Source organism: Impatiens glandulifera, chromosome 4 (assembly GCF_907164915.1).
Source record: "Impatiens glandulifera chromosome 4, dImpGla2.1, whole genome shotgun sequence".
NCBI lineage: Eukaryota > Viridiplantae > Streptophyta > Magnoliopsida > Ericales > Balsaminaceae > Impatiens > Impatiens glandulifera.
In genome coordinates this window covers 55,935,114-55,989,680 of record NC_061865.1, presented here as the reverse complement: position 1 = coordinate 55,989,680, position 54,567 = coordinate 55,935,114, and the positions used below count along the sequence as shown (strand labels likewise).

The following is a 54,567-nucleotide window of genomic DNA, read 5'->3' as shown; positions in this document are numbered from 1 at the left end:
ACTAGAGCCCGGGTACCATTGCATGTGGCTCGCCCTTGAGTACTATATAATTAGTAAGACATAATAAACAAAATTTGGAAGTTATAGGTATAACGTTACCATTGACGAGGGAAATGAATCGACGTGCATGTGCAAGTAGACTTGATCGGTTACAAAAACATATATAACATTGAAATGACACGTGGAACATTCGACGCGAATTAATGAACAAGATACATAACATGATGTGTTTTTATGTTTGTATTTTGAATTGATATAAATATAGACCTTTTTCTTGCTTAACTTAGGTAAATTAAAGTTGTTATATCTAGTGAATTGATTTGATCTATTTTTGTATTAAAATAAATTTTATTTGAAAAAATGTTAGAAATAAAATAAATTTTATTTGAATAAAAGTTATAAATAAAATAAATATATATTGGAGAGAATTAAAAAAAAGATTTATTTAAATTTCAATAAATTCTCAAAATACGCCAATAACAATTCAAATTAATCATGGTTTCACATTAATTAATGAATCCAATGTTTACGAAGTGAGTTCAAAATTACATTGTTTATATGGTTAGAGGTTGGAGAACTATTTTATAGCAAATTTAATATTTTATGAAAATATTTAATTTTGTGACAAATCTTAATACAAATTTTAACATCTAAAATAAATAAATAAATTTATGAATTGGCTTGGTTCTCAGGTATTATAGGTTGGTAATTTGTTAGTCTTAAATATAAATGTTACAATGAGTATTCAATCATAAAATCACAAGAATTAGTCCAAATGTATATAGCATATGGTGATCTTAGAATTTTAGTAGTTGAAATTGCTATAAAAGCGACATTCAAGATTTGAAGTTGTGGGTGAGTTTGAAAAAAATAATTGGGGTAGCTTAAAATATTTTTAGGAAAATTGAGAATGAAATGGCTAAATTAATATAAATTTTAGCATATTTTTAAGAATTAGAAAAATAAATAATGAATTAAAATAAATAAAGAGTTATATTACATTTTTAGCATGATTTGTTTTTTTGGCCTCTAATGTAGATTCACTCATTTTAATTAAAATATTCATCTTAGAGTTGTATATGATATTGAGATCATATTGTCATTTCATTGTTATTGTTCTTAGTGTTTATTGACTTGTAATGTAGATGTACGTACTACATATTCTATATTTTAAGGTGGTTTAAAATTAAATCAATTTGTTTGCAATAATAAATGGGGATTTAATTATAGGATAAGGTTGTTAATTAATGATGTGGGAAAAGTGAGGAAGAAAAAGGTTGCATACAATGGTTATAGCTAGCTACCTTTCTTAATCACCTTATTAATTCTCATATTTGCAAAAATTTAATGCATTTTGTTTAATGAAATGTATCCTTTATGGGTCCCAATTTATCAATCTATTTTTACAAAAGTGAAATCATGTTCATTGCATGTAAAACATATTTCTTTTTGATAATTAATATTTTGTTTTCACTATTAGAATGATGATGGTGTGTATTTTCACTTATGAACAATATACATGCATTTAATTTTTGAAAAGAGAAATTTTGTGACAAAGGAACAATTCGAAATTGAATTGACAATAAATAGAAATCAACAAAGTCAAATACAAGAGGTATTGATATTGACAATATAAAAAAACAAAAATGAATAATTTTAAGTTACTCAATAACTAAAATAACAATAATCTCAAATACATCTTAATTCTTATTTAAAGATAACTGAATCAATCCTGTATAACTTTTTTTTGGGGGTTTTAAAGTTGTGGAGTATTTTGTTTAAATAGTACAATTTTTATTTGAATTTTAGAAGTTAGTGCACAAGCTCGTGTGATCCACTTCAAAATCATTCACGTCAACTCATAGAGTTAGATACAAATCATTATATATCGGTGACGAACAACTAATAAAAAATTATATTTGCTATAAAAAAACAACAAAGGAAGATACAAGTGAATTTTATTGACTGAAAAAAAAAGGGACAGAATAAATTAATTTTGAGCTATTCAAGTTCACACCTCAATTTATTCCTGCAAAGATAATTGAGTTGAGAGTTTTGTTTCAATTTGTACACTTATAATGATATAAAAACTACTAAGTGGGAAAAAGTCTTAGAGTTAGTTTGATTAAAAAAATTTAAGTTTTGTCGCATATAATAGAAAAATTGAGATTATAAACTTAAATATTAAAGAGGAGAGAAAGAAAATTATGTTTTACACGTAAAATATATTTAATTGTAATTTTTAATTTTTTTTTTAGTTAAAATTATTTTAGCACATTATTACGCAAACAATTTTTGTTGGTAACAAAATAAATACATTTATCGCTACACACTGTTCAATAACGTTGAACAATTTATTTACCAGCGTTAGAATATTCACAAAATTTAGATTTGTAATGGTAACCTCTTATCTCCACAAACTGTAAGTTAATTACATTTTCACTATAGTGACGTATATTTGTAATATAAATTTACATTTTAATTATTAAAAATCAAATACACTAAAACTAAATATATAATTAATAAAATTTATATATTTAAAATCTAAATAAAATATGATCACATTAAACTTGACTGAAATAAAATAATACATTTCATTAGCGAATCTAAAGTGTTATAAAAATAGTTGAATATTTTTAAAAATAATATATATTAATTTTGTGAAAATCACCTTTTATCTTGCACATGTCCTAATTTATTAGTGGAATCCAATTTAAGATTTCTTGAATAAATACATATATTTTTAATAAAGGTCTGTATTTTCTATAATAAATTTTGACAAGATAAATTAAATTGATGTCAACATCATCTAAATATTTGATTTTTATTTCCTCAAAATCATGAATTTTAATATGTTATTTCTTCCTTGTACAATGTATCTTAAGATTTATCTATGGTTTCTAAGTGAGGTCAAATATAGATACATTCCCATTTTCAAAAGGAGCCATTATATACACTCCAATCCTATCCAACCACACTTTTGTATCAAATTGTCTAAGGATGTGTTTGATAACTTTGAAATTGACATTAAAATTGGAATTTGAGGTCCAATTCTAATTCTTATGTTTGATAGACACTTTAATATTAAGAATTTGAATTTGAATTAAAATTCCAAATAGTGTAATTGAATAGTTCTCCATTTCAATCTTTTTAGGTCGGAATTGTAATTCCAAATTAACACGTTTTTTATGTTTTTTTACATGTTTCACACATTAAACACGTTTAACACGTTTTTTATACGTTTAACATATTTTCATATTTTGGCACATTTAACACGTTTTTGACACATTTAACACGTTTTTTACACCATTGACACGTTTAACACGTTTTTAACTCGTTTAACATGATTTTTACGTTTTTAACACGTTTAACACGTTTTTGACACGTTTAACAGGTTTTTGGCACGTTTAACACGTTTTTGGTACGTTTAACACGTTTTTGACACGTTTAACACGTTTTGACACATTTAACACGTTTTTCATGTCCTTGACACGTTTAACACGTTTTTGACACATTTAACACGTTTTTCACGTCTTTGACACGTTTAACACATCCTTGACACGTTTAACATGATTTTCACGTTTTTAACACGTTTAACACGTTTTTGGCACGTTTAACACGTTTTGACACATTTAACTTGTTTTTCACGTCCTTGACACGTTTAAAACGTTTTTGACACATTTAACACGTTTTTCACGTCCTTGACACGTTTAACATATTTTTGACACGTTTAACATGATTTTCACGTTTTTAACACGTTTAATACGTTTTTGATACGTTTAACACGTTTTTTACTTTTTGGCACATTTTGCACGTTTGGTACGTTTAACAAGTTTTTTACATATTTAACACGTTTTTGACACGTTTAACACGTTTTCACATTTTTGACACATTTAACACATTTGTTTACGTTTCTTACATGTTTACCATATTTTTGACACGTTTAACATGTTTAACATATTTTTCACGTTTTGGCATGTTTAACATGTTTGGAACGTTTAACACGTTTTTGACACGTTTTCATGTTTTTTACATTTTGGCACATTTTGGCACATTTTTGCACGTTTAACAAGTTTTTCACATTTTTTACACGTTTTTGACACGTTTATCACGTTTCCACGTTTTTGACATATTTAACACGTTTTTTTTTGTTTTTGACACATTTAACACATTTGTTTACGTTTTTTACACATTTAACACATTATTTTTACGATTTTGACACATTTACCTTATTTTGACACGTTTAACACGTTTTCACGTTTTTGATCATGAAACACGTTTTTTATGTTTTAGACATGTTTAACATGTTCTCACGTTTTTGACACCTTTAACACATTTTTTTTACGTTTTTGACATATTTACCTTATTTTTGACACGTTTAACACGTTTTGGCACGTTTAACAAGTTATTTTACATGTTTGGAACGTTTAACACATTTTCATGTTTTTAACACGTTTAAAATGTTTTTAACACATTAAACATGTTTCACACGTTGTTGACACGTTTCACATGTTTTTACGTTTTTGAAACATTTGACACATTTTTAATACATTTAACACATTTTAAACAAGTTTTTCACGTTTTGGCACGTTTAACAAGTTTTTCACTTATTTGACACGTTTAACACATTTTTGATACGTTTAACATGTTTTTACGTTTTTGACATGTTTTTACGTTTTTGACATGTTTAACACGTTTTAAACCTATCAAAACGTGTGAAAAACATGTTAAACGTATTAAAAATGTCAAAAACGTGTTAAATGTGCGAAAAACGTAAAAAAACGTGTTAATAACGTGAAATATGTGTGAAAACGTGTTAAAATGTGTGAAAATGTGAAAAACACGTGAAAACGTGTGAAAAAACGTGAAAAACATGAAAAACGTGTTAAACTTGTCAAAACGTGAAAAACATGTTAAACGTGTCAAAATGTGCAAAACGTGTTAGACATGCCAAAAATGTGTTTAACGTGTCAGAAACGTGAAAAACATGTTAAACGTGTAAAAAACGTGTGGAAAACGTAAAATACGTGTTAAACTTGTTAAAACGTGTGAAAACGTGTGTAAAGCGTGTGAAAAACGTGAAAACGTGTTAAACTTGTTAAAACGTGTGTAAAACGTGAAAAACGTGTTAAACTTGTGAAAACGTGAAAAACATGTGAGAACGTGAAAAACGTGTTAAAACGTGTGTAAAGCGTGTGAAAAACGTGAAAATGTGTTAAAACGTGTGAAAAACGTGAAAACGTGTGAAAAACGTGAAAGCATGTTTATCGTGTGAAAAACGTGTTAAACGTGAAAAACGTATGATAATGTTTGAAAAACATGTTAAATGTGCCAAAACGTGAAAAAATGTGTTAAACGTGTCAAAAATATGTAAAACGTGTTAGACATGCTAAAAACGTGTTAAACGTGTGAAAACGTGAAAAACATGTTAAACGTGTGAAAAATGTATTAAACATGTTAAAAACGTGCCAAAAACATGAAAAACGTGTTAAACTTGTTAAAAGGTGTGAAAAAGATGTTAAACGTATTAAAAATGTCAAAAACGTGTAAGCATACCAAAAACGTGAAAAACATGTTAAACGTGTAAAAATGTGTTAAACATGTCAAAACGTGTTTGAACGTGCCAAAAATGTGTTAAACATGTCAAAAACGTGTTAAACATGTCGAAAACGTATTAAACATGCCAAAAACGTGAAAACATATTTAAAAAGTTAATATTTTGAACTGATATTTTATTTTACAAACATAGGAATTAGAATTGAATTACAATTTTATCATTTTCCCAAACATAGGAATTGGAATTGAATTACAATTCTATAATTTTTCCAAACATAGGAATTGAATTGTAATTCAATGTCAATTCTCATGGAATTGGAATTAGAATTCCAATGCCAATTCCAATTTCAAATCCTCCTCGTCAAACACACTCTAATATATTTTTTAAAAGAATTGTGATTTTTTAGGTAGGACACTCAATCACTTATACAAACAAAGGTAGCTAATAATTTAATTCAATTAAGTCCACAATAAATGAAACACATGCATTCTAGTAGATAATAAGTAGATAATAAGAACGAGAATAGTCGAATTAATTAAAATGGTCTCTCATAATTTTGTCTTCGTTTAGCCTTCGATTGAAACAAATATGCACCAATATTGACTGTATTAAAAACCGTATTAACAAAAAAACGTCCATATTACTATTAACACGACCGACGATTATATATTAGCGACATTAACTTACAAATAAAAACGCCATTGATGGTTTTGTGTAATGTCATTAATGAATGAAGTTTTTTTACTAGTGAAAACTATTTCTATGGAGATCAAATATTTCTCTAGCATCTTAAAAATTAATTTGAATGAGATGATGGACCGATGGTAGATATACAAATTTTTCAATAAGTACACATTCGTACCATTAATTCATTCAATTATTTGTACAGCCTTTTTAAAATATAAATGCGTGTGGGTACTGTCCCAGTTTGCAGAGATCATTCATGCACTATGAATACTAAAAATAAATTAATCTTTAAAAAAGTATATGAAAATTGAATAAAATACCAACATGCATGCATGCGGGGACATAACATTAATTTGAATGGAATGCGCGCTTTTGAAAATGTTAATAACCCTATAGTTTGAGACGAAGAATGTCAATAATGTGGCCTGGACCACTTAATCAAGAGTTCATAGACACCTATATTCATGTCAATTTAAATTAATTAAATAGTATGGGTTTCACAACTTGTCAAGTTGCTATTCGTCATGAATAATTCTGTAGATTCAATTTTAGGCTAGTTGGTGTCTATTTGTATATTTTTCGCGCTAATAAATGATTTGTATATATGAACCATTTACAATCTTCTTAATAGAGTAACGGATCTTGAGCTAATTTGAATGATTTACAATTATTTTTGGGATGTTTATATTATATTATGCTCGATAGTGTTGTTGGGTGTGAATGTAATTGGAATTTGACTCAATCATTTTTGTTTATCGATTTTGTAGCACTGTAACATGTCACCTTTTCACTAGTATCCAAAAACTAAAAGGATTTTAACCTACCTCTCTCACCAAGAAAGTAATATCTCCTTTTCTTGTTGGGTCAAGTCTAGAATGTGGGTTACTTAGTGATTGAGCCACAGTGTTGGGCCAACCAATACCCAACAATCTCCACATTTGGCACAAAGTAGTGCAATACACAATCACGGAATCGCAAGATACGTCATCGCCAATTTATTACCAACGAGGCAACAAGGAGAATACCCAAGGTAAACTCGTGTCACAAAGATCAGGGACAAGAGCACCAAAATGCCAAAAAATTACAAAGATCAAACGCAAGAACACAAAGAATGCGAAAATCACAAAGATTTAAAGCAAAAATCACAAAGGACGAACTTCAAAAAACTTACCATAAGTCAAAGTTTAAATCCTTTGATATGAAATAAAATTTTCAACAGGTAAACACATAGTATAATTCATTCAAACCTACGAAGTGTGCTTGAAGAATAAATCGGACAATTCGGCATACAAATGTATGTTGAAGCCCTTAGCAATTCCCAATCGGTTTTGTGAATCGGTCTTCATGGATTTCATATAGAGATTTCCAAAGTCAAAAGAAAAAAATGTTATATTTGTGGTAGTCGACAAACTATCGAAAATGGCTTATTTTATGAGTCTACAACATCCTTTCACTGCCCGGACAGTTGATGAATCCTTTGTGGCGAACATTTCTGTTAGTTTATATAATATAATAATATATTATATTGATATATTATTATATTATATTATATTATCTTTATATTGATAATGTAACTCAGATATAAATACCTCGATTATATTAAATAAAGATATACAATATTATTCTCTTTCTATCTCTTCTTACATAGTATTAGAGCTTAATGTCACGGGATGAAATTCGACCCGTGTGGCACTAGGCTAGATCGACGCAGATTCTAGCTAGTAAAACCTTTTACACAATGTAAGAAAAACTTAGAGAAAGAAAGAAGTTGAGAATAAGAATTGTATATTGAATATTTGGTAATTACAATGTAATATCTCTAAGGTATTTATAGGACTTACAACGTATTAAGTTAGGAATTGTCTTCCAATTACAATTTAATCACACTAATTTAGGATATCTCTTCCTTAATTAGAATATCACTTCCTAAGTTAGATTATCTCTTCTAATCTCTTCCTTAATTAGAATATATCTTATAATCTCTTCCTTAATTGGAATATCTATTCTAATGTCTTCCTTAATTAAAATATTCATTGGACCTACTTAGGCGATTGGGTCTCCCTCTTGGGTTTGGGTGATTAGCGCACTGTGAGGCCAAGACTTTAATGAGCCTCAACACTAACGGACCGTAACATTAAAATCTAAGGTTTGTGGTCAATCCTCTTTCTTTTCGTTCTTTAACTACTCTATTGAGTATCATATTTATTCAACTTTAATGGATAAGTCGTCTCAATATATCCTCAATCCTATTAATATTATCTATGATGGTACAAATTATGAATTGTGGGAGAAAGAAATTTGTAGTTTTCTTAAAGGTTTAGACTCCTAAACCCAAACAAATAGATGGAGAATCTGAACATGACTTTACAGATCGCCTAGACAATTGGGATGACATGAACCATCAAATTATTACATGGTTTCTTAATACATGTATTAAGGCAATTAAGCTCGATTTTCGACGTTTCAACACTACAAAAGAGGTATGAGATTTTTTAAAGAATCGATACTCTATATTTGATTATGTCAATCAATTTCAGTTATATAGAAGGATTCATCGAATGCAACAACAATCTGGTCAAACTATTCATAGGTATATATCAAAATTACAAGAACTTTGGGATCAAATTGCACATGGAGATCCTAGATGACCGAGTACTGATGCAACTATTATTTATATCAATCTTCGTAGTCGTCAACATACATGACATTTGTTAATGACTCTCCAAGAGGATTTTGAATCTATTCAAAGTTTTCTTCTTCATCGAGGATCATTGCCTAACCTCAAAATTGTGATTAAAGAATTAATCACTGAAGAGGCTCGCTGACAAACCCTTCGTGTAGAAAAATCTATTACATCATCTATTGATTCAGTTTTGGCTGTTCAAAAATATCAATATTCTACACAAAAAAACCCTAATGATGTCACTTGCAATTACTGTAAGAAACTTGGAGATCGTATTTTTTAATGTAGAAAATTGATATACAAAAACGCTACACAAGGGAATTCATCCAAGTATTCACCCAAGTCTTTCAAATCTGCATTTTCTATCGTTGTTGTTTCCACATAAACTCCATTAGAGAACACATCTCCATTAGAGAGCATTTCTCCCAAATTCTCTCTTAAAGACCTTTAACCCTCTTCCAACACCTCCAATCAAATTATGGTATTACATCTTCCTCAGTCTCGTATGTCACACCAGGTACTTCCACCTCATGGTTCTTTGATTTAAGATGTTGTAATCATATGAGTTTTGAATCTTCTATCATTACATCTACTAGAAAGACTATTCTTCCACATATTGTTTGTACTGCCGATAATACTACTTTGTATGTTTAAACTATTGGTACTGCTCAAACTTCCATATTGTCTTTACAAAAAAAAAATTATTCCAAAACTTTCTTTAAATCTTATCTTTGTTGGACGATTATGTGATTTCGGTTTTAACTTATCTTTTTCGAGTCATGGTTGTATTGTATCCTCAGAAAAAACAAGATCTATGAAATAGGGCGTAAGGTTGGACGATTGTTTGAACTAACTTCTTTATCTCTTACATCACAATCCCTTGTAGGAGTTGTCACTTCTAAAATTTGGCACTCTCAATTAGGTCATCCATCTACCTATCATTTGAATTCCTAATTTCTAGTAGTTCTTTAGGCTCTATTAAGACCGGAATTTTGATTGTGTTTCTTGTCAAGTTTCTAAAGGACATGCCTCACCTTTTTTGCCTTATGATTCTAATTATTTATCACCTTTTAATATGATTCACTCTGATATTTGGGGTCATGTACCACATAATATTATGGGTGGTTTGAAATATTATGGGTGGTTTGAAATATTATGCCATAAAATCATATTTATTGATGATTTTTCTCGTTATACATAGATTTATTTGATGCGTAATAGATCTGAATTATTACCAATTTGCATTCGTTTTCCTAATTTGATCAACACTCAATTTTCATCCAAAATTAAAATTTTGTACACTAATAATGCTATGGAATATAAAAACACAAAATTCACACAATTTCTAGCACAAGGCATAATTATTCAAAGATCTTGTCCTGAAACTTTTCAACAAAATGGTCGAGCAGAACAAAAACATAGACATATTCTTATTGTTGTCCATGCCCTTCTCATCTCATTCTCTTGTTCCGATAAATTTTGGGGAGAAGCAACTTTCACTTCTGTTTAAATTATTAATTATATTCCTTCTCTTATCATATGTAACATTTCTCTCCTTTTGAATGTTTTTTTAATCGAGCTCCTAACTATCAAACTCTCAAAGTTTTTGGATGTGCCTATTTTGTTTTATTATAACCTCATGAGTAAAAAAAATTAGAACCTCGAATTCGATTATATTATTTCTTAGGTTATGGAATTGAACACAAAGGATATATGTGTTGGGATCCATTATCTCAATGTCTTCATATCTCTCGGCATGTAACATTTTGAGAACATAAGATGTTTTGGATTCTCTCTAAATTTAGAGTTAATGAGCCTTCTACTCAATCTTTTATGATCCTACCATACCGTTGTTCCTTATCTTATGGTAGGATCATTTAACAGTTCATGCAACTCAATTCAACTCCACTTGTATCTCCTACCTTATCTCCTACCTTAGTATCTTCTCCATCTTAGGATCCCAGGATCCATTAACATCATTTGATCCTATCATCCAAGAATTTCCTCATTCACCACCATTACCTCTTCACTGTACCAATCGTGTAAGTCAATCTTTCGTTTGTCTCCGTAATTTTCATGTATACTCAACTATTATCTCTTTCTATGAAACTCGAACTTTTTGCGAAGCCAACTCTAACCCTTTGTGGCAACAAGCAATGTTATAAGAATTACAAGAACTTACCAAGAAAAAAACTTGGAACTTGGTTGATTTGCCTTCACATAAGTCTGTTGTTGGTTGCAAATGGGTTTTTAAAATTAAGACACGAACAGATGGTTCAGTTGAATATATAAAGCTCGACTTATTGTTAAGGGATACACTCAAGAATATGGTATTGATGATGAGAAAACGTTTGCTGCTATTGCTCGTTTGACCTCGGTTCGTTGCCTCATTGTAGTAGGATGACAACTATTTTAAATGGATGTTAAGAATGCATTCCTTAATGGTGAACTAACAGAAAAAGTGTACATGCAACCTCCCCGAGGTATGATCATCCTCCAAATAAAGTTTGTAGAGTTTACAAAGCTCTTTATGGTCTCAAACATGCTCCTATGAAATGGTTTGCCAAATTTAGCTACACAATTAGCAATGTTGGTTTCAAATCTAGCTCTTATGACCATACACTATTTCTACGCAAAACAGATCAAAGTTGCACATTACTTTTACTTTATGTGGATGATATGATAATTACTGATGATGACACAAATGACATTAATGATCTCAAAAATTTTCTACATCAACATATCGAAATAAAAGATCTTGGAAATTTAAGTTATTTCTTGGGTCTTAAAATAGCTTCCGACAAATCCGGTTACGTACTAATCTCATATCTCGGGCTAGTATTACTGACACAAAAGTTGTTAACACACATTTTGACTCCACAAAACATTGGGATGTGGTTTGAGCATGAAGTTTGTGAAGGTGTCCTCGAATATTTTCAAAATAGTATGATGCTTAAATAATGGAACGTCACCGTGCTCAATTTGTTTCTGAAGTGTCTCCTACCCGAGAGGATCCAGAATTTTAGATCAATCTCGTGTTTGAATGTTATTTACAAGATTATTTCTAAACGTATTTGAGTAGTCATGCCTAATCTTGTAAGTTTAGGTCAATCTGTTTTTATTTCGGGTAGAATATTATCACACACTATCCTCCTTATGTAGAGACTTTTAGTTAACTATGGTAAGAAATCCATCTCCCCTCGGGTGGAAGATAGACATTCATAAAGCATTTGATTAGAAAACATTTGATTCAATTAAGTGGACTATTATTCATGATCTTTTGAGTGTTTCAGGTTTCTCAATTATTTTTATAGGCCGAATTTGGCAATATATCTCAACTCCTCATTTTATTGTTAGCGTAAATAAAATTAATGGTGAGTTTCTCAAGGGTGAAAATGTGGTAAGACAAGGAGATTCTCTCTTCTTACCTGTTTGTATTGATCATGGAGATCTTTGAGAAAATATTTTTACAATGCTCCAAAAGAATCGACCATTTACTCACCATCCATTCTATAGGGAGGAAAACATTACTAATATTTGTTGAATCGACCATTTACTCACCATCCATTCTATAGGGAGGAAAACATTACTAATATTTGTTTTTGCTCACGCTGATGTAGATTCTATTAAAACCATTGAGGAAGTATTACCATTAAGGAAGTATTAATATATTCTCAAGTATTACCGATCTTAAAAAAGAGTTTGACACTCTATGTAGGTGTAAAAAAGGAAGCGAGGTCATTTTTGACATTATGGGGATTAAATAAGGCACATTATCGGTTCGTAACTTGGGTATTCTGTTATCATAAAAGCAACTACTTCACATTGTAGATCCCTCATTGAGAAAGTCAAGAATTCGATACATGGATGTGTAACAAAAAGATTATCGTATGCGGGTAGGATTGATTACGAGAGTCACTATGGGTATCATTGGATATTGGGCACAGCAAATCATTCTTCCAAAGAAAGTCATGAAGGATCTTGATCGTCTTATGCAGGACTTCATTTAGGGAAATCAAGGATAATGCGGGAAAAAGGTAAAATGGACTAATGTGTGTAAACCGAAAGAAAAAGGGAGAATTGGCTTGAGGAATTGTATGAAGTGGAATAAAGCGCTAATATATAGGCATTTCTAGGCAATTAAGTTGAAATAAAATTCATTAGAGTGAAATGAATACATTTAAGGTTTTTTCAATTCAAGGTTTATGAAAAACGAGTTAAGCGTATGAACGTGCAAAATGAAGATAGACATGGCATGGTCACTTAGAAATATCCTCGAGCTTAAATAAAGATAGTGCCCTTTCAGTTTTCAATATTCGAATTGGAGATGGTTGTGGAACACTATTTTGGCATGACCCTAGATTTGAAAACTGACCTATCATTTTTGTTAGAGTAAATAAGAAAGAAATTGTATTAGATTGATATATTAAATTCCATAGGTTATCTATATTATATAAACATTAATTTGAGTTTATAATATAATATAATATAATATAATATAATATAATATAATATAATATAATATAATATAATATAATATAATATAATATAATATAATATAATATAATATTATATTATATTATATTATATTATATAATATAATATAATATAATATAATATAATATAATATAATATAATATAATATAATATAATATAATATAATATAATATAATATAATATAATATAATATAATATAATATAATATAATATAATATAATATAATATAATATAATATAATATAATATAATATAATATAATATATATAATATAATATAATATATATAATATAATATAATATAATATAATATAATATAATATAATATAATATAATATAATATAATATAATATAATATAATATAATATAATATAATATAATATAATATAATATAATATAATATAATATAATATAATATAATATAATATAATATAATATAATATAATATAATATAATATAATATAATATAATATAATATAATATAATATAATATAATATAATATAATATAATATAATATAATATAATATAATATAATATAATATAATATAATATAATATAATATAATATAATATAATATAATATAATATAATATAATATAATATAATATAATATAATATAATATAATATAATATAATATAATATAATATAATATAATATAATATAATATAATATAATATAATATAATATAATATAATATAATATAATATAATATAATATAATATAATATAATATAATATAATAATATAATATAATATAATATAATATAATATAATATAATATAATATAATATAATATAATATAATATAATATAATATAATATAATATAATATAATATAATATAATATAATATAATATAATATAATATAATATAATATAATATAATATAATATAATATAATATAATATAATATAATATAATATAATATAATATAATATAATATAATATAATATAATATAATATAATATAATATAATATAATATAATATAATATAATATAATATAATATAATATAATATAATATAATATAATATAATATAATATAATATAATATAATATAATATAATATAATATAATATAATATAATATAATATAATATAATATAATATAATATAATATAATATATAATATAATATAATATAATATAATATAATATAATATAATATAATATAATATAATATAATATAATATAATATAATATAATATAATATAATATAATATAATATAATATAATATAATATAATATAATATAATATAATATAATATAATATAATATAATATAATATAATATAATATAATATAATATAATATAATATAATATAATATAATATAATATAATATAATATAATATAATATAATATAATAATAATATTATCATAATTTATATAATATTGTGATAATATTTTACATATATATTATCTTATATTCTAACATCCTTCCTCAAACTCAAGATGAAAAATACTTGAACAACTTGAGGTTGAAGACGAGAGGTTGAAATGTTGATAGTGTATTCTTCAAGCTTCATAAATTTTTGAGCTCCATCCAGTTATAGAATGGCAGTGTGTTGACTGATAAACCAACGAAGATGTAAAATCCCATGAACATTGAATGCTGAAGTGAAACAACAACCGAATAAACTCCGAAGTTACTCACGAGTCTCGAAATCCATCTAACGACAGGATGACAGTGTGTTGCATTAAAGAAAACCAGTGAAAATGTAGAATCCCATGAAAATAGAATGTTGGGGTGAAATAACACCTGTAAAATTCATTCTAACGAGAGAATGGTAGTAATAATAGTTAATAAAGAATTATTAGAGTCCTCCATCAGTGGCTAAAGTAATCATTGATGGAGGCAGCGGAAGACTATCACTTATTGACTCAAGAACGAAAATAAAGTTCTGATGATGTTAGAATAAAGAAGATACCATGTTAGAATAAGAAGAAAGAAATTGTGTTAGAATAAGAAGAAAGAAATTGTATTAGATTGATATATTGAATTACATAAGTTATGTCTATTATATAAAAGAAACTAATATAATATAATAATGATATATAATATAATATAATATATTAATAATATTATCACAATTTCTTACATATATATTATCTTATATTCTAAGAATTCTAAAGGCGAAATTTGAAAGAGTCCGAATAAGAAAAGATTTCCATAAAGCCACTATTCGGGATGTTAAAGACGGGGAATGGGATGGTCTTCTAAGGCGAATTTCAGAAGATATAAGATACGATATCCGTGTTAGCTTGGGAGTCGATTCGTGGTAGGGGAGACAATGTGGACTGATTATATGTTGTTTGGTCTTCTAAGATTATACCGAGAAACAAATGTGGTTATTGTTTAGGAAAAGACTCTCAACTAGGAATCGCATCAAAATGTTTATGGACATACCGGATTCTAATTGCCTATTTGTGAAGGAAATGTTAAAATATTTATAGACATACCGGATTCTAATTGCCTACTTTGTGAAGGAAATAAGGAGAGGTCGAATCACTTATTCCGCTCGGCTGTTGGTTTAATGTTGAGTTATGAAAAAGGTTTTCGAAAGCAATGGAGCAAGAGGTAATAAATTTCTGTGACGTTGAGGCGAATCCCAAGAATGAGCAAAATTGGTCTTTATGTCGAAATTGGAACATGAATTACGATGAAGTCATACTAGTGTTGTTGTTTGTATGTCTTGTTTGTGATGTTCATTATAATGAATTGATGCTAAGTCGTTTAAAAAAATACACGAAAATAATACCGAAGTTGTTTTATTTAAGAGAACACTTGAGACTAAAACTCTGGAAAAGACAAATGACTTAGTAAGTGTTTGGAACATACATAAACATATGATTTTTCATTGTAAATCCAGGTCTATTCTTACCTCGGATGGCTGCTGTCGTGTTCTTCATGAAAGAACATCACACCTCCCCAAGATGTCAACTAGTTGGTCTATACACCCACTAGTAATTGAACAACAGTTCTTGAGATTCAAACCCACCAGATTCTTCCCCAACATCGCCAAAAAAGGCATACATTCATCAGAAATATCGCAACATCCAGCCAACGAAAGGATCTGCAAATCAAACTCCCCTCTGCATGCCAAAACAGCAATACCAAAATCAGAAATCTTACACCCAGATAAATCCAGCTCATTCAGCGTCTTACACATGTCAGCAATCGCCATCGCGCTTAAATCACTAACACCGTGACAATCTTCCAAACACAATTGTTCGAGAGTGCCACCATGGTGATAAGCCATAGCTGAAACCACTGCATCCGTCAAGTTCAAACAACCGCTTAGATTCACATTGACTAGTCCAGATGTACATCGTTTTATAATAGCCATAAGATCAGAGTTGGTTATTCCGATCGAGCCACTGAAATCAATGTTCTTTAACCGATGACATGTCAACCCCACGTTACCAAAACCGGGACAGTTTATGATAGACAACGATCGAATCTTCGAAGAGAAAATGTTCATGTGAAGAGGTAGTACTTTGATTCCCATACACTTGTCGATCACCAGAGATTTCAATTTCATTATAACACAAAGTATCCCATATTGGGTAACTCCGTGACATTCTTCTAATAACACACTTTTGAGAGATCCAGATGTGAACACGACAGTCACCAGACCATGATCCGAGACAAACCAACACTTCTTAAGACTTATTTGCTTCAAACTAGAACAACCTTCCACTATAGTTTCTAGACAGATATTGGTTAACCCACTACAAGAACTGACCGTTAAAGATTCCAGTTTCTTTAAGCCTGGTGCCTTCCCCATCAACCAAAACCCTTTCGGGCTCACGTAAGGAAGCCTGCCGAGGATTAATGTGTCTAACGACTTCCCATAGAAGCCAATAGCAGCAAGGGATATGCCTGATATTCTTAACGAATGAATCTTCAACTTCCTTAGCCTTGAAGCCGACTGAACCAGACTGATGATTCCTAGATCGTTTATCCTAGGACATGACTCGATCGTAAGATAGATCAAGTTAGGGCAATACTCTGCAATTGAAGCCAAGCCATAGTTGGAAATCCTTGTGCAGTGAGAAAGGTCAATATTCTCTAGTAGTGGACATTCATTTGCAATCGCCAACAACCCTTGATCACCCACCAGAGGGGTGTTCCATAAAGAAAGAACTCTCAGAGAATGACAATAGTGAGATATTGCAGAAAGACCCGTATCTGAAACTCCATTAACCAAATCGGGAGTTCCTCTTATCATTAGCTTGCCAAGCCCTCCTAGACTCGCGACTCCTATTGCAATAGCGAAAAGTCTAATGTCTGTCGCATTCTTCCCCTCTAAAGATCTACTGAGATGTTCATCATCTCCGAATTCAACATTCTCATCTTCTTGTATGCGATATTCAGCACTTCGGATGGTGATTAAGAGCTTAAGCCAACGCTTGGAAACACATGCAGATGCACTGGTTGATTGTCCAATCGAAAGGCGAGTGAAGATCTCGATTAGACACTCATCCGGAAGGATTTCAATGGATGGAACCGAACCCATCCCTTCATTTTGTGGTTTCTTTGAAGAATTGGAAAAAAAGTAGCTAGAATCGTATTTTTCGAGTCTAGATTCGTCGTGCACTGGAAAATCAAATCGAGAGGCTTATCAGTAATCAATATGTTTGTAAGATCTATACATCAGTATATGAACAGGGACAATCTATTAAACCCCACAAATATTTATGTATTCCATGGTTCGATTCTTCAAAAGTACATTTTTTTTCTTTCAAAACTGGATATGAGCTATCAAATGAATTGTGACACTGGCTTTGCATGCATCAATTAAAATCATATATAATGAAAATAAAACAAGACATGTTGAAAAATACCCAGATCTATTAAAAACCCTATACCCTGGTTCGATCCATCAAAAGTAGATGTTTTTTGGGGAAAAAAAAATCATACTTAAACCTCTGTCTCTAGATATGAACTATCAAATGAATTAATTATGACACTGTCTTTGCATGCATCAATAAAAAACATAAGAGATGAAAACAAAACAAAACAAGAAATGTTGAAAAATACTAAAATCATAATCACCCACAATTGGCTTTGCATGTATCAATTAAAATCATAAACAATAAAAATATAACAAGAAATGTTGAAAAACACCCTGATCAGAATCACCGAACAGGGCCGATCTATTAAAAACCCTATACCCTGGTTTCGATCCATCAAAGGCAGATGTTTTTTTGAAAAAAAATTATACTTAAACCTCTGTCTCTGGATATGAATTATCAAATTATTTGCATGCATCAATTAAAAATATAACAATGAAAGTTGAAAAATACCCGGATCAGAATCGCCGACGTCTGCAGACATGGTTTGTTGCTTCTGAGAAAACAAGAAAGGAGAAGAAGAGATAGATGAGTATTGATTTTCAAATAAAATATAAAAAATAGAAGGTTAAAGATTATTGTTCACCAGTTTACAGAGAAGTATGAATGTAAAAGATGAGGAAGATAGTTGTTTCTGAGAGAGATAAATAGTACTTTACAGAGCTATTATTCGTACTCAATTCAATGAACGTGTCCAGGGAAAGACTACACGAGTCATCATCAGGGATGACACATGCCGCAACCAGTTGACCCGGTTTATCTTAACAACTCATATCTATGTGTGACACGTTTAGCTCAAATTTTACATTTGTTCGGTCTATTTAAATCAATTTTGACTATGGTGAAATTTTCAAATAATAAGTAATTATTTAGATGATGATTTGGAGGGAACAGAGTTATTTATTTATAAATTGGGATTAGGGTATTTTTTAATAATTTAAATTATTTAAAAAAATTATAATTTGTGATAATTTTGAATATATAAGAATTATTTTTTTATATAAAAAAATTTAAATAATATTAATATAGAATAAAAAATTAAAAATTTAATAATATTATGAATAAGAGAATGAATTAATTAGTGTTTAATTCTATTTAGTTATATAAATAATCTCAGTATACTAGCTCTTGAAAAGTACTAATATATATTTATAAAATAATAAATTTTTTAAATGAATTTAAAGAAAATAATTTTTTTTTAAATAAAATAAATTTAAAAAATATTTTAATATTTTATTTAATAAAAGTGATATGTGATAATAAAGTAATGTTGACTATTTAAAATAAATTAAAATTGAAGAATCTTTACAAGATCTTTTAAATAAAATATTATATATATATATATATATATATATATTATAATAATTAATTATTTAAAATTAAATAAGTATGATATATAACTTCTTGGTGAATATAAAAATCAAAACAATAAGTTAAAAATTAATACATACAATTATAAATGTAAAATAATAATTTTTTTATTATTCACTTGAAAAATATATAATAACAAAGAAGTTTATACATAATTTTCAATTTTAAGAATAGGAAGTAGTAATAATAATAATGAAGCTGTAAATTTAGAGATATAATAAAAGTTTAGATGTGAGAGTAATAGTTATTAATTTAAAGGTAAATGTTTTGAAAAGGAATATATAATTTTAAAATAAATCCTTAAGTATTAAGTATTTTGAAATCAATCCGTTTTATATGTTTAATATGAACTCAGTTTACTTTTTTATTTTTATTTTTTTTTAGTAATATTTAGGCGTGTTTAACCGGTAACCAGTTCTGGTTAAGTTCGATTTTATTTTTTATTTTACGAATCAGGTAACCCTGTTAACTGGTTAATCAGTTCTGGTTAAGTTCGATTTTATTTTTTATTTTACGAATCGGGAAACCGACCATTATTAATATTGATTTTACCGATTTGGTTATATTCGTTCTGGTTAGTTAACTAACCAAGAGTGATAATTATTTTTAAAAATTTAAGTATTAAATGAATATTTTCAAAGTAGACACTCATCCGGAAGGACTTCGATGGATGGAACCGAACCCATCCCTTCATTTTGTGGTTTCTTTGAAGAATTGGAAAAAAAGTAGCTAGAATCGTATTTTTCGAGTCTAGATTCGTCATGCACTGGAAAATCAAATCGAGAGGCTTATCAGTCATCAATATGTTTGTAAGATCTATACATCAGTATATGAACAAGGACAATCTATTAAACCCTACAAACATTTATGTATACCATGGTTCGATTCTTCAAAAGTACATGTTTTTTTTTTCTTTCAAAACTGTATATGAACTATTAAATGAATTGTGACACTAGCTTTGCATGCATCAATTAAAAACATAAAAAATGAAAATAAAACAAGACATGTTGAAAATACTCAGATCTATTAAAAACCCTATACCCTGGTTCAATCCATCAAAAGTAGATGTTTTTTTGAAAAAACATCATACTTAAACCTCTGTTTCTGGATATGAACTATCAAATGAATTGTGACACTGTCTTTGCATGCATCAAGTAAAAACATAAGAATTGAAAACAAAACAAAAAATGTTGAAAAATACCCAAATCATAATCACCCACAATTGGTTTGCATGCATCAATTAAAAACATAAACAATGAAAATATAACAAGAAATGTTGAAAAATACCCTAATCAGATTCACCAAACAGGGTCGATCTATTAAAAACTTGATACTCTGGTTCGATTCAACAAAAGCAGATGTTTTTTTGAAAAAAATGCATACTTAAAAACCTCTGTCTCTGAATATGAACTATCAAATGAATTGAGTCTTTGCATCCATCAATTAAAAACATATACAATGAAAACAAAACAAGAAATGTTGATAAATACCCGAATCAAAATCACCCAAGATTGGCTTTGCATGCATCAATTTAAAACATAAACATTGAAAATATAACAATATGTTGAAAAATACCCTGATTAGATCACCCAACAGGGCCGATCTATTAAAAACCTTATACCCTGGTTCGATCCAGCAAAAACAGATGTTTTTTTGAAGAAAAAAATGCATACTTAAACCACTGTTTGTTTCTGGATATGAACTATCAAATGATTTGCATGCATAAATTAAAAACATAAACAATGAAAACAAAACAAAAAATGTTAAAAAATACCCGTATCAAGATCAGAATCATCACCGACTTCTGCAGACATGGTTGTTGCTTCTGAGAAAACAAGAAAGGAGAAGAAGAATGGTTGTTGCTTCTGAGAAAACAAGAAAGGAGAAGAAGAGATATATGAGAATCTGTATATTGATTTTCAAATAAAATAAAAGAAATAGAAGGTTAAAGACTATTGCTCACCGGTTTACAGAGGAGTATGAATGTAAAATTTGAAGAAGATAGTAGTTTCTGAGAGAGATAAATAGTACTTTACAGAGCTATTTATTCAGATTTTATGGATGATGTGTTGTTTTTATTCTTACTCAATTCAATGAACGCGTCCAGGGAAAGACTACACGAGTCATCATCAGAGATGACAAATGCCGCAACCAATTTGACCGATGTTACTCCAATTTATCGGTCCTTATCTTAGCAACTTATATGAGTCATATCTATGTGTTTTACTATCACTCTGACACGTTTAGCTCAAATTTAACATTTGTTCGGTCACAGATTATTTTAATCAATTTTGATCCGTGGTGAAATTTTCAAATAATTTTTATTATTTAGAGGATGATTTGGAGGGAACGAAGTTATTTGTTTATAAATTGGGATTCCTGTTTTTTTAAATAAATTGAATTATTTTAAAAATAATTGGTGAAAATTTTGAATAGATGATAATTTTTTTTGATAATTTTTTTTTTAATAATATTAATATATAATGATAAAATAAAAATAATAATTTTAGTTATGTTATTCATATAAGAATGAATTAAATTTTGAGTATGTTAAGTTATTTAAATAATTCTAACAAATCAGTCTTTAAAAATTATTAATAAAATAATATTTTTTTTTAAATAAGTGAAATGAATTTGAGATTATTTTAAAAAAATCTTACTCAAATAAGTATTATTTAAATAAAATTTGAAAATATTTTAATATTTTGGTTAATAAAAGTGATGTAATTAAATGTGATGAATGAAGTAATGTTTGACCATTGATAAATTAAAATAAATTAAAATTGAAGAATTTCTAAAGATATTTTAAATAAAATCTATTATATATATTATAATATTTGATTATTTAAAATTAATTAGTATGATAATGTGTAGGTGAATATAAAAATTAAAACTAATAAGTGTAATAATTAATATAATAATACATACACTTATAAATGTAAATTAATAATTTTAAATAACTTTTTTATTATTCACTTGAAAAATATATAATAACAAGGAAGTTTATACAAAATTTTCAAATTTAAGAATAGAAAGTAGTAATAATAATAATGAAGGTGCAAATTTAGAGATATGATAAAAGTTTAAATGTGAGAGTAATAATTATGTATTTGAAAATTGAAAGGGGAAATGTTTTAAAAAGTAATTTATAATTTTAAAATAAGTCCTTAAAGTATTAATTATTTTGAAATCAGTCTCTTTTAATTGTTAAATATTAACTCGATTTACTTTTTGTTGTTTGTTTTACTAAGTAATATGCAGGGGATCAGCCGGTAAATCCATCGATTAAGTTTCCGGTTCCGGATAATTAGCAGTAATTAATATTTTAAAATTAAATATTAAAAGTTTTTTTTAAATCTTTTGCTTGCTATTCTATTATTTTATTCTCATCATTTCTATCTTATTATAATATATTATATTGATATTAATATTAATATTAATAGATATATTTATGAAATAATTTTATATATTATATTATTGTAATAATATAATATATTCTAATATTCTTCTCTCTAACCTTTATAGTTATTTTGGTAATTTTTTAAATTTATTCTGTATAGTATTATTAGTTAATTTAGTAGCTTTTTTTAGTTTATTCTGTATATTATTATTTATATATTTGATACAATATGGTTGAAATTTGTTAGGAGGATAAATCGGTTATAATAAAATAATGGTTATTTTAATGAGTGTTTATTAAAATAATTTAAAATTTAAAAATTATAATATATTAAATATTTATAAAAATAACTAATATAAATTATTAAGTATAAATATATAATTAAATTATTAGGGTTTAACCGATAGAAAATAGTATAACCACCTCATTTAATCGGTAAAATCCAAAACTTATAAACCAGTTAACTCATGAAACCGATAAACTAACGTTTATTTTCATAGTATAATAACATGTCATCACTTTTCATATATATATATATATATATATATATATATATATATATATATATATATATATATATATATATATATATATATATATATATATATATATATATATATATATTAAAAAAATTATTATATTATAATTAAAATTTTGTAAAAACTAAAAAAAAAATAATAAAATAAAATAAAATCATCAGGTATACTTTTCAAAATACACAACTAATTTAAATTTAAATTTAAATTTAAATTTTTATATATAATTTTTAATTAATAATGTGTATAATTTTTAAAAATGTTTATATATTTAAATATTTTAGTGTTATTTATTAATTTACAATTTTAGAAAAAATCATATAACTTTTTTTATTAGATAATGTCTAAGTTATCAATTAATAAACATTTTTTAAAATTATATAATTTACACACAATTTATTTTAAACTATATATTTCAAAAATGTTATAAATACATAAATAAATATATTTAAGTTTGTTATATAATATATTATTTAATTAAAATATTAAGATATTTTAAAAATTGAAGAAAAAGTTCTCTTATTTTGTTGTATAATATATTATTTAATTAAAATATTTAATAATAAAAAACTGAGTCTAAAGCTATTCTGTTTTATTAATAAAAAAAAAAATCATTTATGTATTCTGTTTTACTAATTTAAATTTTAAGTGGGTTGCAAACTTTACTAAATCTTGAACAATCTTATAATTGTATAAAAATAAATTAAAATTCATTTATGTATAAAAAATTATAAGTCTAATAATTATTTAGTAATTCAAAAAAATAAACAATAAGGTAAATAATGTTTAACTAGACTGAAACATCGGATCAAGTAAGAGTTTTATTGCTTTTAGGAATGATTATCGTAATGAATATGAGTAATCTTTTGTCATCACATATAAAGAATGTTTATATATGAACAAGAGATTAATGTAGAAGTAATAAAAAAAAAAAACTAGCTACTTGAGGAAACTATGATGAACATATATAATAAGCGTATAGTGTGAATGAGAAGTTTGCATAGTGATGAAAATATTAATTCCTATAAAGGGGTTTGCGTAGCCTTTAATGGTGAGTATATAATACTCTTAAGAGTATTTGCTGTTTATAGGGAATGAATCAAATATGGATAAAATCTGTTATTTATATTATTATTTTAAAAAACAAATAAAGATTACACGTGTTACAAGATAAAGATAGGTACTTGGCGGAACCACGATTTAAAATCTACCTGACTATTTTTTTTTATAATAAAAATCAATATAACACAATAATAACTTATTTGTTTTTACTGGAGAGATAATTAAGAATTATAAATTATTAGTTTAAAAGAAATATGAAATATTACCTTTTTGTCTTCTTTTTCGAATTTAACGTTAAAGAAGATATTGAATTTCAAAATTTTCAAAATTTATCATCGAAAAAATAAAAACAATTCATTGAGACACAAATAACTATAGAATTAAAATTATATGGTAGAATACTACACTTCCTTTTAGTCCTAAAAATTATAAGAATTTAAAACTAGTGAGAAAAAAAAAATCAAAAGGACATCTTTTCTAATTAGATTGAATAAGTTATATATCTTATGGGTGAACTCCTAGACTTTTTAATTAAGAAGTAATAAATTAGGAATGTTTAATTAGGAAATAATAGATTACGAATAAATTAGGAAAGGTTTAGTTACTAAAAAATATATTATTATTATTTAGTGATGGGCCTTCCGAACTAGGGGTTGAAAAATTACCTATATTATAGGTATATCGAAAATACCGTACCGCAATATATCGAAAATATCGATTTTTAAGGTATACCGAAAAAAATGTAAAATATAATACTGATACTGAAACTATTGATACGGTAAATGTATGAGATTTTTAAAATTTTAGTATATCGAGATATACCGAAATACCGAAATAGTATTTATAAGTATATATAATACTTATAAGAAAATACTTAAATAAATTTGATATTAATTTAATTATAAAAATATAATTTTTGAATAATATCAAAATATAATTATACTGAACAATTTCTACTTTACCGATAAAATTGATTTTTTTTAAGTTAATATGTTTTTTAGGTATCAACTGTACCGAAATTAAGTTATACCGAAATCAAAGTAAGGTGAATGTATGAACTTTTTGTATATCGAAATGAAAGTATACCAAAATTAATATAAGGTAAATGTATGCATTTTTCGTATACCGAAATTTTCGGTAAGGTATAAGGTAGGGTCGGCCCTGGGGTAAGCCTGACAAGCCCTCGGGCTAGGGTAGCCCACTTCTAGGGCAGCCCATTTATTAAAAATAATAAGATATTTGATTAAATTTGTTATAATTTTAAATAGAAAGTGTTGTAATATAGTGGTCGAAGATAAGAATGTCAATTTATTAATTAGTCATGGGTTCAAATCTCATTGAAAAATATTTTTTTTATTAATTTTTTAAATTAGACCTAAGGCAACAACAAAAATATTGTTATTTTTTCTACCCGAGGCTAGGGCAGCCCAAAACTCGGGGCCGGCACTGGTATAAGATATGGATAAAACATTAAAGTATACCGTACCGACCCATCCCTAACCCGAACTGTTTAATTTGAAATAATCTCGGGATATTTAATTAGTAATTAATAAATTAGGAGACTTTTTTTATTTAAGAAAGATGTATTATAAATATTTAGTGGCGGAGGTCAACTAGAGCCCAGGTACCATTGCATGTGGCTCGCCCTTGAGTACGATATAATTAGTAAGACATAATAAACCAAATTTGGAAGTTATATGTATAACGTTACCATTGACGAGGGAAATGAATCGACGTGCATGTGCAAGTAGACTTGATCGGTTACAAAAACATATATAACATTGATATGACACGTAGAATATTCGACGCTGTCTTGAATTATTGAACAAAATACATAACATGATGTATTTTTATGTTCGTATTTTGAATTATATAACTATAGACCTTATTTTCTTGCTTAACTAATTAGGTAAATTAAAGTTGTTATATCTAGTGAATTGATTTGATATATTTTTGTATTAAAATAAATATTATTTGAAAAAATGTTATAAATAAAATAAATATATATTGGAGAGAATTAAAAAATATGTATATATATATATATATTTAAATTTCAATAAATTCTCAAAATACGCCAGTAACAATTCAAATTAATCATGGTTTCATATTAATTAATGAATCCAATGTTTATGAATTGAGTTCAAAATTACAATGTTTATATGGTTAGAGGTTGGAGAACTATTTTATAGCAAATTTAATATTTCATGAAAATATTTAATTTTGTGACAAATCTTAATACAAATTTTAACATCTAAAATAAATAAATAAATTTATGAATTAGCTTGGTTCTCAGGTATTATAGGTTGGTAATTTGTTAGTCTTAAATATAAATGTTACAATGAGGATTCAATCATAAAATCACAAGAATTAGTCCAAATGTATATAGCATATGGTGATCTTAGAATTTTAGTAGTTGAAATTGCTATAAAAGCGACATTCAAGATTTGAAGTTTTGGGTGAGTTTGGAAAAAAAAAATTGGGATAGCTTAAAATATTTTTAGGAAAATTGAGAATGAAATAGCTAAATCAACATAAATTTTAGCATATTTTTAAAAATTAAAAAAATAAATAAAGAGTTATATTACATTTTTTTGCATGATTTTTTTTTTTGGGTGTCTCGTGTCTATCTCAGCCCTAGGTAGATTCACTCATTATAATTAAAATATTCATCTTAGAGTTGTATATGATATTGAGATCATATTGTCATTTTATTGTTATTGTTTTTAGTGTTTATTGACTTGTAATGTAGATGTACGTACTACATCTTTTATGTTTTGAGGTGGTTTAAAATTAAATCAACTAGCATTTAGCCTCCCGTGCATTTGCACGAGTAATAATATAAAAATCGTGAAAAAAAATTACGGATAATATTTTTTATTTTATTTTTAACCATTTTAAGTTTATGGGTAGGTCAACCTATAATCCGACCCAATATCCATTTACTCAACATCATTATATATTAGTTAGTTAAAAAGTTAAACTTATATTAATAATAAAACATCTTGCGTTTATCAAATTTGGTGTTAAATTTAAAATATAAAGTATTTGTAGCCTAGTTGGTTAAAGAGTTATATTTATTTTGTTAGGTTGCAAGTTCGAAACATACCTCTAGCATTTTTAATTTTATTTTTAACCGTTTTAAATTTAAAAACGGGTCAACCCACAATCCGACCCAAGTATCCAAATTAACCACAACTCTCGACCCGGCAATCCGGACACTTTAAAAATTAAGCATCATCATATATATATAGATTAGTTAGTTAAAAAGTTGAACTTATATTAATATTAAAACGTCCCGCGTTTATCAAATTTGGTGTTGAATTTAAAATATAAAGTCTTTGTATCCTAGTTGGTTAAAGAGTTGTATTTGTTTTGTTAGGTTGCAAGTTCGAAACATACTTCTAGTATTTTTAATTTTATTTTTAACTGTTTTAAATTTACAAACGGGTCAACCCACAATCCGACCTAAGTATCTAAATTAACCACGGCTCTCGACCCGGCCATCCGAACACTCTAAAAATTAAGCATCATATTAATTATATATATATATATATATATATATATATATATATATATATATATATATATATATATATATATATATATATATATTTTTGCTTGCAATAATAAATGGGGATTTAATTATAGGATAAGGTTGTTAATTAATGATGTGGGAAAAGTGAGGAAGAAAAAGGTTGCATACAATGGTTATAGCAGCTACCTTTCTTAATCACCTTATTAATTTTCATATTTGCAAAAATTTAATGCATTTTGTTTATTGAAATGTATCCTTTGTGGGTCCCAATTTATCAATCTATTTTTACAAAGGTGAAATCATGTTCATTGCATGTAATACATATTTCTTTTTGATACTTAATATTTTGTTTTCACTATTAGAATGATGATTGTGTATTTTCACTCATGAACAGTTTACATACATGCATTTAATTTTTGAAAAGAGAATTTTTGTGACAAAGGAACAATTCGAAATTGAATTGACAATAAATAGAAATCAAGAAAGTCAAATACAAGAGGTATTGATATTGACAGTATAAAAAACAAAAATGAATCATTTTAAGTTACTCAATAATTAAAATAACAATAATTTCAATTACATCTCAATTCTTATTTAAAAATAATTGAGTCACTCTTGTATGACTCTTTTTTTTTTTTGTTGACTTTAAAGTTATGGGGAATTTTGTTTAAATAATACAATTTTTATTTGAATTTTAGAAGTTAGTGCTATCTCACAAGCTCGTGTCATCCACTTCAAAATCATTCACGTCAACTCATAGAGTTAGATACAAATCATTAACATCGGTCACGAACAACTAATAAAAAATTATATTTTCTATAAAAAAAATCAACAAAGGAAGATACAAGTGAATTTTATTGACCGACAAAAAAAAGGACAAAATAAATTAATTTTGAGCTCAAGTTCACATCTCAATTTATTCTTGCAAAGATAATTGAGTTGAGAGTTGTTTCAATTTGTACACTTATAATGATATAAAAACTACTAAGTGGGAAAAAGTCTTATAGTTAGTTTGATTCAAAAATGTATACAAAGACATAATAAACGTAAAATATCTTAAACTTTGTCGCTTATAATAGAACAAATTGAGAATATAAACTTAAATATTAAAAATGAGAGAAAGAAAATTACGTTTTAAATGTAAAATATATTTAATTATAATTTTTAATTTTTTTATTAGTTAAAATTACTGTAGCATATTATTACGCAAATAATTTTTGTTGGTAACAAAATAAATACATTTATCGCTACACACTGTTCAATAACGTCGAACAATTTATTTACCAGCGTTAGAATATTTACAAAAATTGGATTTGTAACGGTAACATCTTATCCCTACAAACGGTAAGTTAATTACATTTTCACTATAATAACGTACGTTTATAATATAAATTTACATTTTAATTATTAAAATTCAAATACACTAAAACTAAATATATTATTAATAAAATTTATATATTTAAAATCTAAATAAAATATGATCACATTAAACTTGACTGAAATAAAATAATACATTTCATTAGCGAATCTAAAATGTTATAAAAATATGAAAATAGTTGAATTTTTTTAAAAATAATATATATTAATTTTGTGAAAATCACCTTTTATCTTGCACATGTCCTAATTTAATTTATTAGTGGAATCCAATTTAAGATTTCTTGAATAAATACATATATTTTTAATAAAGGTCAGTATTTTCTATAATAAATTTTGACAAGATAAATTAAATTGATGTCAACATCATCTAAATATTTGATTTTTATTTCCTCAAAATCATGAATTTTAATATGCTATTTCTTCATTGTACAATGTATCTTAAGATTTATCTATGGTTTCTAAGTGAGGTCAAATATAGATACATTCCCATTTTCAAATGGAGCCATTATATAGACTCCAATCCTATCCAACCACACTTTTGTATCAAATTGTCTAATATTTTTTAAAAGAATTGTGATTTTTTAGGTAGGACACTCAATCACTTATACAAACAAAGGTAGCTAATAATTTAATTCAATTAAGTCCACAATAAATGAAACACATGCATTCTAGTAGATAATAAGAACGAGAATAGTGATGATCAAGTTCTACAAAACTTTGGTCGATTTGTTTTTCTCAAAAAAAAACATCCGTTTGAAAGTTATATAGTGCACCAAATTAATTAAAATGGTCTCTCATAATCTTGTCTTCATTTAGCCTTGGATTGAAATAAATATGCACCAATATTGACTGTATTAAAAAACGTATTAACAAAAAAACGTCCACATTACTATTAACACGACCGACGATTATATATTAGCAACATTAACTTACAAATAAAAACGCCATTGATGGTTTCGTGTAATGTTATTAATGAATGAAGTTTTTTTACTAGTGAAAACTATTTCTATGGAGATCAAATATTTCTCTAGTATCTTAAAAATTAATTTGAATGAGCTGATGGACCGATGGTAGATATACAATTTTTTCAATAAGTACACATTTGTAGCATTAATTCATTCAATTATTTGTACAGCCTTTTTAAAATATAAATGCGTGTGGGTACTGTCCCAGTTTGCAGAGATCATTCATGCACTATGAATACTAAAAATAAATGAATCTTTAAAAAAATATATGAAAATTGAATAAAATACCAACATGCATGCATGCGGGGACATAACATTAATTTGAATGGAATGCACGCATTTGAAAATGTTAATAACCCTATAGTTTGAGACGAAGAATGTCAATAATGTGGCCTGGACCACTTAATCAAGAGTTCATAGACACCTATATTCATGTCAATTTAAATTAATTAAACAGTATGGGTTTCACAACTTGTCAAGTCGCTATTCGTCGTGAATAATTCTATAGATTCAATTTTATGCTAGTAGATGTCTATTTGTATATTATTCGCGCTAATAAATGTTTTGTATATATGAACCATTTACAATCTTCTTAATAGAGTAACGGATCTCGAGCTAATTTGAATGATTTACAATTATTATTGGGATGTTTATATTATATTATGCTCGATAGCGTTGTTGGGTGTGAATGTGATTGGAATTTGACTCAATCATTTTTGTTTATCGATTTTGAAGCACTGTAACATGTCCCAAGGATACAACCTTTTCACTAGTATCCAAAAACTAAAAGGATTTTAACCTATCTCTCTCACCAAGAGAGTAATATCTCCTTTTCTTGTTGGGTTAAGTCTAGAATGTGGGTTACTTAGTGATTGAGCCACAGTGTTGGGCCAACCAATACCCAACAATCTCCACATTTGGCAAGATACATCATCGCCAATTTATTACCAATGAGGCAACAAAGAGAATACCCAAGGTAAACTCGTGTCACAAAGATCAGGGACAAGAGCACCAAACATGCCAAAAAATTACAAAGATCAAACGCAAGACCACAAAGAATGCGAAAATCACAAAGATTTAAAGCAAAAATCACAAAGGACGAACTTCAAAAAACTTACCATAAGTCAAAGTTTAAATCCTTTGATATGAAATAAAATTTTCAACAGGTAAACACATAGTACAATTCATTCAAACCTACGAAGTGTGCTTGAAGAATAAATCGGACAATTCGGCATACAAATGTATGTTGAAGCCCTTAGCAATTCCCAATCGGTTTTGTGAATCGGTCTTCATGGATTTCATATAGAGATTTCCAAAGTCAAAAGAAAAAAGTGTTATATTTGTGGTAGTCGACAAACTATCGAAAATGGCTTATTTTATGAGTCTACAACATCCTTTCACTGCCCGGACAGTTGATGAATCCTTTGTGGCGAACATTTCTGTTAGTTTATATAATATAATAATATATTATATTGATATATTATTATATTATATTATATTATCTTTATATTGATAACGTAACTCAGATATAAATACCTCTATTATATTAAATAAAGATATACAATATTATTCTCTTTCTATCTCTTCTTACATAGTATTAGAGCTTAATGTCACGGGATGAAATTCGACCCGTGTGGCACTAGGCTAGATCGACGCAGATTCTAGCTAGTAAAACCTTTTACACAATGTAAGAAAAACTTAGAGAAAGAAAGAAGTTGAAAATAAGAATGGTATATTGAATACTTGGTAATTACAATGTAATACCTCTAAGGTATTTATAGGACTTACAACGTATTAAGTTAGGAATTGTCTTCCAATTACAATTTAATCACACTAATTTAGGATATCTCTTCCTTAATTAGAATATCACTTCCTAAGTTAGATTATCTCTTCTAATCTCTTCCTTAATTAGAATATATCTTATAATCTCTTCCTTAATTGGAATATTATTCTAATGTCTTCCTTAATTAAAATATTCATTGGACCTACTTAGGCGATTGGGTCTCCCTCTTGGGTTTGGGTGATTAGCGCACTGTGAGGCCAAGACTTTAATGAGCCTCAACACTAACGGACCGTAACATTAAAATCTAAGGTTTGTGGCCAATCCTCTTTCTTTTCGTTCTTTAACTACTCTATTGAGTATCATATTTATTCAACTTTAATGGATAAGTCGTCTCAATATAACCTCAATCCTATTAATATTATCTATGATGGTACAAATTATGAATTGTGGGAGAAAGAAATTTGTAGTTTTCTTAAAGGTTTAGACTCCTAAACCCAAACAAATAGATAGAGAATCTGAACATGACTTTACAGATCGCTAGCCAATTGGGATGGCATGAACCATCAAATTATTACATGGTTTCGTAAGACATGTATTAAGGCAATTAAGCTCGATTTTCGACGTTTCAACACTACAAAAGAGGTATGAGATTTATTAAAGAATCGATACTCTATATTTGATTATGACAATCAATTTCAGTTATATAGAAGGATTCATCGAATGCAACAACAATCTGGTCAAACTATTCATAGGTATATATCAAAATTACAAGAACTTTGGGATCAAATTGCACATGGAGACCCTAGATGACCGAGTACTGATGCAACTATTATTTATATCAATCTTCGTAGTCGTTAACATACATGACATTTGTTAATGACTCTCCAAGAGGATTTTGAGTCTATTCAAAGTTTTCTTCTTCATCGAGGATCATTGCCTAACCTCAAAATTGTGATTAAAGAATTAATCACTGAAAAGGCTCGCTTACAAACCCTTCGTGTAGAAAAATCTATTACATCATCTGTTGATTCGGTTTTGGCTGTTCAAAAATATCAATATTCTACAAAAAAAAAAAAAAAAACCTAATGATGTCACTTGCAATTATTGTAAGAAACTTGGAGATCGTATATTTTAATGTAGGAAATTGATATACAAAAATGCTACACAAGGGAATTCATCCAAGTATTCACCCAAGTCTTTCAAATCTGCATTTTCTACCGTTGTTGCTTCCACATATCCATTCGAGAGCACTTCTCCCAAATTCTCTCTTAAAGACCTTTAACCATCTTCCAACACCTCCAATTAAATCATTGTATTACATCTTCCTCAATCTTGTTTATCAAATCAAGTACTTCCACCTCATGGTTTTTTGATTTAGGATGTTGTAATCATATGACTTCTGAATCTTCTATCCTTACATCTACTAGAAAGCCTATTCTTCACATATTGTTCGTACTGTTGATAATACTACTTTGTATGTTTAAACTATTGGTACTGCTCAAACTTCCATATTGTCCTTACAAAAAAAATTGTTCCAAAACTTTCTTTAAATCTTATCTTTGTTGGACAATTACGTGATTTCGGTTTTAACTTATCTTTTTCGAGTCATGGTTGTATTGTATCCTCAGAAAAAACAAGATCTCTGGAATAGGGCGTAAGGTTGGACGATTGTTTGAACTAACTTCTCTATCTCTTACATCACAATCCCTTGTAGGAGTTGTCACTTCTAAAATTTGACACTCTCAATTAAGTCATCCATCTACCTATCATTTGAATTCATAATTTCTAGTAGTTCTTTAGGCTCTATTAAGACCGAAATTTTGATTGTGTTTCTTGTCAAGTTTCTACAGGACATGCCTTACCTTTTTTGCCTTATAATTCTAATTATTTATCACCTTTTGATATGATTCACTCTAATATTTGGGGTCATGTACCACATAATACTATGGGTGGTTTGAAATATTATGCCATATAATCATATTTATTGATGATTTTTCTCGTTACACATGAATTTATTTGATGCGTAATAGATCTGAATTATTATAAATTTACATTCGTTTTCCTAATTTGATTAACACTCAATTTTCATCCAAAATTAAAATTTTATGCACTGATAATGCTATGGAATATAAAGACACAAAGTTCACACAATTTCTAGCACAAGGCATAATTATTCAAAGATCTTGTCTTGAAACTTTTCAACAAAATGGTCGAGCATAACAAAAACATAGACATATTCTTATTGTTGTCCGTGCCCTTCTCATCTCATTCTCTTGTTCCGATAAATTTTGGGGAGAAGCAACTTTCACATCTGTTTAAATTATTAATTATATTCCTTCCCTATCATAGGTAACATTTATTTCCTTTTGAACGTCTTTTTAATCGAGCTCCTAACTATCAAACTCTTAAAGTTTTTGGATGTGCCTATATTGTTTTATTACAATCTCATGAGTACAAAAAATTAGAACCTCGAATTCGATTATATTATTTCTTAGGTTATGGAATTGAACACAAAGGATATATGTGTTGGGATCCATTATCTCAACGTCTTCATATCTCTCGGCATGTAACATTTTGGGAACATAAGATGTTTTGGATTCTCTCTAAATTTAGAGTTAAGGAGCCTTTTACTCAATTTTTTATGATCCTACCATACCGTTGTTCCTTATCTTATGGTAGGATCATTTAATAGTTCATGCAACTCAACTCCACTTGTGTCTCCTACCTTAGTATCTTCTACATCTTAGTATCCCAGGATCCAGTAAGTACATCATTTGATCCTATCATCCAAGAATTTCCTCATTCACCACCATCACCACTACCGTCGTCAGCACCACCATCATTACCTCTTCATTATACCAATCGTGTAAGTCAATCTTCCGTTCGTCTCCGTAATTTTCATGTATACTCAACTATTATCTCTTTCTATGAAACTCGAACTTTTTGCGAGGCCAACTCTAACCTTTTGTGGAAATAAGCAATGTTATAAGAATTACAAGAACTTACCAAAAAAAAACTTGGAACTTGGTTGATTTGCCTTCACATAAGTCTGTTGTTGGTTGCAAATGGTTTTTTAAAATTAAGACACGAACAGATGGTTCAGTTGAATATATAAAGCTCGACTTATTGCTAAGGAATACACTCAAGAATATGGTATTGATTATGAGAAAATGTTTGCTCCTATCGCTCGTTTGACCTCGGTTCGTTGCCTCATTGTAGTAGGATGACAACTATTTTAAATGGATGTTAAGAATGCATTCCTTAATGGTGAACTAACAGAAGAAGAAGTGTATATGCAACCTCCCCGGGGTATGATCATCCTCCAAATAAAGTTTGTAGACTTTACAAAGCTCTTTATGGTCTCAAGCATGCTCCTATGAAATGGTTTGCCAAATTTAGCTACACAATTGGCAATGTTGGTTTCAAATCTAGCTCTTATGACCATGCACTATTTCTACGCAAAACAGATCAAAGTTGCACATTACTTTTACTTTATGTGGATGATATGATAATTACTAGTGATGACACAAGTGACATTAATGATCTCAAGAATTTTCTACATCAACATTCATCTTAGGATCCAGTACGTACATCATTTGATCATATCATTCAAGAATCTCGTTATTCACCACCATCACCACTACCGCCGTCACCACCACCACCATTATCGCTTCATCGTACATATCGTATAAGTCAACCTTCCGTTCGTCTCCGTAATTTTCATGTATACTCAACTATTATCTCTTTCTATGAACCTCGAACTTTTTGCGAGGCCAACTCTAACTCTTTGAGGCAACAAGCAATGTTATAAGAATTACAAGCACTTACCAAGAAAAAAACTTGGGACTTGGTTGATTTACCTTCACATAATTATGTTGTTGGTTGCAAATGAGTTTTTAAAATTAAGACACGAACATATGGTTCAGTTGAATGATATAAAGCTCGACTTAATGCTAAGGGATACACTCAAGAATATGATATTGATGATAAGAAAACATTTTCTCCTATCGCTCGTTTGACCTCGGTTCGTAGCCTCATTGTAGTAGCTACTAGAAAAAGATGGAAACTATTTCAAATGGATGTTAAGAATGCATTCCTTATTGGTGAACTAACAAAAGAAGTGTATATGCAACCTCTCCCGAGGTATGATTATCCTCCAAATAAAATTTGTAGACTTCACAAATCTCTTTATGGAAACATGCTCCTTTGGAATGGTTTGCCAAATTTATCTACACAATTGGCAATGTTGGTTTCAAATCTAGCTCTTATGATCATGCACTATTTCTACGCAAAACAGATCAAGGTTGCACATTACTTTTACTTTATGTGGATGATATGATAATTACTGATGATGACACAAATGACATTAATGATCTCAAAAATTTTCTACATCAACATATCAAAATAAAATATCTTGGAAATTTAAGTTATTTCTTGGGTCTTAAAATAGCTTCCGACAAATCCGGTTACGTACTGATCTCATATCTCGGGCTAGTATTACTAACACAAAAGTTGTTAACACACATTTTGACTCCACAAAATATTGGGATGTGGCTTGAGCATGAAGTTTGTGAAGGTGTCCTAGAATATTTTCAAAATAGTATGATGCTTAAATAATGGAACGTCACCGTGCTCAATTTGTTTCTGAAGTGTCTCCTACCCGAGAGGATCCAGAATTTTAGATCAATGTCGTGTTTGAATGTTATTTACAAGATTATTTCTAAATGTATTTGAGTAGTCATGCCTAATCTTGTAAGTTTAGGTCAATCGGTTTTTATTTTGGGTAGAGTATTATCGCACACTATCCTCCTTATGTAGAGACTTTTAGTTAACTATGGTAAGAAATCCATCTCCCCTCGGGTGGCATTTAAGATAGACATTCAGAAAGCATTTGATTAGAAAACATTTGATTCAATTAAGTGGACTATTATTCATGATCTTTTGAGTGTTTCAGGTTTCTTAATTATTTTTATAGGCCGAATTTGGCAATATATCTCAACTCCTCATTTTATTGTCAGCGTAAATAAAATTAATGGTGAGTTTCTCAAAGGTGAAAATGTGGTAAGACAAGGAGATTCTCTCTTCTTACCTGTTTGTATTGATCGTGGAGATCTTTGAAAGCATTTTTACAATGCTCCAAAAGAATCGACCATTTACTCACCATCCTTTCTATAGGGAGGAAAACAGTACTAATATTTATTTTTGCTCACGCTGATGTAGATTCTATTAAAACCATTAAGGAAGTATTAATATATTCTCTAGTGTTACCGATCTCAATAGCAATTAGGAAAAGAGTTTGACACTCTATGGAGGTGTAAAAAATGAAGCGAGGTCATTTTTGACATTATGGGGATTAAATAAGGCACATTATCGATTCGTAACTTGGGTATTCTGTTATCATAAAAGCAACTACTTCACATTGTAGATCCCTCATTGAGAAAGTCAAGAATTCGATACATGGATGTGTAACAAAAAGATTATCGTATGCGGGTAGGATTGATCACGAAAGTCACTATTGGTATCATTGGATATTGGGCACAGCAAATCATTCTTCCAAAGAAAGTCATGAAGGATCTTGATCGTCTTATGCGGGACTTCATTTAGGAAAATCAAGGACAATACGGGAAAAAGGTAAAATGGATTAATGTATGTAAACCGAAAGAAAAAGGGAGAATTGGCTTGAGGAATTGTATGAAGTGAAATAAAGCGCTAATATATAGGCATTTCTAGGCAATTAAGTTGAAATAAAATTCATTAGAGTGAAATGAATACATTTAAGGTTTTTCAATTCAAGGTTTATGAAAAACGAGTTAAGCGTATGGATGTGCAAAATGAAGATAGACATGGCATGGTCACTTAGAAAGATCCTCGAGCTCAAAGACAGTGCCCTTTTAGTTTTCAATATTCGAATTGGAGATGGTCGTGGAACACTGTTTTGGCACGACCCAAATTTGAAAATCGGCCTATCAATCTAAAGGCGAAATTTGAAAGAGTCCGAATAAGAATTTTTTTTCATAAAGCCACTATTCGGGATGTTAAAGACGGGGAATGGGATAGTCTTCTAAGGAGAATTCCGGAAGGTATAAGAGTTATCAACTTCATTCACACTTTACATCTTAATGATACGATTGATACCCATTTTGGAGTGTTGAGAATGATGGGAAATCTAATATAAAGCTAGACTTGACATCTTAATGATACGATTGATACCCGTTTTGGAGTGTTGAGAATGATGGGAAATCTAATATAAAGCTAGCTTGGGAGTCGATTCGTGTTGTTTGGTCTTCTAAGGTTATCCCGAGAAACCAATTCATCATGTAGTTATTGTTTAGGAAAAGGAAAAGACTCGCATCAAAATGTTTATGGACATGCCGGATTCTAAGGACGATGAATCACTTATTCGTCTCGGCGGCTAGTTTACTCTTTGAGTTATGAAAAAGGTTTTCGAAAGCAATGGAGATTGCTATAACAAAAGCAAGAGGTAATCAATTTCTGTGACGGTAACACCGGGGTTGATTGACCCAAGTCACTCAGTATTTACTAATCAACTCACTCAGTTAGTCGTACTTGGACCATAAATTGGTCTTTATGTCGAAATTGGAGCATGAATTACGGGTAAGTCATACTAGTGTTGTTATTTGTATGCCTTGTTTGTGATGTTCATTATAATGATGAATTGATAATGATGAATTGATGCTAAGTCGTTTAAAAAAAATACACGAAAATAATACAAAACTTGTTTTATTTAAGAGAACACTTGAGACTAAAACTCTGGAAAAGACAAATGACTTAGTAAGTGTTTGGAACATACATAAACATATGATTTTTCATTGTAAATCCCGGTCTATTCTTACCTCGGATGGCTACTGTCGTGTTTTTCATGAAAGAACATCACAACTCCCCAAGATGTCAACTAGTTGGTCTATAAACCCACTAGTAATTGAACAACAGTTCTTGAGATTCAATCCCACCAGATTCTTCCCCAACATCGCCAAAAAAGGCATACATTCATCAGAAATATCGCAACATCCAGCCAACGAAAGGATCTGCAAATCAAACTCCCCTCTGCATGCCAAAACAGCAATACCAAAATCAGAAATCTTACACCCAGATAAATCCAGCTCATTCAGCGTCTTACACATGTCAGCAATCGCCATCGCGCTTAAATCACTAACACCGTGACAATCTTCCAAACACAATTGTTCGAGAGTGCCACCATGGTGATAAGCCATAGCTGAAACCACTGCATCCGTCAAGTTCAAACAACCGCTTAGATTCACATTGACTAGTCCAGAAGTACATCGTTTTATAATAGCCATAAGATCAGAGTTGGTTATTCCAATCGAGCCACTGAAATCAATGTTCTTTAACCGATGACATGTCAACCCGACGTTACCAAAACCGGGACAGTTTATGATAGACAACGATCGAATCTTCGAAGAGAAAATGTTCATGTGAAGAGGTAGTACTTTGATTCCCATACACTTGTCGATCACCAGAGATTTCAATTTCATTATAACACAAAGTATCCCATATTGGGTAACTCCGTGACATTCTTCTAATAACACACTTTTGAGAGATCCAGATGTGAACACGACAGTCACCAGACCATGATCCGAGACAAACCAACACTTCTTAAGACTTATTTGCTTCAAACTAGAACAACCTTCCACTATAGTTTCTAGACAGATATTGGTTAACCCACTACAAGAACTGACCGTTAAAGATTCCAGTTTCTTTAAGCCTGCCGAGGATTAATGTGTCTAACGACTTCCCATAGAAGCCAATAGCAGCAAGGGATATGCCTGATATTCTTAACGAATGAATCTTCAACTTCCTTAGCCTTGAAGCCGACTGAACCAGACTGATGATTCCTAGATCGTTTATCCTAGGACATGACTCGATCGTAAGATAGATCAAGTTAGGGCAATACTCTGCAATTGAAGCCAAGCCATAGTTGGAAATCCTTGTGCAGTGAGAAAGCTCAATATTCTCTAGTAGTGGACATTCATTTGCAATCGCCAACAACCCTTGATCACCCACCAGAGGGGTGTTCCATAAAGAAAGAACTCTCAGAGAATGACAATAGTGAGATATTGCAGAAAGACCCGCATCTGAAACTCCATTAACCAAATCGGGGCTTCCTTTTATCATTAGCTTGCCAAGCCCTCCTAGACTCGCGACTCCTATTGCAATAGCGAAAAGTCTAATGTCTGTCGCATTCTTCCCCTCTAAAGATCTGCTGAGATGTTCATCATCTCCGAATTCAACATTCTCATCTTCTTGTATGCGATATTCAGCACTTCGGATGGTGATTAAGAGCTTAAGCCAACGCTTGGAAACACATGCAGATGCACTAGTTGATTGTCCAATCGAAAGGCGAGTGAAGATCTCGATTAGACACTCATCCGGAAGGATTTCAATGGATGGAACCGAACCCATCCCTTCATTTTGTGGTTTCTTTGAAGAATTGGAAAAAAAGTAGCTAGAATCGTATTTTTCGAGTCTAGATTCGTCGTGCACTGGAAAATCAAATCGAGAGGCTTATCAGTAATCAATATGTTTGTAAGATCTATACATCAGTATATGAACAGGGACAATCTATTAAATTAAACCCCACAAATATTTATGTATTCCATGGTTCGATTCTTCAAAAGTACATTTTTTTCTTTCAAAACTGGATATGAGCTATCAAATGAATTGTGACACTGACTTTGCATGCATCAATTAAAAACATATATAATGAAAACAAAACAAGACATGTTGAAAAATACCCAGATCTATTAAAAACCCTATACCCTGGTTCGATCCATCAAAAGTAGATGTTTTTTGGGAAAAAAAATCATACTTAAACCTCTGTCTCTAGATATGAACTATCAAATGAATTAATTATGACACTGTCTTTGCATGCATCAATAAAAAACATAAGAGATGAAAACAAAACAAAACAAGAAATGTTGAAAAATACTAAAATCATAATCACCCACAATTGGCTTTGCATGTATCAATTAAAATCATAAACAATAAAAATATAACAAGAAATGTTGAAAAACACCCTGATCAGAATCACCGAACAGGGCCGATCTATTAAAAACCCTATACCCTGGTTTCGATCCATCAAAGGCAGATGTTTTTTTGAAAAAAAATTATACTTAAACCTCTGTCTCTGGATATGAATTATCAAATGATTTGCATGCATCAATTAAAAATATAACAATGAAAGTTGAAAAATACCCGGATCAGAATCGCCGACGTCTGCAGACATGGTTTGTTGCTTCTGAGAAAACAAGAAAGGAGAAGAAGAGATAGATGAGTATTGATTTTCAAATAAACTATAAAAAATAGAAGGTTAAAGATTATTGCTCACCAGTTTACAGAGAAGTATGAATGTAAAAGATGAGGAAGATAGCTGTTTCTGAGAGAGATAAATAGTACTTTACAGAGCTATTATTCGTACTCAATTCAATGAACGTGTCCAGGGAAAGACTACACGAGTCATCATCAGGGATGACACATGCCGCAACCAGTTGACCGGTGTGACTCCGGTTTATCTTAACAACTCATATCTATGTGTGACACGTTTAGCTCAAATTTTACATTTGTTCGGTCTATTTAAATCAATTTTGACTATGGTGAAATTTTCAAATAATAAGTAATTATTTAGATGATGATTTGGAGGGAACAGAGTTATTTATTTATAAATTGGGATTAGGGTATTTTTTAATAATTTAAATTATTTAAAAAAATTATAATTTGTGATAATTTTGAATATATAAGAATTATTTTTTTATATAAAAAAAATTTAAATAATATTAATATAGAATAAAAAATTAAAAATTTAATAATATTATGAATAAGAGAATGAATTAATTAGTGTTTAATTCTATTTAGTTATATAAATAATCTCAGTATACTAGCTCTTGAAAAGTACTAATATATATTTATAAAATAATAAATTTTTTAAATGAATTTAAAGAAAATAATTTTTTTTTAAATAAAATAAATTTAAAAAATATTTTAATATTTTATTTAATAAAAGTGATACATTTGAATGTGATAATAAAGTAATGTTGACTATTTAAAATAAATTAAAATTGAAGAATCTTTACAAGATTTTTTAAATAAAATATTATATATATATATATATTATAATAATTAATTATTTAAAATTAAATAAGTATGATATATAACTTCTTGGTGAATATAAAAATCAAAACAATAAGTTAAAAATTAATACATACAATTATAAATGTAAAATAATAATTTTTTTATTATTCACTTGAAAAATATATAATAACAAAGAAGTTTATACATAATTTTCAATTTTAAGAATAGGAAATAGTAATAATAATAATGAGGCTGTAAATTTAGAGATATTATAAAAGTTTAAATGTGAGAGTAATAGTTATTAATTTAAAGGTAAATGTTTTAAAAAGTAATATATAATTTTAAAATAAATCCTTAAGTATTAAGTATTTTGAAATCAATCCGTTTTAAATGTTTAATATGAACTCAGTTTACTTTTTTATTTTATTTTTTAGTAATATTTAGGCGTGTTTAACCGTCGATTTAACTGTTAACTGGTTAATCAGTTCTCGTTAAGTTCAATTTTATTTTTTAGTTAAGTTCGATTTTATTTTTTATTTTACGAATCGGATAACCCTGTTAACTGGTTAATCAGTTCTGGTTAAGTTCGATTTTATTTTTTATTTTACGAATCGAGAAACCAACCATTATTAATATTGATTTTACCGATTTGGTTATATTCGTTCTGGTTAGTACCAAGAGTGATAATTATTTTTAAAATTTTAAGTATTAAATGAATATTTTCAAAGTAGACACTCATCCGGAAGGACTTCGATGGATGGAACCGAACCCATCCCTTCATTTTGTGGTTTCTTTGAAGAATTGGAAAAAAATAGCTAGAATCGAATTTTTCGAGTCTAGATTCGTCATGCACTGGAAAATCAAATCGAGAGGCTTATCAGTAATCAATATGTTTGTAAGATCTATACATCAGTATATGAACAAGGACAATCTATTAAACCCTACAAACATTTATGTATACCATGGTTCGATTCTTCAAAAGTACATGTTTTTTTTTCTTTCAAAACTGTATATGAACTATTAAATGAATTGTGACACTAGCTTTGCATGCATCAATTAAAAACATAAACAATGAAAATAAAACAAGACATGTTGAAAATACTCAGATCTATTAAAAACCCTATACCCTAGTTCAATCCATCAAAAGTAGATGTTTTTTTGAAAAAACATCATACTTAAACCTCTGTTTCTGGATATGAACTATCAAATGAATTGTGACACTGTCTTTGCATGCATCAAGTAAAAACATAAGAATTGAAAACAAAACAAAAAATGTTGAAAAAATACCCAAATCATAATCACCCACAATTGGTTTGCATGCATCAATTAAAAACATAAACAATGAAAATATAACAAGAAATGTTGAAAAATACCCTAATCAGATTCACCAAACAGGACCGATCTATTAAAAACTTGATACTCTGGTTCGATTCAACAAAAGCAGATGTTTTTTTGAAAAAAATGCATACTTAAAAACCTCTGTCTCTGAATATGAACTATCAAATGAATTGAGTCTTTGCATCCATCAATTAAAAACATATTCAATGAAAACAAAACAAGAAATGTTGATAAATACCCGAATCAAAATCACCCACGATTGGCTTTGCATGCATCAATTTAAAACATAAACATTGAAAATATAACTGTTGAAAAATACCCTGATTAGATCACCCAACAGGGCCGATCTATTAAAAACCTTATACCCTGGTTCGATCCAGCAAAAACAGATGTTTTTTTGAAGAAAAAAATGCATACTTAAACGACTGTTTGTCTCTGGATATGAACTATCAAATGATTTGCATGCATCAATTAAAAACATAAACAATGAAAACAAAACAAAAAATGTTGAAAAATACCAGGATCAGGATCAGAATCACCGACTTCTGCAGACATGATTGTTGCTTCTGAGAAAACAAGAAAGGAGAAGAAGAGATAGATGAGAATCTGTATATTGATTTTCAAATAAAATAAAAGAAATAGAAGGTTAAAGACTATTGCTCACCGGTCTACAGAGGAGTATGAATGTAAAATTTGAAGAAGATAGTTGTTTCTGAGAGAGATAAATAGTACTTTACAGAGCTATTTATTCAGATTTTATGGATGATGTGGTTTTTATTCTTACTCAATGCAGTGTCCAGGGAAAGACTACACGAGTCATCAAGAGATGACACATGCCGCAACCAGTTGACCGATGTTACTCCAATTTATCGGTCCTTATCTTAGCAACTTATATGAGTCATATCTATGTGTTTTACTATCACTCTGACACGTTTAGCTCAAATTTAACATTTGTTCGGTCACGGATTATTTTAATCAATTTTGATCCGTGGTGAAATTTTCAAATAATTTTTTATTATTTAGAGGATGATTTGGAGGGAACTAAGTTATTTGTTTATAAATTGGGATTCCTGTTTTTTAAAATAATTTAAATTATTTTAAAAATAATGTGTGAAAAATTTGAATAGATGATAATTTTTTTTTGATAAATTTTTTTTAATAATAATAATATATAATGATAAAATAAAAATAATAATTTTAGTTATGTTATTTATTTAAGAATGAATTAAATTTTGAGTATGTTAAGTTATTTAAATAATTCTAACAAATCAGTTTTTAAAAATTATTAATAAAATAATATTTTTTTAAAATAAGTAAAATAATTTTGAGATTATGTTAAAAAAATCTTAATCAAATAAGTATTATTTAAATAAAATAAAATTTAAAAATATTTTAGTATTTTGGTTAATAAAAGTGATGTAATTAAATGTGATGAATGAAGTAATGTTTGACCATTGATAAATTAAAATTGAAGAATCCCTACAGATATTTTAAATAAAATCTATTATATATATTATAATATTTGATTATTTAAAATTAAATAGTATGATAATGTGTAGGTGAATATAAAAATTAAAATTAATAAGTGTAATAATTAATATAATAATACATACACTTATAAATGTAAATTAATAATTTTAAATAACTTTTTAATTATTCACTTGAAAAATATATAATAACAAGGAAGTTTATACAAAATTTTCAAATTTAAGAATAGAAAGTAGTAATAATAATAATGAAGATGCAAATTTAAAGATATGATAAAAGTTTAAATGTGAAAGTAATAATTATGTATTTGAAAATTGAAAGGGAAAATGTTTTAAAAAGTAATGTATAATTTCAAAATAAGTCCTTAAAGTATTAACTATTTTAAAATCAGTCTTTTTAATTGTTAAATATTAAGTCGATTTACTTTTTGTTGTTTGTTTTACTAAGTAACATGTAGGGGATCAACCGGTAAATCCACCGATTAAGTTTGATTTTGTCCTCTATTTTATAAATTGGATAACCGACCATTATTAGTATTGATTTTATCGTTATAACGTTCCCGATAACTAGTAGTAATTAATATTTTAAAATTAAATATTAAAAGATTTTTTAAAATCTTTTGCTTGTTATTTTATTATTTTATTCTCATCATTTCTTATCTTATTATAATATATTAAACTATCCAAAACAGGGTATCAAAATTTTCATTTAATACACTGCCACGTCAACTTAATACCTATTTTAACACTCACTTTTTAGCATATCTTACAGCAGAGTGTTATTTAAGGTATCAAAATTACTTTTTCACTTTCTCTCACTTCCACATCATTTATACATAATTTCATTTTTTTTAATCATGTGTAATTCATCATGTTTTGATTCGAAGGTTGTATATTTGGGTTTTGATCTTGATTTGAGAAGTAATTTGGAAAGAAGTTGTAGTTTTGTGAAGGATCCATGAAAGAGTTTGAAAATTTCAAAAGAAATGTGATACAAACAAAGATGATAATATGGTGGAAAATTTAAGAAATTTTTTAGTGTCCAAATGACATAAACCAAGTCTCTATTTATAGATCTCGAAAAATAAAAAATAATAATATATATTTTTTTTGATCAATTATTATGCAAAAGTGTATTTAAAAAAGAAAACAAAAATAAAAAAGTAACCACCAGCACTGCCATTTGGCACGCTGTGATTGGGCCACATCAAATTTGGTCTTGTATCAAAATTTGATACCCATATTTTAACACTTAATTTTGATACTTTGCTGCACCATTTGATATTATTTTAACACATATTTAATATCTTATTTGACACCCTACTGTGAATAGTTTTACATTATATTGATAGATATATTTATGAAATAATTTTATATATTATATTATTGTAATAATATAATATATTCTAATATTTTTCTCTCTAACCTTTATAGTTATTTTGGTAATTTTTTAATTTATTCTGTATAGTATTATTAGTTAATTTAGTAGCTTTTTTTTATATTAGTATTTATAGATTTGACACATTATGGTTGAAATTTGTTAGGATGATGAATCGGTAAATTTTAATAAAATAATAGTTATCTTAATGAGTGTTCATTAAAATAATATAAAAATTATAATTTAAAATTTAAAAATTATTAAAATTTATAATATATTAAATATTTATAAAAATAACTAATATAAATTATAAAGTTTAAATATATAATTAAATTATTAGAATTAAACGGATAGAAAAATAGTCTAACCACCTCGTTCAATCTGTAAAGTTCAAAACTTATAAATCAGTTAACTCATAAACTTGTGAAATGAAACCGATAAACTAACGTTTATTTTTTTTTTATAGTAGAGTAACGTGTCATCACTTTTCATATATATATATTAAAATTAAAATTTTGTAAAAACTAAAAAAAAAATAAAAATAAAATAAAATAAAATAAAATAAAATAAAATCATCAGGTATACTTTTCAAAATACACAACTAATTTAAATTTGTATATATAATTTTTAATTAATAATGTGTATAATTTTTAAAAATGTATATATATTTAAATATTTTAGTGTTATTTATTAATTTACAATTTTAGAAAAAATCATATAACTTTTTTATTAGATAATGTCTAAGTTATCAATTAATAAACATTTTTTAAAATTATATAATTTACACACAATTTATTTTAAATTATATATTTCAAAAATGTTATAAATACATAAATAAATATATTTAAGTTTGTTATATAATATATTATTTAATTAAAATATTAAGATGTTAAAAAAATTAAAGAAAAATTTTTCTTATTTTGTTGTATAATATATTATTTAATTAAAATATTTAATAATAAAAAACTGAGTCTAAAGCTATTCTGTTTTATTAATAAAAAAAATAATTCATTTATGTATTCTGTTTTACTAATTTAAATTTTAAGTAGGTTGCAAACTTTACTAAATCTTGAACAATCTTATAATTGTATAAAAATAAATTAAAATTTATTTAAGTACCAAAACTTATGTCTAATAATTATTTAGTAATTTAAAAAAATAAACAATAAGGTAAATAATGTTTAACTAGACTGGAACATCGGATCGAGTAAGAGTTTTATTGCTTTTAGGAATTATTATCGTAATAAATATGAGTAATCTTTTGTCATCACATATAAAAATGTTTATATATGAACAAGTGATTAATGTAGAAATAATAAAAAAAAAAACTACTTAAGGAAACTATATGAACATATATAATACATTGCATACAGTGTGAATGAGAAGTTTGCATAGTGATGACAATATTAATTCCTATAAAGGGGTTTGCGTAGCCTTTAATGGTGAGTATATAATACTCTTAAGAGTATTTGCTGTTTATAGGGAATGAATCAAATATGGATAAAATCTGTTATTTATATTATTATTTTAAAAAACAAATAAAGATTACCCGTGTTACAAGATAGGTACTTGGCGGAACCACGTTTTAAAATCTACCTGACTATTTTTTTTATAATAAAAATCAATATAACACAGCAATAACTTATTTGTTTTTACTGGATAGATAATTAAGAAGTATAAATTATTAGTTTAAAAGAAATATAAAATATTATCTTTTTTTGTCTTCTTTTTTAAATTTGACATTAAAGAAGATATTGAATTTCAAAATTTTCAAAACTTATCATCTAAAGAATAAAAACAATTGATAGAGACACAAATAACTATAGAATTAAAATTATATGGTAGAATACTACACTTCGTTTGAGTCCTAAAAATTATAAGGATTTAAAACTAGTGAGAAACATATTTTCTAATTAGATTGAATAAGTTATATATCTTATGGGTGAGCTACTAGACTTTTTAACTAAGAAGTAATAAATTAGGAGTGTTTAATTAGGAAATAATAGATTATGAATAAATTAGGGAAGGTTTAGTTACTAAAAAAATATATTATTATTATTTAGTGATGGGCCTTCCGAACTAGGGGTAAGAAAAATTACCGATATTATAGGTATATCGAAAATACCGTACCGCAATATATCGAAAATATCGATTTTTAAGATATACCGAAAAAAATGTAAGGTATAATACTGATACTGAAACTATTGGTACGGTAAATGTATGAGATTTTTAAATTTTTAGTATATCGAGATATACCGAAATAGTATTTATAAGTATATATAATACTTATAAGAAAATACTTAAATAGATTTGATATTAATTTAATTATAAAAATATAATTTTTGAATAATATCAAAATATAATTATACTAAACAATTTCTACTTTATCGATAAAATTGATTTTTTTTAAGTTAATATGTTTTTTAGGTATCAAAGTATAATAACCGATACCGTACCGAAATTAAGTTATACCGAAATCAAACTAAGGTGAATGTATGAATTTTTTGTATATCGAAATTAATTAAGGTATATCGAAATGAAAGTATACCAAAATTAATATAAGGTAAAGGTATGCATTTTTCGCATACCGAAATTTTTGGTAAGGTATAAGGTAGGGTCGGCCCTAGGGTAAGCCCGACAAGCCCTCGGGCTAGGGAAGCCCACCCCTGGGGCAGCCCATTTATTAAAAATAATAAGATATTATATTAAATTTGTTATAATTGTATATATAAAGCGTTGTAATATAGTGGTTGAAGATAAGAATGTCAATCTATTAATTAGTCATGGGTTCAAATCTCATTAAAAAATATTTTTTTTATTAATTTTTTAAATTAGACTTAAGGCAACAACAAAAATATTGCTATTTTTTCTACCCGAGGCTAGGGCAGCCCAAAACTCGGTGCCGGCACTGGTATAAGATATGAATAAAACATTAAAGTATATACCGTACCGATCCATCCCTAACCCGAACTGTTTAATTTGAAATAATCTCGGGATATTTAATTAGTAATTAATAAATTAGGAGACTTTTTTTATTTAAGAAAGATGTATTATAAATATTTAGTGGCGGAGGTCAACCAAACTAGAGCCCAGGTACCATTGCATGTGGCTCGCCCTTGAGTACGATATAATTAGTAAGACATAATAAACCAAATTTGGAAGTTATATGTATAACGTTAGCATTGACGAGGGAAATGAATCGACGTGCATGTGCAAGTAGACTTGATCGGTTACAAAAACATATATAACATTGATATAACACGTGGAACATTCGACGTTGTCTTGAAGTAATGAACAAAATATATAACATGATGTATTTTTATGTTCGTATTTTGAATTGATATAACTATAGACTTTTTTTTCTTGCTTAACTTAGGTAAATTAAAGTTGTTATATCTACTAAATTGATTTGATATATTTTTGTATTAAAATAAATATTATTTGAAAAAATGGTAGAAATAAAATAAATTTTATTTGAATAAAAGTTATAAATAAAATAAATATAAATTGGAGAGAATTAAAAAAATATATATATATATTTAAATTTCAATAAATTTTCAAATTACGCCAGTAACCATTCAAATTAATCATGGTTTCATATTAATTAATGAATCCAATGTTTATGAATTGAGTTCAAAATTACAATGTTTATATGGTTAGAGGTTGGAGAACTATTTTATATCAAATTTAATATTTCATGAAAATATTTAATTTTGTGACAAATCTTAATACAAATTTTAACATCTAAAATAAATAAATAAATTTATGAATTAGCTTGGTTCTCAGGTATTATAGGTAGGGGTGTTCATCGGTTCGGTTTTCGGGTTATTCGAGTTTTCGGTTTGGGTTCTTCGAATTTTTATTTTTTTTAAGCAAATTCGAAAACCGAACCGATTTGAATAAATTCGAATTCGGTTTATTCGAATTCGGTGAATTCGAATTCGGTTCGAATTCGGTCGGATATTCGGTTTAAACCAAATATATATCACCTACCCATAAGATAATTTTTTTTAAAAGATTTAACAAAATAAATAAGTTATTAAAGAGATCTTATCTACTTAAATTAATAAAAAAATATAAACCACGCAAACTTAGCTTAGTGACTAACACCAATATATATTCGATAATTGAACGACAAAAGTAAAACAGTGTCGACGACGACAATATATGGCGGTTGAAAGGTGTGAACAGCTAGAGAAAATGGAAAATGAATGAGGGATTATGAATTTAATGTAAGGATCTAGTAGGAGGCCCATGATAATTTATTATATAATATGTAATAAGTTATATATAATATATAATAAAAATAAATAATAAAAATGAATTCGGTTTTCGGTTTGGTTTTCGAGTTGAAACCTAAACTCGAAAACCAAACCGAAAACCGTATTTGAATTCGAATCGGTTTAAAATTCGATTCGAAAACCGAAAATGTAATTCGAATTCGGTTTATTCGAATTCGGTGAATTCGAATTCGGTCGGATATTCGGTTCAGACCAAATATTGAACACCCCTAATTATAGGTTGATAATTTGTTAGTCTTAAATATTTAAGGCATTTGTAGCAGAATCCTTAAGATGTGTTATATCTTTATTATGAATATAAATAATATAAAAGTTGTAAAAAAAATAATTTATCAAATTCCTTATACTTATAATTTTTTAGGAATGATGAACAGTGAATACTTATTATTTAGAGATGACTGTAGCATCCCTAAATAATAAAATAATATAATTTCTCTTTCATGGTTAACAATGATTATTTAAATATATATGAATAAGTAATTAAATGGTTAAGATGGTTGAAAAGTTGGTTGTTTAATGAATATTTAAATGATATATGGATAAGGATAAAGAAGCTGATGTAGAATAATTTATATTTTGATTATCTAAAATAGGGATATTATTATTTTATATTATTTTTAGGGATATAAGACAGGGAAGCTGGTACAAATGCCTTACAATGATGATTCAATCATAAAATCACAAGAATTAGTCCAAATGTATATAGCATATGGTGATCTTAAAATTTTAGTAGTTGAAATTGCTATAAAAGCGACATTCAAGATTTGAAGTTTTGGATGAGTTTGAAAAAAAAAATTGGGATAGCTTAAAATATTTTTAGGAAAATTGAGAATGAAATAGATAAATCAACATAAATTTTAGCATATTTTTAAAAATTAGAAAAATAAATAAAGAGTTTTATTACATTTTTTTGCATGATTTGTTTTTTTTTTTTTTTTTTTTTTTGTCTCGAGTCTATCTCAGCCCTAGGCCCCTAATATTCACTCATTTTAATTAAAATATTCATCTTAGAGTTGTATATGATATTGAGATCATATTATCATTTTATTGTTATTGTTCTTAGTGTTTATTGACTTGTGATGTAAATGTACGTACTACATATTCTATGTTTTGAGGTGGTTTAAAATTAAATCAATTTGTTTGCAATAATAAATGGGGATTTAATTATAGGATAAGGTTGTTAATTAATGATGTGGGAAAAGTGAGGAAGAAAAAGGTTGCATACAATGGTTATAGCTAGCTACCTTTCTTAATCACCTTATTAATTCTCATATTTGCAAAAATTTAATGCATTTTGTTTAATGAAATGTATCCTTTATGGGTCCCAATTTATCAATCTATTTTTACAAAAGTGAAATCATGTTCATTGCATGTAAAACATATTTCTTTTTGATAATTAATATTTTGTTTTCACTATTAGAATGATGATGGTGTGTATTTTCACTTATGAACAATATACATGCATTTAATTTTTGAAAAGAGAAATTTTGTGACAAAGGAACAATTCGCAATTGAATTGACAATAAATAGAAATCAACAAAGTCAAATACAAGAGGTATTGATATTGACAATATAAAAAAACAAAAATAAATAATTTTAAGTTACTCAATAACTAAAATAACAATAATCTCAAATACATCTTAATTCTTATTTAAAGATAATTGAATCAATCCTGTATAACTTTTTTTTGGGGTTTTAAAGTTGTGGAGTATTTTGTTTAAATAATACAATTTTTATTTGAATTTTAGAAGTTAGTGCACAAGCTCGTGTGATCCACTTCAAAATCATTCACGTCAACTCATAGAGTTAGATACAAATCATTATACATCGGTCACGAACAACTAATAAAAAATTATATTTGCTATAAAAAAATCAACAAAGGAAGATACACCTCAATTTATTCTTGCAAAGATAATTGAGTTGAGAGTTTTGTTTCAATTTGTACACTTATAATGATATAAAACCTACTAAGTGGGAAAAAGTCTTAGAGTTAGTTTGATTAAAAAATTTATACAAAGACATAATATGTTAAACTTAAAATGTCTTAAGTTTTGTCACTTATAATAGAAAAAATTGAGATTATAAACTTAAATATTAAAGAGGAGAGAAAGAAAATTATGTTTTACACGTAAAATATATTTAATTGTAATTTTTAATTTTTTTTATTAGTTAAAATTACTTTAGCATATTATTACGCAAATAATTTTTGTTTGTAACAAAATAAATGCATTTATCGCTACACATTGTTTAATAATGTCGAACAATTTATTCACGTTAGAATATTCACAAAAAATGGAATTGTATATTTGACTATTTACGCGTCATAAACAGTAAGTTAATTACATTTTCACTATTACTATATTTATAATATAAATTTACATTTTAATTATTAAAAATAAAATAAACAAAAACTAAATATATAATTAATAAAAATTATATATTTAAAATCTAAATAAAATTTGATCACATTAAACTTGACTGAAATAAAATAATACATTTCATTAGCGAATCTAAAGTGTTATAAAAAAATATGAAAATAGTTTATTTTTTTTCAAAAATAATTTATATTAATTTTGTGAAAATCACATTTTATCTTGCACATGTCCTAATTTATTAGTGGAATCCAATTTAAGATTTCTTGAATAAATACATATATTTTTAATAAAGGTCAGTATTTTCTATAATAAATTTTGACAAGATAAATTAAATTGAGGTCAACATCATCTAAATATTTGATTTTTATTTCCTCAAAACCATGAATTTTGATATGCTATTTCTTCATTATACAATGTATCTCAAGATTTATCTATGATTTCTAAGTGAGGTCAAATATAGATACATTCCCATTTTCAAATGGAGCCATTTTATATAGACTCCAATCCTATCCAACCACACTTTTGTATCAAATTGTCTAATATATTTTTTAAAAGAATTGTGATTTTTTAGGTAGGACACTCAATCACTTATACAAACAAAGGTAGCTAATAATTTAATTCAATTAAGTCCACAATAAATGAAACACATGCATTCTAGTAGATAATAAGAACGAGAATAGTGATGATCGAGTTCTACAAAACTTTGGTCGATTTGTTTTTCTCAAAAAAAAAAACATCCGTTTGAAAGTTATATAGTGCACCAAATTAATTAAAATGGTCTCTCATAATCTTGTCTTCATTTAGCCTTCGATTGAAATAAATATGCACCAATATTGACTGTATTAATAACCGTCTTAACAAAAAAAAACGTCCATATTACTATTAACACGACCGACGATTAGGGTGTTCATCGGTTCGGTTTTCGGGTTATTATTTTTTTTAGCCAATTCGTAAACCGAACCGAATTCGATATTCGGTTCGAATTTTGAATTCAAACCGAATTCGTTTTTTTTATTTTACTATTAACACGACCGACGATTAGGGTGTTCATCGGTTCGGTTTTCGGGTTATTATTTTTTTTAGCCAATTCGTAAACCGAATTCGATATTCGGTTCGAATTTTGAATTCAAACCGAATTCGTTTTTTTTATTGTTTGAAACTAGCATAACTTAAAACAAATTGCAACAGCCAAGAATTGAACCCGAATCTGTACTGTGTCAAGGTACCATTCTACCACTAGACCACAAGTGATTTTGTTACTTTCCTTTTTATTAATA

The 54,567-nt window shown here is 27.6% G+C and overlaps 3 protein-coding genes across 3 annotated transcripts; all 3 read right to left on the bottom strand.

Moving 5' to 3' along the window:
• Positions 1-16,324: 16,324 nt before the first annotated feature.
• LOC124935471 (EIN3-binding F-box protein 2-like) lies at positions 16,325-17,938 on the bottom strand. Its single transcript, XM_047475903.1, has one exon. The coding sequence runs from the start codon at positions 17,936-17,938 to the stop codon at positions 16,325-16,327; it is 1,614 nt and encodes a 537-aa protein (XP_047331859.1).
• A 21,244-nt stretch (positions 17,939-39,182) lies between these two features.
• Positions 39,183-39,818, bottom strand: LOC124935470 (EIN3-binding F-box protein 1-like). Its single transcript, XM_047475901.1, has one exon. The coding sequence runs from the start codon at positions 39,816-39,818 to the stop codon at positions 39,183-39,185; it is 636 nt and encodes a 211-aa protein (XP_047331857.1).
• A 190-nt stretch (positions 39,819-40,008) lies between these two features.
• LOC124935469 (EIN3-binding F-box protein 2-like) lies at positions 40,009-41,569 on the bottom strand. The gene is made up of 2 exons (XM_047475900.1): positions 41,539-41,569; positions 40,009-40,826 (listed from the first exon to the last, which is right to left on the bottom strand). Exons 1-2 carry the CDS (start codon positions 41,567-41,569, stop codon positions 40,009-40,011), a joined length of 849 nt encoding a protein of 282 aa, XP_047331856.1.
• Positions 41,570-54,567: the final 12,998 nt, after the last annotated feature.

Excerpts from the sequence above, each read along its gene's own strand:
- LOC124935471 (XM_047475903.1), bottom strand. The coding sequence starts at position 17,938 with ATGGGTTCGGTTCCATCCATTGAAATCCTTCCGGATGAGTGTCTAATC.
- LOC124935470 (XM_047475901.1), bottom strand. The coding sequence starts at position 39,818 with ATGAAATTGAAATCTCTGGTGATCGACAAGTGTATGGGAATCAAAGTA.
- LOC124935469 (XM_047475900.1), bottom strand. The coding sequence starts at position 41,569 with ATGTCTGCAGACGTCGGCGATTCTGATCCGG. Across the intron at positions 40,827-41,538 it reads CGTCGGCGATTCTGATCCGG|TGCACGACGAATCTAGACTC; the intron begins GTATTTTTCAAC and ends TTGATTTTCCAG.